Genomic DNA, 70,809 nt, shown 5'->3' with positions numbered 1-70,809 from the left:
GCGTACCGTCAGTTGCTCGCCCCCGCCCCAGAGTCAAGGATAGGGGTCGCCAAAGCCGGTAAGATTGCCTTGCGAGAGGGAGACTCCAGAACCGCTCCTGCCGCCACCTCCCCCCGGGCTTCATCAGCCCGGCCTACCAGGGGCGAAACGACAGGGGATTCCAGAGCCTCATAAACCTCCGGCAGATCTTGCACGCAATCGAGACTTGGTCCGGGAATAGTCCCATCCCAAGGGTCATAATCCGAGTTACAGAACGTCAAATTCTGCAACACAGCAGGCCACCCATTCGATGTTAAAGTCACCGGCCTGACGGCAGTGACATGGACAGGAAACTCACCTGTCTGGGTGCCCACTGACACGAAGTTGACAAGCCAAGGTCTTACTAGGTTGTCAAACATGAGTGGGGGGGTTCGGTATACACCAGAAGAACCATTCCCCCAAGGTCAACTGGTATGCCTGCAAGCGGCCCCTAGGCCAAGGGCTCTGGACTGCGAGTAAACCAATTACACCGCAGTGGAAATTTTGATTCACCTCGAGGAACTATCGAGTGGTCGGTGAAGCCAGTCGATAGGCAGGAAGCGACTATAAGACCGCACCCTGGGGCAGAGGCAAACTTGGTTACCCACGAATGGGCATCCAGCGGGACCACGAGGAGGTGCTGCCTCCGCAGCTCAGCCCAGTCAGTAGCTATGGTCCCGTCTTCAGAGAGTCATAGTTACTCCCGCCTCTCATGTCTCTTCACAGCGCCAGACTAGAGTCAAGCTCAAGAGGGTCTTCTTTCCCCGCTGGTTCCGCCAAGCCCGTTCCCTTGGCTGTGGTTTCGCTGGAGAGTAGGTAGGGACAGTGGGAATCTCGTTCATCCATTCATGCGCGTCGCTAATTAGATGACGAGGCGTTTGGCTACTGAACGAACCATAGAATTTCTATGGCACCTTTTCCGGGTTGGATTTCAGGTGGCCTGTCCGCCCGTGTCATAATAGTGGGTCATCAGGGGACAAGATCCCACGTCCCAAAAGGAAACAGCTCGACCGCAAGGGAGCCGGGCAAGAGCAAAATTCAGCAGTAGAGAAGACAGAGCAAGCTCATGTCGCCTGTGTGAAGAGTTTTACCGTTGCCTTCCAAAGAAGGACTTTGTGGCTAGGTCACAATAAGTAATAACAGTTAAAATTGCGACATCTTACCTTTACTAGTGAAGATGTGCGATATATCCACCGAAGATGGGAGAGCTCTTCACGAGAAGAGCCTGGCTACCTTCTTCATGCGGCTAACAGAGAGTCCAAGGTCGGCGAGGAGTCCTTCATTGCCGTTGTACCCCTTCCCTCTTGCTCCAAGCGGGAACCCCAGGAACTCGACCTCGCCAGCTCTCGTCAAACTTCTCACTTGTTCCTCCAGATGTTGATGTTTCCGGGATGTTTCCTCTGCTGCACCACATACAGATGACAAGTTACTTTCATAACGGAGCGTAAGGTCCACCACCTTCGCCCGACCCTCTTTAACTACAATCAAATCTGGCTTGAAGAGTTTGTTGTAATTTCCTCTGAGGTGGGGCTCAATATCACAGAATCACAGAATGGCTGAGGTTGGAAGGGACCTCCGGAGATCATCGAGTCCAACCCCCGCTGCTCAAGCAGGGTCCTCTAGAGCACATTGCCCAGGATCGTGTCCAGACGGGTTTTGAGTATCTGCAGCGAAGGAGACTCCACAGCAGCCTCTCTGGGCAACCTCTTCCAGTGCTCAGTCACCCTCCCAGTCAAGAAGTTTTTGGAACTGCCTGTGTTTCAGTTTGTGCCCGTTGCCTCTCGTCCTGTCACTGGGCACCACGGAGAGGAGTGTGGCCCCATCCTCTCGACACCCTCCCTTCAGATACTTGTAGACATCGATGAGATCGCCTCTCAGTCTTCTCTTCTCCAGGCTCAAGAGGCCCAGCTCTCTCAGCCTTTCTTCAGAGGAGAGAGGCTCCAGTCCCCTCATCATCTTTGTAGCCCTCCGCTGGACTCTCTCCAGGAGCGCCATGTCTCTCTTGTACTGGGGAGTCCAGAATTGGACACAGTACTCCCAAGTGAGGCCTCCCCAGGGCTGAGCAGAGGTACAGGTAGAGGCAGTAGAGGTATACAGCTCCCACCCCAGCCTTTGAGCCTCCTCAGCCAGCATACTACACAAGATGTTATGCCTTTTAATCCGGGGCGTCCAGAACAGCAGGACAATATCCAGTAATAGGAGAACGAGCTTCCCATTCCGCTGGACAATGCCCGCACCCCTTCAGAACACCCTCTCCCAGTCCTCACGCCAAATACTCCCGCATGGGATAGACATTGGCACGTCGCTGTATTGCTGCTGTTAACTTCCTGTGAGGAATGCCCCGATTGTGGACCAGCCAATCGTTACTGATGGTATCATTTTCAACATTTGTAATGCCGCGGCCTGGAGATGTTAGGTTGGCCCAATTCTCTAGCTCGTTCTTCCTCCGTTTGCTAGGAATAGGATAGAGGACCGTGGGAGCTGGAACTTCCCTTTCGGCCTTTGTCTCGTCACCTTCCAGGGCAGCGGAGATGACCATAGGGGACTCCTCCCCAATAACCGGAATCTTGTCGGCCCTTCCTCCCGCGGCAATCCATACCCTCTCGAACTCCTTCTGGGTGCCTTCTGCGAGGACCACTGTCCTCGTGATGACATGGGAGGACCGCGCGACTCGGTGCAGCCGGCGCGCCTGAACGTTTGGAATCTGGCTCGCCAGCCACACGATTCCGAGACCGCCGTCCTTGTAGCTGGCGTACAAGATGGCATCGCAAGTACTGGAAGGTAAGCGAAGCCAGCTCTTCACCGCGGACCTCACCATCAGGTGCAGGGAATGGAGATAAGAGGCGTTCACCCCGGCCTGATCTGCTGCATATAGCAGCCGTGGAATCGCATAGGTCCTCAAGATCTCCACCTTCTGGAGCGGTTTAAGTGGGGCTACGCCAATGTTCTTAACCCATGTGCTCAGCTTCTCTTGCAGCTCCGGACGGGAGGGACCCACCCAAGGATCCACCCCCGGGCCCAAATACTTCTCGGAGCTGCCGGGCTCAATCATATTGAGCGGGATGCCACCGATCGTCCAAGTATCACAGGTGTTAATCGTGAAAGAGTCTTTTGTGGGCCTGATCATAAATCCGTGGCATTTCTTCGCTTGCACACGTAGCCCGGACAGATGACAAAACTCCTCAACCGCTCTACTATTCTTCTCCACGCCCTCCCACGAGTCACTCAGAAGGACTAGATGATCCGCGAACGCCAAAGATGATATAGAGCAATTGCCGTACTTAAATCCGTTCTTAGAATCTTCCAAGCTACATAACAACGGGTCCACTGAGAGGTTGAACAGAAGCGGGGACATTGGGTCTCCTTGTTTCACCCCAGTGAGGATCTTAATACCCTCGCAGGACGCTTCCCCCACCTCCAGCCGAGTCGCACAGTTGGCATGCATATCGGCGATGGTATTGATCCCATGACCATCCACGCCTTTTTGCTCGAGGACTTGAAGGATGTGTTGATGGTGGACCGAATCAAAGGCTTATCGCCAGGTCCACGAAGACCACAGCTAACGCCTTTTGATCTTTCTTGGCGTGCTTGATTAACATCTGAAGGAGCTTCAGATTTTCCGCGCAGCCCGGGGCTGAACTAAAACCCCTTTGGCGGCTGTTGATTGGACATGCTCGCCGCAGGCGTGCCGTCAGGATCCGAGAGAACAAGCGCAAAATAATCGACCCGACGGTAATGGGCTGCCAGTTGTTAATGTCCCCTCAAAGGCTAGGATCAGCGGATTTTGGTATTAGAATTGTTCTGCATTCCTTGATTGCATCCGGACTCTTCCCGGCCAGCAGCCACAAGTTAAATAACTCGGCTAACTGGCTGCCTTGGGGGTCTTGTTTCACAACATCCCCCAACGTCAGCCCATCCGGACCCGGGGCGGAGCTCTTATTCATTTCCGCAATGTTCTTCCGGACCTCCGCAGGGGAGATCATCTTCTTGAATGCAGAATTGTCCGCCTCTCCCGCACTACGGAAAGGACCGAGACCAGCGACCTCCTCCCACTTCCTTCTGAACGTGCAAGAGAGCACATCCATCAGGAGGGGACACTGGATACATTCGATGGTCTCCAAAATGATACCAGCAAGCTTTCTACGATCGAGCTCAAAAAGCCGCTGGTATCTCAAGAACGGCCCTCTTCTCAGCGCCCTGTTCTTCATCCACCTCCTCTCCGCTTTTTCCGGCGCGGGTTTCGCTCGGTACTTCCTCCGATGTTTCAGTCTCACTGCGGCGGTACATGCCACCAGCTGCGTCAACCACTCCTCCGACGTTTCCTCAACGATGTCCCGGAGGTCTTCCTCCACAGCCTCCAGAGCCCTCTCAAAGGCGCTCTTCTGACCAGGGGTGAGGGAAGCCCCTCGAACCTTTTCGGCAATAATCTTCCTATATTCCATCCTAAGCGTTTCAATCCTCGCTCTCTCAGCCGGTGCCTCCCCTTCGCACGAACTTACAGCTCTTCTCGGTGATGGGAGTCCCTTGGCACCAGCCGCCAGCTGCCGTCTCTTATCGCTGATCTGCTTTGCCGATTTTGTGGGCAAATGCTCAGAAATCCGCTTATTGATGTTTCGTGCCTCTCTAAACCTCTGTTGCAACTCCCTCAGCAGAGCCGTCTCTTCCTGCGACCAAACGCTCCTATGCATACCCCGCAATCCCTTTCCTTTTGCGCGAGACGCCTCAATCCTTTCCCTGTTCCTAGTCTTCGGGTGAACGAGACGTTTACGTTGGGAAAGGCCGCTCTTTGTCTTGAACGCCCGGTCGCATTCCTCACAGTTCCATGGGAGGGGGGCCTCCGAGGCTTCTTCCTCTTGCACTTCCCCCAGGGTTCCGCGGCACCCCGGGAAGTGGCAGGCAACGCTATGATGTTTCTCATTCAGCCTCCCACACCGGGAACACTGAAATAGCGCTCGTCGCCGACCGTGGGCCCTCCGCAGATGTTCGGTCAAGGCCGCGATTTTCCCTACCTTGACTCCACAGCATGGACATGCTGGATGTTCATCTGGGATCGTCACAACCGGCGTACCGTCAGTTGCTCGCCCCCGCCCCAGAGTCAAGGATAGGGGTCGCCAAAGCCGGTAAGATTGCCTTGCGAGAGGGAGACTCCAGAACCGCTCCTGCCGCCACCTCCCCCCGGGCTTCATCAGCCCGGCCTACCAGGGGCGAAACGACAGGGGATTCCAGAGCCTCATAAACCTCCGGCAGATCTTGCACGCAATCGAGACTTGGTCCGGGAATAGTCCCATCCCAAGGGTCATAATCCGAGTTACAGAACGTCAAATTCTGCAACACAGCAGGCCACCCATTCGATGTTAAAGTCACCGGCCTGACGGCAGTGACATGGACAGGAAACTCACCTGTCTGGGTGCCCACTGACACGAAGTTGACAAGCCAAGGTCTTACTAGGTTGTCAAACATGAGTGGGGGGGTTCGGTATACAGCAGAAGAACCATTCCCCCAAGGTCAACTGGTATGCCTGCAAGCGGCCCCTAGGCCAAGGGCTCTGGACTGCGAGTAAACCAATTACACCGCAGTGGAAATTTTGATTCACCTCGAGGAACTATCGAGTGGTCGGGGAAGCCAGTCGATAGGCAGGAAGCGACTATAAGACCGCACCCTGGGGCAGAGGCAAACTTGGTTACCCACGAATGGGCATCCAGCGGGACCACGAGGAGGTGCTGCCTCCGCAGCTCAGCCCAGTCAGTAGCTATGGTCCCGTCTTCAGAGAGTCATAGTTACTCCCGCCTCTCATGTCTCTTCACAGCGCCAGACTAGAGTCAAGCTCAAGAGGGTCTTCTTTCCCCGCTGGTTCCGCCAAGCCCGTTCCCTTGGCTGTGGTTTCGCTGGAGAGTAGGTAGGGACAGTGGGAATCTCGTTCATCCATTCATGCGCGTCGCTAATTAGATGACGAGGCGTTTGGCTACTGAACGAACCATAGAATTTCTATGGCACCTTTTCCGGGTTGGATTTCAGGTGGCCTGTCCGCCCGTGTCATAATAGTGGGTCATCAGGGGACAAGATCCCACGTCCCAAAAGGAAACAGCTCGACCGCAAGGGAGCCGGGCAAGAGCAAAATTCAGCAGTAGAGAAGACAGAGCAAGCTCATGTCGCCTGTGTGAAGAGTTTTACCGTTGCCTTCCAAAGAAGGACTTTGTGGCTAGGTCACAATAAGTAATAACAGTTAAAATTGCGACATCTTACCTTTACTAGTGAAGATGTGCGATATATCCACCGAAGATGGGAGAGCTCTTCACGAGAAGAGCCTGGCTACCTTCTTCATGCGGCTAACAGAGAGTCCAAGGTCGGCGAGGAGTCCTTCATTGCCGTTGTACCCCTTCCCTCTTGCTCCAAGCGGGAACCCCAGGAACTTGACCTCGCCAGCTCTCGTCAAACTTCTCACTTGTTCCTCCAGATGTTGATGTTTCCGGGATGTTTCCTCTGCTGCACCACATACAGATGACAAGTTACTTTCATAACGGAGCGTAAGGTCCACCACCTTCGCCCGACCCTCTTTAACTACAATCAAATCTGGCTTGAAGAGTTTGTTGTAATTTCCTCTGAGGTGGGGCTCAATATCACAGAATCACAGAATGGCTGAGGTTGGAAGGGACCTCCGGAGATCATCGAGTCCAACCCCCGCTGCTCAAGCAGGGTCCTCTAGAGCACATTGCCCAGGATCGTGTCCAGACGGGTTTTGAGTATCTGCAGCGAAGGAGACTCCACAGCAGCCTCTCTGGGCAACCTCTTCCAGTGCTCAGTCACCCTCCCAGTCAAGAAGTTTTTGGAACTGCCTGTGTTTCAGTTTGTGCCCGTTGCCTCTCGTCCTGTCACTGGGCACCACGGAGAGGAGTGTGGCCCCATCCTCTCGACACCCTCCCTTCAGATACTTGTAGACATCGATGAGATCGCCTCTCAGTCTTCTCTTCTCCAGGCTCAAGAGGCCCAGCTCTCTCAGCCTTTCTTCAGAGGAGAGAGGCTCCAGTCCCCTCATCATCTTTGTAGCCCTCCGCTGGACTCTCTCCAGGAGCGCCATGTCTCTCTTGTACTGGGGAGTCCAGAATTGGACACAGTACTCCCAAGTGAGGCCTCCCCAGGGCTGAGCAGAGGTACAGGTAGAGGCAGTAGAGGTATACAGCTCCCACCCCAGCCTTTGAGCCTCCTCAGCCAGCATACTACACAAGATGTTATGCCTTTTAATCCGGGGCGTCCAGAACAGCAGGACAATATCCAGTAATAGGAGAACGAGCTTCCCATTCCGCTGGACAATGCCCGCACCCCTTCAGAACACCCTCTCCCAGTCCTCACGCCAAATACTCCCGCATGGGATAGACATTGGCACGTCGCTGTATTGCTGCTGTTAACTTCCTGTGAGGAATGCCCCGATTGTGGACCAGCCAATCGTTACTGATGGTATCATTTTCAACATTTGTAATGCCGCGGCCTGGAGATGTTAGGTTGGCCCAATTCTCTAGCTCGTTCTTCCTCCGTTTGCTAGGAATAGGATAGAGGACCGTGGGAGCTGGAACTTCCCTTTCGGCCTTTGTCTCGTCACCTTCCAGGGCAGCGGAGATGACCATAGGGGACTCCTCCCCAATAACCGGAATCTTGTCGGCCCTTCCTCCCGCGGCAATCCATACCCTCTCGAACTCCTTCTGGGTGCCTTCTGCGAGGACCACTGTCCTCGTGATGACATGGGAGGACCGCGCGACTCGGTGCAGCCGGCGCGCCTGAACGTTTGGAATCTGGCTCGCCAGCCACACGATTCCGAGACCGCCGTCCTTGTAGCTGGCGTACAAGATGGCATCGCAAGTACTGGAAGGTAAGCGAAGCCAGCTCTTCACCGCGGACCTCACCATCAGGTGCAGGGAATGGAGATAAGAGGCGTTCACCCCGGCCTGATCTGCTGCATATAGCAGCCGTGGAATCGCATAGGTCCTCAAGATCTCCACCTTCTGGAGCGGTTTAAGTGGGGCTACGCCAATGTTCTTAACCCATGTGCTCAGCTTCTCTTGCAGCTCCGGACGGGAGGGACCCACCCAAGGATCCACCCCCGGGCCCAAATACTTCTCGGAGCTGCCGGGCTCGATCATATTGAGCGGGATGCCACCGATCGTCCAAGTATCACAGGTGTTAATCGTGAAAGAGTCTTTTGTGGGCCTGATCATAAATCCGTGGCATTTCTTCGCTTGCACACGTAGCCCGGACAGATGACAAAACTCCTCAACCGCTCTACTATTCTTCTCCACGCCCTCCCACGAGTCACTCAGAAGGACTAGATGATCCGCGAACGCCAAAGATGATATAGAGCAATTGCCGTACTTAAATCCGTTCTTAGAATCTTCCAAGCTACATAACAACGGGTCCACTGAGAGGTTGAACAGAAGCGGGGACATTGGGTCTCCTTGTTTCACCCCAGTGAGGATCTTAATACCCTCGCAGGACGCTTCCCCCACCTCCAGCCGAGTCGCACAGTTGGCATGCATATCGGCGATGGTATTGATCCCATGACCATCCACGCCTTTTTGCTCGAGGACTTGAAGGATGTGTTGATGGTGGACCGAATCAAAGGCTTATCGCCAGGTCCACGAAGACCACAGCTAACGCCTTTTGATCTTTCTTGGCGTGCTTGATTAACATCTGAAGGAGCTTCAGATTTTCCGCGCAGCCCGGGGCTGAACTAAAACCCCTTTGGCGGCTGTTGATTGGACATGCTCGCCGCAGGCGTGCCGTCAGGATCCGAGAGAACAAGCGCAAAATAATCGACCCGACGGTAATGGGCTGCCAGTTGTTAATGTCCCCTCAAAGGCTAGGATCAGCGGATTTTGGTATTAGAATTGTTCTGCATTCCTTGATTGCATCCGGACTCTTCCCGGCCAGCAGCCACAAGTTAAATAACTCGGCTAACTGGCTGCCTTGGGGGTCTTGTTTCACAACATCCCCCAACGTCAGCCCATCCGGACCCGGGGCGGAGCTCTTATTCATTTCCGCAATGTTCTTCCGGACCTCCGCAGGGGAGATCATCTTCTTGAATGCAGAATTGTCCGCCTCTCCCGCACTACGGAAAGGACCGAGACCAGCGACCTCCTCCCACTTCCTTCTGAACGTGCAAGAGAGCACATCCATCAGGAGGGGACACTGGATACATTCGATGGTCTCCAAAATGATACCAGCAAGCTTTCTACGATCGAGCTCAAAAAGCCGCTGGTATCTCAAGAACGGCCCTGTTCTCAGCGCCCTGTTCTTCATCCACCTCCTCTCCGCTTTTTCCGGCGCGGGTTTCGCTCGGTACTTCCTCTGATGTTTCAGTCTCACTGCGGCGGTACATGCCACCAGCTGCGTCAACCACTCCTCCGACGTTTCCTCAACGATGTCCCGGAGGTCTTCCTCCACAGCCTCCAGAGCCCTCTCAAAGGCGCTCTTCTGACCAGGGGTGAGGGAAGCCCCTCGAACCTTTTCGGCAATAATCTTCCTATATTCCATCCTAAGCGTTTCAATCCTCGCTCTCTCAGCCGGTGCCTCCCCTTCGCACGAACTTACAGCTCTTCTCGGTGATGGGAGTCCCTTGGCACCAGCCGCCAGCTGCCGTCTCTTATCGCTGATCTGCTTTGCCGATTTTGTGGGCAAATGCTCAGAAATCCGCTTATTGATGTTTCGTGCCTCTCTAAACCTCTGTTGCAACTCCCTCAGCAGAGCCGTCTCTTCCTGCGACCAAACGCTCCTATGCATACCCCGCAATCCCTTTCCTTTTGCGCGAGACGCCTCAATCCTTTCCCTGTTCCTAGTCTTCGGGTGAACGAGACGTTTACGTTGGGAAAGGCCGCTCTTTGTCTTGAACGCCCGGTCGCATTCCTCACAGTTCCATGGGAGGGGGGCCTCCGAGGCTTCTTCCTCTTGCACTTCCCCCAGGGTTCCGCGGCACCCCGGGAAGTGGCAGGCAACGCTATGATGTTTCTCATTCAGCCTCCCACACCGGGAACACTGAAATAGCGCTCGTCGCCGACCGTGGGCCCTCCGCAGATGTTCGGTCAAGGCCGCGATTTTCCCTACCTTGACTCCACAGCATGGACATGCTGGATGTTCATCTGGGATCGTCACAACCGGCGTACCGTCAGTTGCTCGCCCCCGCCCCAGAGTCAAGGATAGGGGTCGCCAAAGCCGGTAAGATTGCCTTGCGAGAGGGAGACTCCAGAACCGCTCCTGCCGCCACCTCCCCCCGGGCTTCATCAGCCCGGCCTACCAGGGGCGAAACGACAGGGGATTCCAGAGCCTCATAAACCTCCGGCAGATCTTGCACGCAATCGAGACTTGGTCCGGGAATAGTCCCATCCCAAGGGTCATAATCCGAGTTACAGAACGTCAAATTCTGCAACACAGCAGGCCACCCATTCGATGTTAAAGTCACCGGCCTGACGGCAGTGACATGGACAGGAAACTCACCTGTCTGGGTGCCCACTGACACGAAGTTGACAAGCCAAGGTCTTACTAGGTTGTCAAACATGAGTGGGGGGGTTCGGTATACAGCAGAAGAACCATTCCCCCAAGGTCAACTGGTATGCCTGCAAGCGGCCCCTAGGCCAAGGGCTCTGGACTGCGAGTAAACCAATTACACCGCAGTGGAAATTTTGATTCACCTCGAGGAACTATCGAGTGGTCGGGGAAGCCAGTCGATAGGCAGGAAGCGACTATAAGACCGCACCCTGGGGCAGAGGCAAACTTGGTTACCCACGAATGGGCATCCAGCGGGACCACGAGGAGGTGCTGCCTCCGCAGCTCAGCCCAGTCAGTAGCTATGGTCCCGTCTTCAGAGAGTCATAGTTACTCCCGCCTCTCATGTCTCTTCACAGCGCCAGACTAGAGTCAAGCTCAAGAGGGTCTTCTTTCCCCGCTGGTTCCGCCAAGCCCGTTCCCTTGGCTGTGGTTTCGCTGGAGAGTAGGTAGGGACAGTGGGAATCTCGTTCATCCATTCATGCGCGTCGCTAATTAGATGACGAGGCGTTTGGCTACTGAACGAACCATAGAATTTCTATGGCACCTTTTCCGGGTTGGATTTCAGGTGGCCTGTCCGCCCGTGTCATAATAGTGGGTCATCAGGGGACAAGATCCCACGTCCCAAAAGGAAACAGCTCGACCACAAGGGAGCCGGGCAAGAGCAAAATTCAGCAGTAGAGAAGACAGAGCAAGCTCATGTCGCCTGTGTGAAGAGTTTTACCGTTGCCTTCCAAAGAAGGACTTTGTGGCTAGGTCACAATAAGTAATAACAGTTAAAATTGCGACATCTTACCTTTACTAGTGAAGATGTGCGATATATCCACCGAAGATGGGAGAGCTCTTCACGAGAAGAGCCTGGCTACCTTCTTCATGCGGCTAACAGAGAGTCCAAGGTCGGCGAGGAGTCCTTCATTGCCGTTGTACCCCTTCCCTCTTGCTCCAAGCGGGAACCCCAGGAACTTGACCTCGCCAGCTCTCGTCAAACTTCTCACTTGTTCCTCCAGATGTTGATGTTTCCGGGATGTTTCCTCTGCTGCACCACATACAGATGACAAGTTACTTTCATAACGGAGCGTAAGGTCCACCACCTTCGCCCGACCCTCTTTAACTACAATCAAATCTGGCTTGAAGAGTTTGTTGTAATTTCCTCTGAGGTGGGGCTCAATATCACAGAATCACAGAATGGCTGAGGTTGGAAGGGACCTCCGGAGATCATCGAGTCCAACCCCCGCTGCTCAAGCAGGGTCCTCTAGAGCACATTGCCCAGGATCGTGTCCAGACGGGTTTTGAGTATCTGCAGCGAAGGAGACTCCACAGCAGCCTCTCTGGGCAACCTCTTCCAGTGCTCAGTCACCCTCCCAGTCAAGAAGTTTTTGGAACTGCCTGTGTTTCAGTTTGTGCCCGTTGCCTCTCGTCCTGTCACTGGGCACCACGGAGAGGAGTGTGGCCCCATCCTCTCGACACCCTCCCTTCAGATACTTGTAGACATCGATGAGATCGCCTCTCAGTCTTCTCTTCTCCAGGCTCAAGAGGCCCAGCTCTCTCAGCCTTTCTTCAGAGGAGAGAGGCTCCAGTCCCCTCATCATCTTTGTAGCCCTCCGCTGGACTCTCTCCAGGAGCGCCATGTCTCTCTTGTACTGGGGAGTCCAGAATTGGACACAGTACTCCCAAGTGAGGCCTCCCCAGGGCTGAGCAGAGGTACAGGTAGAGGCAGTAGAGGTATACAGCTCCCACCCCAGCCTTTGAGCCTCCTCAGCCAGCATACTACACAAGATGTTATGCCTTTTAATCCGGGGCGTCCAGAACAGCAGGACAATATCCAGTAATAGGAGAACGAGCTTCCCATTCCGCTGGACAATGCCCGCACCCCTTCAGAACACCCTCTCCCAGTCCTCACGCCAAATACTCCCGCATGGGATAGACATTGGCACGTCGCTGTATTGCTGCTGTTAACTTCCTGTGAGGAATGCCCCGATTGTGGACCAGCCAATCGTTACTGATGGTATCATTTTCAACATTTGTAATGCCGCGGCCTGGAGATGTTAGGTTGGCCCAATTCTCTAGCTCGTTCTTCCTCCGTTTGCTAGGAATAGGATAGAGGACCGTGGGAGCTGGAACTTCCCTTTCGGCCTTTGTCTCGTCACCTTCCAGGGCAGCGGAGATGACCATAGGGGACTCCTCCCCAATAACCGGAATCTTGTCGGCCCTTCCTCCCGCGGCAATCCATACCCTCTCGAACTCCTTCTGGGTGCCTTCTGCGAGGACCACTGTCCTCGTGATGACATGGGAGGACCGCGCGACTCGGTGCAGCCGGCGCGCCTGAACGTTTGGAATCTGGCTCGCCAGCCACACGATTCCGAGACCGCCGTCCTTGTAGCTGGCGTACAAGATGGCATCGCAAGTACTGGAAGGTAAGCGAAGCCAGCTCTTCACCGCGGACCTCACCATCAGGTGCAGGGAATGGAGATAAGAGGCGTTCACCCCGGCCTGATCTGCTGCATATAGCAGCCGTGGAATCGCATAGGTCCTCAAGATCTCCACCTTCTGGAGCGGTTTAAGTGGGGCTACGCCAATGTTCTTAACCCATGTGCTCAGCTTCTCTTGCAGCTCCGGACGGGAGGGACCCACCCAAGGATCCACCCCCGGGCCCAAATACTTCTCGGAGCTGCCGGGCTCAATCATATTGAGCGGGATGCCACCGATCGTCCAAGTATCACAGGTGTTAATCGTGAAAGAGTCTTTTGTGGGCCTGATCATAAATCCGTGGCATTTCTTCGCTTGCACACGTAGCCCGGACAGATGACAAAACTCCTCAACCGCTCTACTATTCTTCTCCACACCCTCCCACGAGTCACTCAGAAGGACTAGATGATCCGCGAACGCCAAAGATGATATAGAGCAATTGCCGTACTTAAATCCGTTCTTAGAATCTTCCAAGCTACATAACAACGGGTCCACTGAGAGGTTGAACAGAAGCGGGGACATTGGGTCTCCTTGTTTCACCCCGGTGAGGATCTTAATACCCTCGCAGGACGCTTCCCCCACCTCCAGCCGAGTCGCACAGTTGGCATGCATATCGGCGATGGTATTGATCCCATGACCATCCACGCCTTTTTGCTCGAGGACTTGAAGGATGTGTTGATGGTGGACCGAATCAAAGGCTTATCGCCAGGTCCACGAAGACCACAGCTAACGCCTTTTGATCTTTCTTGGCGTGCTTGATTAACATCTGAAGGAGCTTCAGATTTTCCGCGCAGCCCGGGGCTGAACTAAAACCCCTTTGGCGGCTGTTGATTGGACATGCTCGCCGCAGGCGTGCCGTCAGGATCCGAGAGAACAAGCGCAAAATAATCGACCCGACGGTAATGGGCTGCCAGTTGTTAATGTCCCCTCAAAGGCTAGGATCAGCGGATTTTGGTATTAGAATTGTTCTGCATTCCTTGATTGCATCCGGACTCTTCCCGGCCAGCAGCCACAAGTTAAATAACTCGGCTAACTGGCTGCCTTGGGGGTCTTGTTTCACAACATCCCCCAACGTCAGCCCATCCGGACCCGGGGCGGAGCTCTTATTCATTTCCGCAATGTTCTTCCGGACCTCCGCAGGGGAGATCATCTTCTTGAATGCAGAATTGTCCGCCTCTCCCGCACTACGGAAAGGACCGAGACCAGCGACCTCCTCCCACTTCCTTCTGAACGTGCAAGAGAGCACATCCATCAGGAGGGGACACTGGATACATTCGATGGTCTCCAAAATGATACCAGCAAGCTTTCTACGATCGAGCTCAAAAAGCCGCTGGTATCTCAAGAACGGCCCTCTTCTCAGCGCCCTGTTCTTCATCCACCTCCTCTCCGCTTTTTCCGGCGCGGGTTTCGCTCGGTACTTCCTCCGATGTTTCAGTCTCACTGCGGCGGTACATGCCACCAGCTGCGTCAACCACTCCTCCGACGTTTCCTCAACGATGTCCCGGAGGTCTTCCTCCACAGCCTCCAGAGCCCTCTCAAAGGCGCTCTTCTGACCAGGGGTGAGGGAAGCCCCTCGAACCTTTTCGGCAATAATCTTCCTATATTCCATCCTAAGCGTTTCAATCCTCGCTCTCTCAGCCGGTGCCTCCCCTTCGCACGAACTTACAGCTCTTCTCGGCGATGGGAGTCCCTTGGCACCAGCCGCCAGCTGCCGTCTCTTATCGCTGATCTGCTTTGCCGATTTTGTGGGCAAATGCTCAGAAATCCGCTTATTGATGTTTCGTGCCTCTCTAAACCTCTGTTGCAACTCCCTCAGCAGAGCCGTCTCTTCCTGCGACCAAACGCTCCTATGCATACCCCGCAATCCCTTTCCTTTTGCGCGAGACGCCTCAATCCTTTCCCTGTTCCTAGTCTTCGGGTGAACGAGACGTTTACGTTGGGAAAGGCCGCTCTTTGTCTTGAACGCCCGGTCGCATTCCTCACAGTTCCATGGGAGGGGGGCCTCCGAGGCTTCTTCCTCTTGCACTTCCCCCAGGGTTCCGCGGCACCCCAGGAAGTGGCAGGCAACGCTATGATGTTTCTCATTCAGCCTCCCACACCGGGAACACTGAAATAGCACTCGTCGCCGACCGTGGGCCCTCCGCAGATGTTCGGTCAAGGCCGCGATTTTCCCTACCTTGACTCCACAGCATGGACATGCTGGATGTTCATCTGGGATCGTCACAACCGGCGTACCGTCAGTTGCTCGCCCCCGCCCCAGAGTCAAGGATAGGGGTCGCCAAAGCCGGTAAGATTGCCTTGCGAGAGGGAGACTCCAGAACCGCTCCTGCCGCCACCTCCCCCCGGGCTTCATCAGCCCGGCCTACCAGGGGCGAAACGACAGGGGATTCCAGAGCCTCATAAACCTCCGGCAGATCTTGCACGCAATCGAGACTTGGTCCGGGAATAGTCCCATCCCAAGGGTCATAATCCGAGTTACAGAACGTCAAATTCTGCAACACAGCAGGCCACCCATTCGATGTTAAAGTCACCGGCCTGACGGCAGTGACATGGACAGGAAACTCACCTGTCTGGGTGCCCACTGACACGAAGTTGACAAGCCAAGGTCTTACTAGGTTGTCAAACATGAGTGGGGGGGTTCGGTATACACCAGAAGAACCATTCCCCCAAGGTCAACTGGTATGCCTGCAAGCGGCCCCTAGGCCAAGGGCTCTGGACTGCGAGTAAACCAATTACACCGCAGTGGAAATTTTGATTCACCTCGAGGAACTATCGAGTGGTCGGTGAAGCCAGTCGATAGGCAGGAAGCGACTATAAGACCGCACCCTGGGGCAGAGGCAAACTTGGTTACCCACGAATGGGCATCCAGCGGGACCACGAGGAGGTGCTGCCTCCGCAGCTCAGCCCAGTCAGTAGCTATGGTCCCGTCTTCAGAGAGTCATAGTTACTCCCGCCTCTCATGTCTCTTCACAGCGCCAGACTAGAGTCAAGCTCAACAGGGTCTTCTTTCCCCGCTGGTTCCGCCAAGCCCGTTCCCTTGGCTGTGGTTTCGCTGGAGAGTAGGTAGGGACAGTGGGAATCTCGTTCATCCATTCATGCGCGTCGCTAATTAGATGACGAGGCGTTTGGCTACTGAACGAACCATAGAATTTCTATGGCACCTTTTCCGGGTTGGATTTCAGGTGGCCTGTCCGCCCGTGTCATAATAGTGGGTCATCAGGGGACAAGATCCCACGTCCCAAAAGGAAACAGCTCGACCGCAAGGGAGCCGGGCAAGAGCAAAATTCAGCAGTAGAGAAGACAGAGCAAGCTCATGTCGCCTGTGTGAAGAGTTTTACCGTTGCCTTCCAAAGAAGGACTTTGTGGCTAGGTCACAATAAGTAATAACAGTTAAAATTGCGACATCTTACCTTTACTAGTGAAGATGTGCGATATATCCACCGAAGATGGGAGAGCTCTTCACGAGAAGAGCCTGGCTACCTTCTTCATGCGGCTAACAGAGAGTCCAAGGTCGGCGAGGAGTCCGTCATTGCCGTTGTACCCCTTCCCTCTTGCTCCAAGCGGGAACCCCAGGAACTCGACCTCGCCAGCTCTCGTCAAACTTCTCACTTGTTCCTCCAGATGTTGATGTTTCCGGGATGTTTCCTCTGCTGCACCACATACAGATGACAAGTTACTTTCATAACGGAGCGTAAGGTCCACCACCTTCGCCCGACCCTCTTTAACTACAATCAAATCTGGCTTGAAGAGTTTGTTGTAATTTCCTCTGAGGTGGGGCTCAATATCACAGAATCACAGAATGGCTGAGGTTGGAAGGGACCTCCGGAGATCATCGAGTCCAACCCCCGCTGCTCAAGCAGGGTCCTCTAGAGCACATTGCCCAGGATCGTGTCCAGACGGGTTTTGAGTATCTGCAGCGAAGGAGACTCCACAGCAGCCTCTCTGGGCAACCTCTTCCAGTGCTCAGTCACCCTCCCAGTCAAGAAGTTTTTGGAACTGCCTGTGTTTCAGTTTGTGCCCGTTGCCTCTCGTCCTGTCACTGGGCACCACGGAGAGGAGTGTGGCCCCATCCTCTCGACACCCTCCCTTCAGATACTTGTAGACATCGATGAGATCGCCTCTCAGTCTTCTCTTCTCCAGGCTCAAGAGGCCCAGCTCTCTCAGCCTTTCTTCAGAGGAGAGAGGCTCCAGTCCCCTCATCATCTTTGTAGCCCTCCGCTGGACTCTCTCCAGGAGCGCCATGTCTCTCTTGTACTGGGGAGTCCAGAATTGGACACAGTACTCCCAAGTGAGGCCTCCCCAGGGCTGAGCAGAGGTACAGGTAGAGGCAGTAGAGGTATACAGCTCCCACCCCAGCCTTTGAGCCTCCTCAGCCAGCATACTACACAAGATGTTATGCCTTTTAATCCGGGGCGTCCAGAACAGCAGGACAATATCCAGTAATAGGAGAACGAGCTTCCCATTCCGCTGGACAATGCCCGCACCCCTTCAGAACACCCTCTCCCAGTCCTCACGCCAAATACTCCCGCATGGGATAGACATTGGCACGTCGCTGTATTGCTGCTGTTAACTTCCTGTGAGGAATGCCCCGATTGTGGACCAGCCAATCGTTACTGATGGTATCATTTTCAACATTTGTAATGCCGCGGCCTGGAGATGTTAGGTTGGCCCAATTCTCTAGCTCGTTCTTCCTCCGTTTGCTAGGAATAGGATAGAGGACCGTGGGAGCTGGAACTTCCCTTTCGGCCTTTGTCTCGTCACCTTCCAGGGCAGCGGAGATGACCATAGGGGACTCCTCCCCAATAACCGGAATCTTGTCGGCCCTTCCTCCCGCGGCAATCCATACCCTCTCGAACTCCTTCTGGGTGCCTTCTGCGAGGACCACTGTCCTCGTGATGACATGGGAGGACCGCGCGACTCGGTGCAGCCGGCGCGCCTGAACGTTTGGAATCTGGCTCGCCAGCCACACGATTCCGAGACCGCCGTCCTTGTAGCTGGCGTACAAGATGGCATCGCAAGTACTGGAAGGTAAGCGAAGCCAGCTCTTCACCGCGGACCTCACCATCAGGTGCAGGGAATGGAGATAAGAGGCGTTCACCCCGGCCTGATCTGCTGCATATAGCAGCCGTGGAATCGCATAGGTCCTCAAGATCTCCACCTTCTGGAGCGGTTTAAGTGGGGCTACGCCAATGTTCTTAACCCATGTGCTCAGCTTCTCTTGCAGCTCCGGACGGGAGGGACCCACCCAAGGATCCACCCCCGGGCCCAAATACTTCTCGGAGCTGCCGGGCTCAATCATATTGAGCGGGATGCCACCGATCGTCCAAGTATCACAGGTGTTAATCGTGAAAGAGTCTTTTGTGGGCCTGATCATAAATCCGTGGCATTTCTTCGCTTGCACACGTAGCCCGGACAGATGACAAAACTCCTCAACCGCTCTACTATTCTTCTCCACACCCTCCCACGAGTCACTCAGAAGGACTAGATGATCCGCGAACGCCAAAGATGATATAGAGCAATTGCCGTACTTAAATCCGTTCTTAGAATCTTCCAAGCTACATAACAACGGGTCCACTGAGAGGTTGAACAGAAGCGGGGACATTGGGTCTCCTTGTTTCACCCCGGTGAGGATCTTAATACCCTCGCAGGACGCTTCCCCCACCTCCAGCCGAGTCGCACAGTTGGCATGCATATCGGCGATGGTATTGATCCCATGACCATCCACGCCTTTTTGCTCGAGGACTTGAAGGATGTGTTGATGGTGGACCGAATCAAAGGCTTATCGCCAGGTCCACGAAGACCACAGCTAACGCCTTTTGATCTTTCTTGGCGTGCTTGATTAACATCTGAAGGAGCTTCAGATTTTCCGCGCAGCCCGGGGCTGAACTAAAACCCCTTTGGCGGCTGTTGATTGGACATGCTCGCCGCAGGCGTGCCGTCAGGATCCGAGAGAACAAGCGCAAAATAATCGACCCGACGGTAATGGGCTGCCAGTTGTTAATGTCCCCTCGAAGGCTAGGATCAGCGGATTTTGGTATTAGAATTGTTCTGCATTCCTTGATTGCATCCGGACTCTTCCCGGCCAGCAGCCACAAGTTAAATAACTCGGCTAACTGGCTGCCTTGGGGGTCTTGTTTCACAACATCCCCCAACGTCAGCCCATCCGGACCCGGGGCGGAGCTCTTATTCATTTCCGCAATGTTCTTCCGGACCTCCGCAGGGGAGATCATCTTCTTGAATGCAGAATTGTCCGCCTCTCCCGCACTACGGAAAGGACCGAGACCAGCGACCTCCTCCCACTTCCTTCTGAACGTGCAAGAGAGCACATCCATCAGGAGGGGACACTGGATACATTCGATGGTCTCCAAAATGATACCAGCAAGCTTTCTACGATCGAGCTCAAAAAGCCGCTGGTATCTCAAGAACGGCCCTCTTCTCAGCGCCCTGTTCTTCATCCACCTCCTCTTCGCTTTTTCCGGCGCGGGTTTCGCTCGGTACTTCCTCCGATGTTTCAGTCTCACTGCGGCGGTACATGCCACCAGCTGCGTCAACCACTCCTCCGACGTTTCCTCAACGATGTCCCGGAGGTCTTCCTCCACAGCCTCCAGAGCCCTCTCAAAGGCGCTCTTCTGACCAGGGGTGAGGGAAGCCCCTCGAACCTTTTCGGCAATAATCTTCCTATATTCCATCCTAAGCGTTTCAATCCTCGCTCTCTCAGCCGGTGCCTCCCCTTCGCACGAACTTACAGCTCTTCTCGGCGATGGGAGTCCCTTGGCACCAGCCGCCAGCTGCCGTCTCTTATCGCTGATCTGCTTTGCCGATTTTGTGGGCAAATGCTCAGAAATCCGCTTATTGATGTTTCGTGCCTCTCTAAACCTCTGTTGCAACTCCCTCAGCAGAGCCGTCTCTTCCTGCGACCAAACGCTCCTATGCATACCCCGCAATCCCTTTCCTTTTGCGCGAGACGCCTCAATCCTTTCCCTGTTCCTAGTCTTCGGGTGAACGAGACGTTTACGTTGGGAAAGGCCGCTCTTTGTCTTGAACGCCCGGTCGCATTCCTCACAGTTCCATGGGAGGGGGGCCTCCGAGGCTTCTTCCTCTTGCACTTCCCCCAGGGTTCCGCGGCACCCCGGGAAGTGGCAGGCAACGCTATGATGTTTCTCATTCAGCCTCCCACACCGGGAACACTGAAATAGCACTCGTCGCCGACCGTGGGCCCTCCGCAGATGTTCGGTCAAGGCCGCGATTTTCCCTACCTTGACTCCACAGCATGGACATGCTGGATGTTCATCTGGGATCGTCACAACCGGCGTACCGTCAGTTGCTCGCCCCCGCCCCAGAGTCAAGGATAGGGGTCGCCAAAGCCGGTAAGATTGCCTTGCGAGAGGGAGACTCCAGAACCGCTCCTGCCGCCACCTCCCCCCGGGCTTCATCAGCCCGGCCTACCAGGGGCGAAACGACAGGGGATTCCAGAGCCTCATAAACCTCCGGCAGATCTTGCACGCAATCGAGACTTGGTCCGGGAATAGTCCCATCCCAAGGGTCATAATCCGAGTTACAGAACGTCAAATTCTGCAACACAGCAGGCCACCCATTCGATGTTAAAGTCACCGGCCTGACGGCAGTGACATGGACAGGAAACTCACCTGTCTGGGTGCCCACTGACACGAAGTTGACAAGCCAAGGTCTTACTAGGTTGTCAAACATGAGTGGGGGGGTTCGGTATACACCAGAAGAACCATTCCCCCAAGGTCAACTGGCATGCCTGCAAGCGGCCCCTAGGCCAAGGGCTCTGGACTGCGAGTAAACCAATTACACCGCAGTGGAAATTTTGATTCACCTCGAGGAACTATCGAGTGGTCGGTGAAGCCAGTCGATAGGCAGGAAGCGACTATAAGACCGCACCCTGGGGCAGAGGCAAACTTGGTTACCCACGACTGGGCATCCAGCGGGACCACGAGGAGGTGCTGCCTCCGCAGCTCAGCCCAGTCAGTAGCTATGGTCCCGTCTTCAGAGAGTCATAGTTACTCCCGCCTCTCATGTCTCTTCACAGCGCCAGACTAGAGTCAAGCTCAACAGGGTCTTCTTTCCCCGCTGGTTCCGCCAAGCCCGTTCCCTTGGCTGTGGTTTCGCTGGAGAGTAGGTAGGGACAGTGGGAATCTCGTTCATCCATTCATGCGCGTCGCTAATTAGATGACGAGGCGTTTGGCTACTGAACGAACCATAGAATTTCTATGGCACCTTTTCCGGGTTGGATTTCAGGTGGCCTGTCCGCCCGTGTCATAATAGTGGGTCATCAGGGGACAAGATCCCACGTCCCAAAAGGAAACAGCTCGACCGCAAGGGAGCCGGGCAAGAGCAAAATTCAGCAGTAGAGAAGACAGAGCAAGCTCATGTCGCCTGTGTGAAGAGTTTTACCGTTGCCTTCCAAAGAAGGACTTTGTGGCTAGGTCACAATAAGTAATAACAGTTAAAATTGCGACATCTTACCTTTACTAGTGAAGATGTGCGATATATCCACCGAAGATGGGAGAGCTCTTCACGAGAAGAGCCTGGCTACCTTCTTCATGCGGCTAACAGAGAGTCCAAGGTCGGCGAGGAGTCCGTCATTGCCGTTGTACCCCTTCCCTCTTGCTCCAAGCGGGAACCCCAGGAACTCGACCTCGCCAGCTCTCGTCAAACTTCTCACTTGTTCCTCCAGATGTTGATGTTTCCGGGATGTTTCCTCTGCTGCACCACATACAGATGACAAGTTACTTTCATAACGGAGCGTAAGGTCCACCACCTTCGCCCGACCCTCTTTAACTACAATCAAATCTGGCTTGAAGAGTTTGTTGTAATTTCCTCTGAGGTGGGGCTCAATATCACAGAATCACAGAATGGCTGAGGTTGGAAGGGACCTCCGGAGATCATCGAGTCCAACCCCCGCTGCTCAAGCAGGGTCCTCTAGAGCACATTGCCCAGGATCGTGTCCAGACGGGTTTTGAGTATCTGCAGCGAAGGAGACTCCACAGCAGCCTCTCTGGGCAACCTCTTCCAGTGCTCAGTCACCCTCCCAGTCAAGAAGTTTTTGGAACTGCCTGTGTTTCAGTTTGTGCCCGTTGCCTCTCGTCCTGTCACTGGGCACCACGGAGAGGAGTGTGGCCCCATCCTCTCGACACCCTCCCTTCAGATACTTGTAGACATCGATGAGATCGCCTCTCAGTCTTCTCTTCTCCAGGCTCAAGAGGCCCAGCTCTCTCAGCCTTTCTTCAGAGGAGAGAGGCTCCAGTCCCCTCATCATCTTTGTAGCCCTCCGCTGGACTCTCTCCAGGAGCGCCATGTCTCTCTTGTACTGGGGAGTCCAGAATTGGACACAGTACTCCCAAGTGAGGCCTCCCCAGGGCTGAGCAGAGGTACAGGTAGAGGCAGTAGAGGTATACAGCTCCCACCCCAGCCTTTGAGCCTCCTCAGCCAGCATACTACACAAGATGTTATGCCTTTTAATCCGGGGCGTCCAGAACAGCAGGACAATATCCAGTAATAGGAGAACGAGCTTCCCATTCCGCTGGACAATGCCCGCACCCCTTCAGAACACCCTCTCCCAGTCCTCACGCCAAATACTCCCGCATGGGATAGACATTGGCACGTCGCTGTATTGCTGCTGTTAACTTCCTGTGAGGAATGCCCCGATTGTGGACCAGCCAATCGTTACTGATGGTATCATTTTCAACATTTGTAATGCCGCGGCCTGGAGATGTTAGGTTGGCCCAATTCTCTAGCTCGTTCTTCCTCCGTTTGCTAGGAATAGGATAGAGGACCGTGGGAGCTGGAACTTCCCTTTCGGCCTTTGTCTCGTCACCTTCCAGGGCAGCGGAGATGACCATAGGGGACTCCTCCCCAATAACCGGAATCTTGTCGGCCCTTCCTCCCGCGGCAATCCATACCCTCTCGAACTCCTTCTGGGTGCCTTCTGCGAGGACCACTGTCCTCGTGATGACATGGGAGGACCGCGCGACTCGGTGCAGCCGGCGCGCCTGAACGTTTGGAATCTGGCTCGCCAGCCACACGATTCCGAGACCGCCGTCCTTGTAGCTGGCGTACAAGATGGCATCGCAAGTACTGGAAGGTAAGCGAAGCCAGCTCTTCACCGCGGACCTCACCATCAGGTGCAGGGAATGGAGATAAGAGGCGTTCACCCCGGCCTGATCTGCTGCATATAGCAGCCGTGGAATCGCATAGGTCCTCAAGATCTCCACCTTCTGGAGCGGTTTAAGTGGGGCTACGCCAATGTTCTTAACCCATGTGCTCAGCTTCTCTTGCAGCTCCGGACGGGAGGGACCCACCCAAGGATCCACCCCCGGGCCCAAATACTTCTCGGAGCTGCCGGGCTCGATCATATTGAGCGGGATGCCACCGATCGTCCAAGTATCACAGGTGTTAATCGTGAAAGAGTCTTTTGTGGGCCTGATCATAAATCCGTGGCATTTCTTCGCTTGCACACGTAGCCCGGACAGATGACAAAACTCCTCAACCGCTCTACTATTCTTCTCCACGCCCTCCCACGAGTCACTCAGAAGGACTAGATGATCCGCGAACGCCAAAGATGATATAGAGCAATTGCCGTACTTAAATCCGTTCTTAGAATCTTCCAAGCTACATAACAACGGGTCCACTGAGAGGTTGAACAGAAGCGGGGACATTGGGTCTCCTTGTTTCACCCCGGTGAGGATCTTAATACCCTCGCAGGACGCTTCCCCCACCTCCAGCCGAGTCGCACAGTTGGCATGCATATCGGCGATGGTATTGATCCCATGACCATCCACGCCTTTTTGCTCGAGGACTTGAAGGATGTGTTGATGGTGGACCGAATCAAAGGCTTATCGCCAGGTCCACGAAGACCACAGCTAACGCCTTTTGATCTTTCTTGGCGTGCTTGATTAACATCTGAAGGAGCTTCAGATTTTCCGCGCAGCCCGGGGCTGAACTAAAACCCCTTTGGCGGCTGTTGATTGGACATGCTCGCCGCAGGCGTGCCGTCAGGATCCGAGAGAACAAGCGCAAAATAATCGACCCGACGGTAATGGGCTGCCAGTTGTTAATGTCCCCTCAAAGGCTAGGATCAGCGGATTTTGGTATTAGAATTGTTCTGCATTCCTTGATTGCATCCGGACTCTTCCCGGCCAGCAGCCACAAGTTAAATAACTCGGCTAACTGGCTGCCTTGGGGGTCTTGTTTCACAACATCCCCCAACGTCAGCCCATCCGGACCCGGGGCGGAGCTCTTATTCATTTCCGCAATGTTCTTCCGGACCTCCGCAGGGGAGATCATCTTCTTGAATGCAGAATTGTCCGCCTCTCCCGCACTACGGAAAGGACCGAGACCAGCGACCTCCTCCCACTTCCTTCTGAACGTGCAAGAGAGCACATCCATCAGGAGGGGACACTGGATACATTCGATGGTCTCCAAAATGATACCAGCAAGCTTTCTACGATCGAGCTCAAAAAGCCGCTGGTATCTCAAGAACGGCCCTCTTCTCAGCGCCCTGTTCTTCATCCACCTCCTCTTCGCTTTTTCCGGCGCGGGTTTCGCTCGGTACTTCCTCTGATGTTTCAGTCTCACTGCGGCGGTACATGCCACCAGCTGCGTCAACCACTCCTCCGACGTTTCCTCAACGATGTCCCGGAGGTCTTCCTCCACAGCCTCCAGAGCCCTCTCAAAGGCGCTCTTCTGACCAGGGGTGAGGGAAGCCCCTCGAACCTTTTCGGCAATAATCTTCCTATATTCCATCCTAAGCGTTTCAATCCTCGCTCTCTCAGCCGGTGCCTCCCCTTCGCACGAACTTACAGCTCTTCTCGGCGATGGGAGTCCCTTGGCACCAGCCGCCAGCTGCCGTCTCTTATCGCTGATCTGCTTTGCCGATTTTGTGGGCAAATGCTCAGAAATCCGCTTATTGATGTTTCGTGCCTCTCTAAACCTCTGTTGCAACTCCCTCAGCAGAGCCGTCTCTTCCTGCGACCAAACGCTCCTATGCATACCCCGCAATCCCTTTCCTTTTGCGCGAGACGCCTCAATCCTTTCCCTGTTCCTAGTCTTCGGGTGAACGAGACGTTTACGTTGGGAAAGGCCGCTCTTTGTCTTGAACGCCCGGTCGCATTCCTCACAGTTCCATGGGAGGGGGGCCTCCGAGGCTTCTTCCTCTTGCACTTCCCCCAGGGTTCCGCGGCACCCCAGGAAGTGGCAGGCAACGCTATGATGTTTCTCATTCAGCCTCCCACACCGGGAACACTGAAATAGCACTCGTCGCCGACCGTGGGCCCTCCGCAGATGTTCGGTCAAGGCCGCGATTTTCCCTACCTTGACTCCACAGCATGGACATGCTGGATGTTCATCTGGGATCGTCACAACCGGCGTACCGTCAGTTGCTCGCCCCCGCCCCAGAGTCAAGGATAGGGGTCGCCAAAGCCGGTAAGATTGCCTTGCGAGAGGGAGACTCCAGAACCGCTCCTGCCGCCACCTCCCCCCGGGCTTCATCAGCCCGGCCTACCAGGGGCGAAACGACAGGGGATTCCAGAGCCTCATAAACCTCCGGCAGATCTTGCACGCAATCGAGACTTGGTCCGGGAATAGTCCCATCCCAAGGGTCATAATCCGAGTTACAGAACGTCAAATTCTGCAACACAGCAGGCCACCCATTCGATGTTAAAGTCACCGGCCTGACGGCAGTGACATGGACAGGAAACTCACCTGTCTGGGTGCCCACTGACACGAAGTTGACAAGCCAAGGTCTTACTAGGTTGTCAAACATGAGTGGGGGGGTTCGGTATACAGCAGAAGAACCATTCCCCCAAGGTCAACTGGTATGCCTGCAAGCGGCCCCTAGGCCAAGGGCTCTGGACTGCGAGTAAACCAATTACACCGCAGTGGAAATTTTGATTCACCTCGAGGAACTATCGAGTGGTCGGTGAAGCCAGTCGATAGGCAGGAAGCGACTATAAGACCGCACCCTGGGGCAGAGGCAAACTTGGTTACCCACGAATGGGCATCCAGCGGGACCACGAGGAGGTGTTGCCTCCGCAGCTCAGCCCAGTCAGTAGCTATGGTCCCGTCTTCAGAGAGTCATAGTTACTCCCGCCTCTCATGTCTCTTCACAGCGCTCAAGAGGGTCTTCTTTCCCCGCTGGTTCCGCCAAGCCCGTTCCCTTGGCTGTGGTTTCGCTGGAGAGTAGGTAGGGACAGTGGGAATCTCCTTCATCCATTCATGCGCGTCACTAATTAGATGACGAGGCGTTTGGCTACTGAACGAACCATAGAATTTCTATGGCACCTTTTCCGGGTTGGATTTCAGGTGGCCTGTCCGCCCGTGTCATAATAGTGGGTCATCAGGGGACAAGATCCCACGTCCCAAAAGGAAACAGCTCGACCGCAAGGGAGCCGGGCAAGAGCAAAATTCAGCAGTAGAGAAGACAGAGCAAGCTCATGTCGCCTGTGTGAAGAGTTTTACCGTTGCCTTCCAAAGAAGGACTTTGTGGCTAGGTCACAATAAGTAATAACAGTTAAAATTGCGACATCTTACCTTTACTAGTGAAGATGTGCGATATATCCACCGAAGATGGGAGAGCTCTTCACGAGAAGAGCCTGGCTACCTTCTTCATGCGGCTAACAGAGAGTCCAAGGTCGGCGAGGAGTCCGTCATTGCCGTTGTACCCCTTCCCTCTTGCTCCAAGCGGGAACCCCAGGAACTCGACCTCGCCAGCTCTCGTCAAACTTCTCACTTGTTCCTCCAGATGTTGATGTTTCCGGGATGTTTCCTCTGCTGCACCACATACAGATGACAAGTTACTTTCATAACGGAGCGTAAGGTCCACCACCTTCGCCCGACCCTCTTTAACTACAATCAAATCTGGCTTGAAGAGTTTGTTGTAATTTCCTCTGAGGTGGGGCTCAATATCACAGAATCACAGAATGGCTGAGGTTGGAAGGGACCTCCGGAGATCATCGAGTCCAACCCCCGCTGCTCAAGCAGGGTCCTCTAGAGCACATTGCCCAGGATCGTGTCCAGACGGGTTTTGAGTATCTGCAGCGAAGGAGACTCCACAGCAGCCTCTCTGGGCAACCTCTTCCAGTGCTCAGTCACCCTCCCAGTCAAGAAGTTTTTGGAACTGCCTGTGTTTCAGTTTGTGCCCGTTGCCTCTCGTCCTGTCACTGGGCACCACGGAGAGGAGTGTGGCCCCATCCTCTCGACACCCTCCCTTCAGATACTTGTAGACATCGATGAGATCGCCTCTCAGTCTTCTCTTCTCCAGGCTCAAGAGGCCCAGCTCTCTCAGCCTTTCTTCAGAGGAGAGAGGCTCCAGTCCCCTCATCATCTTTGTAGCCCTCCGCTGGACTCTCTCCAGGAGCGCCATGTCTCTCTTGTACTGGGGAGTCCAGAATTGGACACAGTACTCCCAAGTGAGGCCTCCCCAGGGCTGAGCAGAGGTACAGGTAGAGGCAGTAGAGGTATACAGCTCCCACCCCAGCCTTTGAGCCTCCTCAGCCAGCATACTACACAAGATGTTATGCCTTTTAATCCGGGGCGTCCAGAACAGCAGGACAATATCCAGTAATAGGAGAACGAGCTTCCCATTCCGCTGGACAATGCCCGCACCCCTTCAGAACACCCTCTCCCAGTCCTCACGCCAAATACTCCCGCATGGGATAGACATTGGCACGTCGCTGTATTGCTGCTGTTAACTTCCTGTGAGGAATGCCCCGATTGTGGACCAGCCAATCGTTACTGATGGTATCATTTTCAACATTTGTAATGCCGCGGCCTGGAGATGTTAGGTTGGCCCAATTCTCTAGCTCGTTCTTCCTCCGTTTGCTAGGAATAGGATAGAGGACCGTGGGAGCTGGAACTTCCCTTTCGGCCTTTGTCTCGTCACCTTCCAGGGCAGCGGAGATGACCATAGGGGACTCCTCCCCAATAACCGGAATCTTGTCGGCCCTTCCTCCCGCGGCAATCCATACCCTCTCGAACTCCTTCTGGGTGCCTTCTGCGAGGACCACTGTCCTCGTGATGACATGGGAGGACCGCGCGACTCGGTGCAGCCGGCGCGCCTGAACGTTTGGAATCTGGCTCGCCAGCCACACGATTCCGAGACCGCCGTCCTTGTAGCTGGCGTACAAGATGGCATCACAAGTACTGGAAGGTAAGCGAAGCCAGCTCTTCACCGCGGACCTCACCATCAGGTGCAGGGAATGGAGATAAGAGGCGTTCACCCCGGCCTGATCTGCTGCATATAGCAGCCGTGGAATCGCATAGGTCCTCAAGATCTCCACCTTCTGGAGCGGTTTAAGTGGGGCTACGCCAATGTTCTTAACCCATGTGCTCAGCTTCTCTTGCAGCTCCGGACGGGAGGGACCCACCCAAGGATCCACCCCCGGGCCCAAATACTTCTCGGAGCTGCCGGGCTCGATCATATTGAGCGGGATGCCACCGATCGTCCAAGTATCACAGGTGTTAATCGTGAAAGAGTCTTTTGTGGGCCTGATCATAAATCCGTGGCATTTCTTCGCTTGCACACGTAGCCCGGACAGATGACAAAACTCCTCAACCGCTCTACTATTCTTCTCCACGCCCTCCCACGAGTCACTCAGAAGGACTAGATGATCCGCGAACGCCAAAGATGATATAGAGCAATTGCCGTACTTAAATCCGTTCTTAGAATCTTCCAAGCTACATAACAACGGGTCCACTGAGAGGTTGAACAGAAGCGGGGACATTGGGTCTCCTTGTTTCACCCCGGTGAGGATCTTAATACCCTCGCAGGACGCTTCCCCCACCTCCAGCCGAGTCGCACAGTTGGCATGCATATCGGCGATGGTATTGATCCCATGACCATCCACGCCTTTTTGCTCGAGGACTTGAAGGATGTGTTGATGGTGGACCGAATCAAAGGCTTATCGCCAGGTCCACGAAGACCACAGCTAACGCCTTTTGATCTTTCTTGGCGTGCTTGATTAACATCTGAAGGAGCTTCAGATTTTCCGCGCAGCCCGGGGCTGAACTAAAACCCCTTTGGCGGCTGTTGATTGGACATGCTCGCCGCAGGCGTGCCGTCAGGATCCGAGAGAACAAGCGCAAAATAATCGACCCGACGGTAATGGGCTGCCAGTTGTTAATGTCCCCTCGAAGGCTAGGATCAGCGGATTTTGGTATTAGAATTGTTCTGCATTCCTTGATTGCATCCGGACTCTTCCCGGCCAGCAGCCACAAGTTAAATAACTCGGCTAACTGGCTGCCTTGGGGGTCTTGTTTCACAACATCCCCCAACGTCAGCCCATCCGGACCCGGGGCGGAGCTCTTATTCATTTCCGCAATGTTCTTCCGGACCTCCGCAGGGGAGATCATCTTCTTGAATGCAGAATTGTCCGCCTCTCCCGCACTACGGAAAGGACCGAGACCAGCGACCTCCTCCCACTTCCTTCTGAACGTGCAAGAGAGCACATCCATCAGGAGGGGACACTGGATACATTCGATGGTCTCCAAAATGATACCAGCAAGCTTTCTACGATCGAGCTCAAAAAGCCGCTGGTATCTCAAGAACGGCCCTCTTCTCAGCGCCCTGTTCTTCATCCACCTCCTCTCCGCTTTTTCCGGCGCGGGTTTCGCTCGGTACTTCCTCCGATGTTTCAGTCTCACTGCGGCGGTACATGCCACCAGCTGCGTCAACCACTCCTCCGACGTTTCCTCAACGATGTCCCGGAGGTCTTCCTCCACAGCCTCCAGAGCCCTCTCAAAGGCGCTCTTCTGACCAGGGGTGAGGGAAGCCCCTCGAACCTTTTCGGCAATAATCTTCCTATATTCCATCCTAAGCGTTTCAATCCTCGCCCTCTCAGCCGGTGCCTCCCCTTCGCACGAACTTACAGCTCTTCTCGGCGATGGGAGTCCCTTGGCACCAGCCGCCAGCTGCCGTCTCTTATCGCTGATCTGCTTTGCCGATTTTGTGGGCAAATGCTCAGAAATCCGCTTATTGATGTTTCGTGCCTCTCTAAACCTCTGTTGCAACTCCCTCAGCAGAGCCGTCTCTTCCTGCGACCAAACGCTCCTATGCATACCCCGCAATCCCTTTCCTTTTGCGCGAGACGCCTCAATCCTTTCCCTGTTCCTAGTCTTCGGGTGAACGAGACGTTTACGTTGGGAAAGGCCGCTCTTTGTCTTGAACGCCCGGTCGCATTCCTCACAGTTCCATGGGAGGGGGGCCTCCGAGGCTTCTTCCTCTTGCACTTCCCCCAGGGTTCCGCGGCACCCCAGGAAGTGGCAGACAACGCTATGATGTTTCTCATTCAGCCTCCCACACCGGGAACACTGAAATAGCACTCGTCGCCGACCGTGGGCCCTCCGCAGATGTTCGGTCAAGGCCGCGATTTTCCCTACCTTGACTCCACAGCATGGACATGCTGGATGTTCATCTGGGATCGTCACAACCGGCGTACCGTCAGTTGCTCGCCCCCGCCCCAGAGTCAAGGATAGGGGTCGCCAAAGCCGGTAAGATTGCCTTGCGAGAGGGAGACTCCAGAACCGCTCCTGCCGCCACCTCCCCCCGGGCTTCATCAGCCCGGCCTACCAGGGGCGAAACGACAGGGGATTCCAGAGCCTCATAAACCTCCGGCAGATCTTGCACGCAATCGAGACTTGGTCCGGGAATAGTCCCATCCCAAGGGTCATAATCCGAGTTACAGAACGTCAAATTCTGCAACACAGCAGGCCACCCATTCGATGTTAAAGTCACCGGCCTGACGGCAGTGACATGGACAGGAAACTCACCTGTCTGGGTGCCCACTGACACGAAGTTGACAAGCCAAGGTCTTACTAGGTTGTCAAACATGAGTGGGGGGGTTCGGTATACAGCAGAAGAACCATTCCCCCAAGGTCAACTGGTATGCCTGCAAGCGGCCCCTAGGCCAAGGGCTCTGGACTGCGAGTAAACCAATTACACCGCAGTGGAAATTTTGATTCACCTCGAGGAACTATCGAGTGGTCGGTGAAGCCAGTCGATAGGCAGGAAGCGACTATAAGACCGCACCCTGGGGCAGAGGCAAACTTGGTTACCCACGAATGGGCATCCAGCGGGACCACGAGGAGGTGTTGCCTCCGCAGCTCAGCCCAGTCAGTAGCTATGGTCCCGTCTTCAGAGAGTCATAGTTACTCCCGCCTCTCATGTCTCTTCACAGCGCTCAAGAGGGTCTTCTTTCCCCGCTGGTTCCGCCAAGCCCGTTCCCTTGGCTGTGGTTTCGCTGGAGAGTAGGTAGGGACAGTGGGAATCTCGTTCATCCATTCATGCGCGTCACTAATTAGATGACGAGGCGTTTGGCTACTGAACGAACCATAGAATTTCTATGGCACCTTTTCCGGGTTGGATTTCAGGTGGCCTGTCCGCCCGTGTCATAATAGTGGGTCATCAGGGGACAAGATCCCACGTCCCAAAAGGAAACAGCTCGACCGCAAGGGAGCCGGGCAAGAGCAAAATTCAGCAGTAGAGAAGACAGAGCAAGCTCATGTCGCCTGTGTGAAGAGTTTTACCGTTGCCTTCCAAAGAAGGACTTTGTGGCTAGGTCACAATAAGTAATAACAGTTAAAATTGCGACATCTTACCTTTACTAGTGAAGATGTGCGATATATCCACCGAAGATGGGAGAGCTCTTCACGAGAAGAGCCTGGCTACCTTCTTCATGCGGCTAACAGAGAGTCCAAGGTCGGCGAGGAGTCCGTCATTGCCGTTGTACCCCTTCCCTCTTGCTCCAAGCGGGAACCCCAGGAACTCGACCTCGCCAGCTCTCGTCAAACTTCTCACTTGTTCCTCCAGATGTTGATGTTTCCGGGATGTTTCCTCTGCTGCACCACATACAGATGACAAGTTACTTTCATAACGGAGCGTAAGGTCCACCACCTTCGCCCGACCCTCTTTAACTACAATCAAATCTGGCTTGAAGAGTTTGTTGTAATTTCCTCTGAGGTGGGGCTCAATATCACAGAATCACAGAATGGCTGAGGTTGGAAGGGACCTCCGGAGATCATCGAGTCCAACCCCCGCTGCTCAAGCAGGGTCCTCTAGAGCACATTGCCCAGGATCGTGTCCAGACGGGTTTTGAGTATCTGCAGCGAAGGAGACTCCACAGCAGCCTCTCTGGGCAACCTCTTCCAGTGCTCAGTCACCCTCCCAGTCAAGAAGTTTTTGGAACTGCCTGTGTTTCAGTTTGTGCCCGTTGCCTCTCGTCCTGTCACTGGGCACCACGGAGAGGAGTGTGGCCCCATCCTCTCGACACCCTCCCTTCAGATACTTGTAGACATCGATGAGATCGCCTCTCAGTCTTCTCTTCTCCAGGCTCAAGAGGCCCAGCTCTCTCAGCCTTTCTTCAGAGGAGAGAGGCTCCAGTCCCCTCATCATCTTTGTAGCCCTCCGCTGGACTCTCTCCAGGAGCGCCATGTCTCTCTTGTACTGGGGAGCCCAGAACTGGACACAGTACTCCAGGTGAGGCCTCCCCAGGGCTGAGGAGAGGGGCAGGAGCACCTCCCTCCACCTGCTGGCAACACTCTGCCTAATGCATCCTCAGGATCCCATTGGCCTTCTTGGCCACAAGGGCACACTGCTGGCTCATGGTCAACTTGTTGTCCACCAGCACTCCCAGGTCCTTCTTGGCAGAGCTACTTTCCAACAGGTCAGCCCCCAGCCTGTACTGCTGCATGGGATTATTCCTGCCTAGGTGCAGGACCCTGCCCTTGCCTTTGTTGAATTTCATAAAGGTCCTCTCTGCCCATCTCTCCAGCCTGTCCAGGTCCCTCTGAATGGCAGTACAGTCCTCTGATGTGTCAGCCACTCCTCCCAGTTTAGTATCATCAGCAAACTTGCTGAGGGTGCACTCTGTCCCTTCCTCCAGGTCCTTGAGGAATACATTGAACAAGACTGGACCCAGGACTGACCCCTGGGGGACACCGCTAGCTACAGGCCTCCAACTAGACTCTGCACCACTGACCACAACCCTCTGAGCTCTGCCATCCAGCCAGTTCTCCATCCTCATCTCAATCACCTCACTGTCCACTCATCCAGCCCACACTTCCTGAGTTTACCTAGGAGGATGTGATGGGAGACAGTGTCTCCCAAGTGGCCTGTCCCTATATTCCTCCCAAGTGGCCTGTCCCCTTTCCCACATTCTGTAGACTTCCTTCTGCTGTTGGAGTTTTGTCAGGAGCTCCTTGCTCATCCATGCAGGTCTCCTGCTCACTTTGCTGGACTTCTTACTCAGAGGGATGCACCTGTCTTGAGCCTGGAGGAGGTGATGCTTGAATATTAAGCAGCTCTCCTGGACCCCCCTTCCTTCTAGGACCCTACCGCAAGAGATTCCCCTAAGTAGGTCCCTCAAGAGGCCAAAGTTAGCTCTCCTCAAGTCCAGGGTTGTGATCTTACTTATTGCCTTGCTTCCTCCTGGTAGGATCCTGAACTCCACCATCTCCTGATCACTGTGGGTCTGTGGTATCACTTCTTTGTCTGGACTTGTCAGTCAGGGCTTCTTAGAGGGTGTGCCCCCAGGCTGCAGCAACCCCACAGTGTGGTGGTGCAGATGTTTGTTAACTCCCGGGGATCAGCACAGAGCAGACGCCTCTTCTACGGGCTGCACCATCCGGAGTCCCACGCTTGCCTGTGTGGTGCCTGTCACAACCCCCACCACAGTCACTGCAGGAGATGGGAGCATGCTTGCACTTCCCTGTGGGAGGCTGTTACTTGGAGGGTGAGGGTCAGAGCCAGCCCTGGTGGCCTCATGGAACTGTTCCCCAGCTACAGCACCGCACAGGGCTGCCCCTAGAAAGGCCCGTGTTCCTGGTGCGGTGCTGCACCACACCAGCAGTTGTCTGGGTTGCATGGCTGCCATGACGGCGTCTGAAGGGAGCTGTCTGTGGTGACCTCCTGTTGTGCAGTGACCAAGCAATGGAACTGCACAAGAGTGGTGCCAAGTACAGCAGCCCTGCAGCATAGTGGTGCCCTCAGCACAGCACAGCCTCAGCACCAAGGTCCCTGCCTCACTGCAGCTGCCACCAGAGCCACAGCCTGCACCAGGAACTGAAATGGGCATTCATCAGAGCCCCCTTCCTAGTCGACCCAGACCCCAGCCTTGAGCTCCACCCCTCCTTTCCTGATGAGGTGCTCCACCCTGCCTGGTGATGGGGCAAGGGCAGCTACTGGCTACCACAATCACTGCTGGGACTCACTAATTACATGATGAGACATGTGGCTGTTAATTGACCCCCCCCCCCCAAAAGCAACACCTTCTTCACAATGGGATTGGAAGGCTGCCCATCCATCCAAGACAAACCTAGTGGATGACATCATTCGGAGACGAGTTAGCTTGTCCCCCTGCCTCCTGGGGGAAATTGGCTGGACCTTCAGGCCCAAAGTGTGAGGACTGGCATGCACAGTCCTGGGCAGGAAGTGTTTTGGGGGGCACTAGCTTCTGTGCATGATGCAGAAATAGGCTTAGAATGGTGTAGGCCAGATGCATAGAAAATGCCAATAACAAAATGAAACAGTAAAGAAATTAAGGAAAAGAAATGAAGCAAATGGGATAGTTTATTATAGTTTTCTTTTTTATGTGTGTGTGTGTTCTCATGGGCCTCCTTTTGTTTTGTTTTAATATATTGGACTCTGGGGAGTTGTAATGGTTTTGTTTGTAAGGGAAACCAATTTTCAAAATTGGGGTGAGATTCAGTTACAGAAACACAGACCTCTTGGTGCCACTACAGACAGCCTGCTGTACCCTCTGTCAGCCTCCACCTTCAGCTCCACAGGGGCTCTGGCCTCCCCTACCTCCTGTGCAATAGCTGCCAGCGCCAGGGAAATACCTCAGAAGCACTGGGGCCTCTAAAAGTGGCACCTAATGCTTATGTTTGGGAAACTGAGTTCTGACTGGAAAGTTGGAGAATGTTCTTCAGCATCTGGGGGGGAAAAAAAGGTTACCAGCTGAAATCATTGACCATTTTAAATAAAATGTTAATGTTTTCCCACAGTGCCAAACTGGACATTTCCAGGAAGTGTGTTAACCTCAGGAGAAGAAAGATTGTTCTTCCCCAGCACTTGTGTTACTACTGCTCTGTCTATCACACTGTGTATTTAATCCCTGTAATCTTTCCTGTCTTTCTGCACGTCCTTACTAAGCTGACCATTTCTAAAGTCATCTGTTCAGCAGACTATCTGGACGTACACAGTAGCCATTGTCCATCCAGTTTTCCTCCTCCCATTATTCTTGGTTCATTCAGACACCTATCAGCCACCTAGCTGCTGCTGCTTTGAACTGCAGGGATTTTAAAGCTTGCCTCCTCTTTCAGTAGTTTGTCTAATTGTCCTGTTAGCCAGCTCCTTAACTGTGTTTATAGCTATCCTCTCCTAGCTCTCTATCTACAACACTTCCAGGGAGGCTATTCCCTGTGGAAAGTGGCCTTCAATGGCGACAACTTGGTCTCAAGGTACAGTGGAGGAATGTATTTCTGTTTTTGTTTAAATTAAACTGTACCATGTTTTCTCTTTTTCCACAGCCAAGAAAAATCTTCCTGTGTCTCTCTGCAGGTAGTTCTCTAAATAAAGCAGGTGGGAACTGATGCCTATGAGCTGTAACATTGGGCTGCAGACTTCAGTGGGAAAAGGAGTTATCTGAGTCCCAGGTGGCTGAGAAGAGAAATGGTGGGGCTGGGGGCCCAGGGGAGAAGATTGTCTGTGCCGTGCCTGACCACAAGTATCCTCCTTTTCCTACATGTCTGAACTTTGTTAGGAGACACTCTGGATCAACATCAGTTATAGAATGCTGATAAAACTTATTCTTTAAGGGGAACATTGAGGAAAATTAAAAAAAAAAACAACAAAAAACAGAGCTCCTTTTTTGTTAGGTGCTTATTGAAACCTTCCTTTTTCTGCTACATTTCTGCTACATAATCTCTCCAATTAGCGGCATGACACTTGAAGACTTGAAGACAGTTATGGGAAGAGAGATGGCTCCTTTGGGTACTTTTTGTGTTTAATGAGCCCTCTGGTGCATTCGTGCAGATACTGAAAGGAGATGGAAGAACCCTCTCCAGAAGTTAAAGTCAGAAGCAAACTCAAAGGTTTCTTAGAGCGTTAATGGGTCCCACCGAGGGCCATTACCAACACAGCTGTTAATGGGGACCACAAGTCGAGGTGCCCTTCCCTGGAGGCTGGTTAGCGTAGCAAGTCAGAGGCACCGGTTGCAGTTAGTGAAAGGAACTGTACAGGAGGCCTCAATTCCAAGTAAGCCCTTAATGTGTGTTATCAAGCAAAACGGTCAAGCACAAGCATCCGGCCCTGCAGAAGGGCGATCCTTTCCCTGCCACGTTGCTCAGGGCTCTTCCTGGGGCGGGTAGGAGGGGCAATGCCAAGCGTAGGACAACGGTATGACACCTCCTGGGCTCCCTGAGGGGTAAGCAGGCAACGAGGCCCTGGTGCTGTAAGGAAACGATGTCTTCTTGCTGGCAGAGACAGCAGCCATAGCCAAGGTGACAAAGACCTCAGTTCTGTCAGGGGCTTTCAGCCTTGCCACCAGCCTTGGCCGTCCCCATCACAAACACCCTCCACTGTCCCATGCTTGCTCCTGTTTCCCTGCACACCTTAGCCACCTTCTCCCTCCCCACACACTCTGTTTCCCCACCTTACTTTGACCTTTCTCACTCTCCCTCGTTCTACTGATGTCTCTCCATCCTCACCGGGTGTTGCCCGGTAGGGCCCCGGTAGGGCCATTTCCTACTCAGGATGTGCTGCCCAGGTCTTTTTTCTCTTCTTCATTGGAGCAGAATATTTTCTTCTCACTCTCATGGCCTATGACCTTTATGTGGCCATCTGCAAACCCCTGCACTATGCGGCATTCATGGGCAGCGGAGCTTACACCACAATGGCAGGGGCTGCCTGGGGCAATGGTTTTCTCAACACTGTGCTGCACACTGGAAACATTTTCAATTCCACTCTGCCAAGGCAATGCTGTAGACTAGTTCTTCTGTGAAATTCCCCAGCTCCTCAGGCTCTCCTGCTCTGACTGCTACTTCAGGAAGGCTGTGGTTACTGTGGTTAGTGTCTGTGTAGCTTGTGGGGGTTCTGTGTTCATTGTTCTGGCCTACGTGCAGATCTTCACAGCTGAGCTGAGGATCCCCTCTGAGCAGGGCCAGCACAAAGCCTTTTCCATGTGCCTCCCTCACCTGGCTGTGGTCTCCTTGTTTGTCAGCACTGCAGTGTTTGCTTACCTGAAGCCCCCATCCATCTCCTCCCCAGCTCTGGATCTGGGGTGGCCATTCTGTACTCTGTGGACCTCCAGTAATGAACCTGCTCATCTACAGCATGAAGAACAAAGAGATCGAAGGAGCAATGGTGAAATTGATTCACTGTATAGTATTTTACCAGTCATAAGCTGCCCTTCTCTCTTCACAAGTGATTCCCAGTTTCTCTCAGGCTGGCTTTTGCTTTTTTTGGTTTGTTTATTCTATCTGTGAAAATCATTTCCATGCATAGATATTTGTATTTATCACACTTCTCCAGAGGCATGAACCTGGTCTGTCTGACCAGAGGCCTTCTGTAAATGTGTCCATCACTGTGTCAGAGCTGGCCTCTGTAATAGCATCTCTGTGATACACGGGGATCTTCTCAGTGCAGTGCCTGAAGGCCAGGCTCTTCTTACACTAGGAAGGGAGACTGGAGAGCAGCAGTAGCTGCCTGAGGAGCTGTAGCACCAGGACACTTGTGCTGGCCTCGGGAGCGGATCTAGTAAGGAGGGGCTTGCAGGCAGTTTAGGTGGGTGTTGTTATCCTAGAGACAAGAGCAAGGGGGAAAGAGAGTGACTGGCCTCCATTTCCAAGTGCCATTGCTGGCCTCAGGCATTAGGGCTGGTGAGGAGCTGACAACCACTCTCTCCCACCTCAGGAGCTGCTGTGCCCGTCCAAGGGGCTCAGACTTGATCTTAGTTTCAAGTGCCCAGATCCCTGCAGACCCTGTGGTGGGCACTGCCACAGGATGATTCCTAGAGTGTTTTGTTCTGCTGGGCTGGGCTGAGGAGAAGTGAGGGGAGGTGGGGAGAACTGGGGAGGGGGCTGAAGTGGGCTAGAAAGTGCCTAGGAGAGGGAAATACCACTCTTTAGATAACTTGTATGAACAGACAGGGTGGGGAAACATACCAGTGCACGTGGGATGCAGAGCCAGACTTCACGGCAAAGGAATTGAGACATAAAAAGTGCACAAGAGTGTGGTCTGTGCCTCTGTCTGCTTCTTCTGCAGACCTATGGGGTACAACCAGAAGGGACTTTCCAATGTGGCTGAAGAACAGCTAGTGTTCCTCCTTCCAACTCCAATCTCCCACTGCTATCTTTTCCCCCGAAGGCTGGCTTCCATAGGGCATCTGAGCCCATGTCAGAGCTCAATGTGAAGAAAAAGTGTCTTAAGAGTCACAGAATCACAGAATCACAGAATGGTTTAGGTTGGAAGGGACCTCCGGAGATCATCTAGTCCAACCTCCCTGCTCAAGCAGGGTCCTCTAGAGCATATTGCCCAGGATCACGTCCAGGCAGGTTTTGAATATCTCCAGCGAAGGAGACTCCACAGCCTCTCTGGGCAACCTCTTCCAGTGCTCTGTCAGTGAAGAAGTTTTTTCTCAGGTTTAGGTGGAACTTCCTGTGGTTCAGTTTCTGCCCGTTGCCTCTTGTCCTGTCGCTGGGCACCACGGAAAAGAGTCTGGCCTCATCCTCTTGACACTCCCCCTTCAGATACTTGTAGACGTTGATGAGATCACCTCTCAGTCTTCTCTTCTCCAGACTGAACAGGCCCAGCTCTCTCAGCCTTTCTTCAGAGGAGAGAGGCTCCAGTCCCCTCATCATCTTTGTAGCCCTCTGCTGGACTCTCTCCAGGAGCGCCATGTCTCTCTTGTACTGGGGAGTCATGTCACACCTTGAAGCTTCCTGGAGACAACTAATGCAATGCACTATTGCCTTTTCCTGTCCTCCATACAGATGCATGACACACCAGGGCATCATTTTCTTGGTGCACAAGAAGTTTAGGTTGGGCTCCATGACTCTGTACTTGCTGTCCTGAGAAAATAATTCAGAAAAAGCCATGAGTGGGATGGCTTGGCCACACTTCGATGGGGCCTGTGCTTTGCTGGAGTGACTGGGAGTGCCCAAGGGCGTGGGAGGGATTTGTTGGAAGTACTTTGGAAAGTTGGTGTCCTGGTCACCCAAGAAAACCCAGTTTGTCCAGGGGCACACATTCCTCCAAGGACTGCAGAGGAAGGAAGACCTTTATGGTGCATAAAGGGGTAGAGCTTGAGGTTTCAAAGTGTTGCTGAGTGCTTTCGTTGCTGATAAGAGAGGCCTTATAATCAACAAAACAGGGCAGAAGGGGGCCCAGCCCAAGTGTATGCATGCAAATCAGGAATGGCCAGAGGACAGAATTGTGGGGGAAGCTCCAACCCTATTCCTGCAAAACTAGCATGCCTGCCAGAATTGCCTGTACACTAGTGCACGCAGCATGGGGAACAAACAGTGGGGACTGGAAGTCTGTGTGCAGTTACAGAGCGCAGCTAACAGAGGCAGCGAACAGAAACAGCAGTTTGCGCAGCAGTGTCTGGGCTCTGCTTGGAACTTTTGAGGACCTTGTTGGAAGCTGTGAAGGCTTTCTGGGGACCATTGAGGAAACAGAGGGTGCTTGCTGCTAACAGGAAAGGGGAGTTAGGCAAGGACAACTACAGGACGCCTTAACTTCTCAGTATTCTCGGATACCATACAGCTTCTGGAGTCCCAACCCTCCACAGCAATGGAGTTGCCAGAGGGCTCTGTGCAGCGTGAAACGCTACCTCATAACACCGTAGAAGAAGGCTGGAAACTGGACACTTGTCGTAGGAGGAGAAAGGCTCTTACTCCTGAAGTCTTGCCTTTGAGGAACAGGTTTAGTGCCTTCCAGGCTGAAGAGGAGCTGGGCATGGCTTCAAGGGAAGCCATGGGGCTTGAATACAAGAAGTCATGGAGAATCTGCCAAGGCTTGTCCATGCATGGGACTATTACCCTCTGCTGCTCTTCCATGTGTGCACCAATGACAGTAAGGGCAAATTGGAAACCACCAAACAGGATTTCAGAGCTCTGGGGATGGTGGTCAAGAGTCTGGGGCCCAGGTCATTTTCTCCTCAATCCTGCCAGTGAGGGAGAAGGATGGGAGGAGGAGTAGACAGATTCTCCAAGTTAACAACTGGCTGCGTTGCTGGTGTTGGCAAGAGAATTTAGGTTTCTATGACCATGGGACCTTGTTTGAGGATCGACAACTGATTGGGAGAGATGGGATCCACCTCACTAAGCAGGGCAAGCGTGTCTTTGCCAACAGACTGGCCAGTGTGGTAAGGAGGGCTTTAAACTAGGAAAGATGGGGGAAGGGGAGAGTTATAGAGACAGGGTAGTCAGTAAAACACCGCTCAAGTCAGAATGCCTCCAGCGGGTGCATGCAGCCAGGAAGGTGCACACAGGACATGACTATGGGGTATCCATTTGCACCCCTCCTGGGAAAACTGCATGCTCAATTGCCTCTCTGAAATGCCTGTATACCAACACACACAGCATGGGGAATAAACAGGAAGAATTAGAGATCTGTGCGTGGTCACAGGGCCATGATCTCATTGCAATTGCAGAGACATGGTGGGATAGCTCGCATGACTGGAACGCTGTCAGGGATGGCTATGTGCTTTTTAGGCCAGGAAGGTGAGGTGGTGCAGTTGCTCTTTATGTGAGAGAGCAACTGGAATGTATTGAGCTCTGCCTCGGGGTGGATGAAGAGCGAGTTGAGAGCCTATGGGTAAGGATTAAAGGGCAGGCTAACAAGGCTGAAATTGCTGTGAGTGTTTGCTACAGGCCACCTGATCAGGAAGAAGTAGTTGATGAGGCCTTCTATAGGCTGCTGGAAATAGTCTCACAATCACAGGCCCTGGTTCTCATGGGGGACTTCAGCCACCCTGACATCTGCTGAGAAGAGAACACAGCTAGGCACAAACAGTCGAGGAGGCTCCTGCAGAGCACTGTTAATAACTTCCTGACACAGGTGGAGGAGACGCCAACGAGGAGAGGTGTGCTGCTGGACCTTGTACTAACAAACCAAGAAGGACTGGTAGGAGATGTGAAGGTTGGGGGCAGCCTTGGCTGCAGTGACCGTGAGATGGTGGAGTTCAGGATCCTGCCAAGTCGGAGCAGGGCAATGAGTAGGATGGCAACGCTGGACTTGAGGAGAGCTAACTTTGGCCTCTGGAGATCATCTAGTCCAACCTCCCTGCTCAAGCAGGGTCACCTAGAGCATATTGCCCAGGATCACATCCAGACGGGTTTTGAATATCTCCAGCGAAGGAGACTCCACAGCCTCTCTGGGCAACCTGTTCCAATGCTCTGTCACCCTCCCAGTCAAGAAGTTTTTTCTCAGGTTTAGGTGGAACTTCCTGTGGTTCAGTTTGTGCCCGTTGCCTCTTGTCCTGTCACTGGGCACAATGGAAAAGAGACTGGCCTCATCCTCTCGACACCCTCCCTTCAGATACTTGTAGACATTGATGAGATCGCCTCTCAGTCTTCTCTTCTCCAGGCTCAAGAGGCCCAGCTCTTGCAGCCTTTCTTCATAGGAGAGGTGCTCCAGCCCTCTAATTATCTTTGTAGCCCTCCGCTGGACTCTCTCCAGGAGTGCCATGTCTCTCCTGTACTGGGGAGCCCAGAACTGGACACAGTACTCCAGGTGAGGCCTCCCCAGGGCTGAGGAGAGGGGCAGGAGCACCTCCCTCCACCTGCTGGCAACACTCTGCCTAATGCACCCCAGGATCCCATTGGCCTTCTTGGCCACAAGGCCACACTGCTGGCTCATGTTTAACTTGTTGTCCACCAGCACTCCCAGGTCCTTCTCGGCAGAGCTACTTTCCAGCAGGTCAGCCCCCAGCCTGTACTGCTGCATGGGATTATGCTTGATAATAATTCAAGATAATGCTTGAATTCCATTCATTAGGCATATTATTTATTAATATTTCTCTCTTTTTTAAAGGAAAATCCCTTAAGACAAATGTCTGAAGCAGCAATCCTTTGTCAGTTCTCTATTGGGGCTTCTGCTAACTCAGTTTGCGATGGTTGTAGTTTGCAGATTTTCAGCTTGACAGCTCTTATTCACAAGTCTTCATCCACATTCACTTCATGATCTCTTTCCTAAGTCCAGGTCATGTCGGCAGAGCTCATGGGCTGTATTCTGCTCTCTGTGTGTAAACTTGGTATTAGTTCACTAAGAACACCTTTAAGAAGGCAAAGTGAGTTATGTGGCATGGGTGAACGTTTATTCTTTGTCTCCAAAGGCTGTTGAAAGAGACTTTGAACAATTGTGTGAGCTACTACAGCCACACAGATTTGCTGGGTGACCAACTGGACCCAGAGCTCTACTACCAAGGGACTTATTAAATCTCTTCTGAAGCTTATATTGTCAACAACCTAGGATGATTTAACAAATCCCTTTGTGACTCAGTAGTAAGGCATGAATTTAACGTTCTTTAAGCTGCAAATCTATCTTTCTGACAAGTACACAGCCCAAGCTTTATCAGTTTTCTATGACTTCATCAGAGCACAAAAGGTTCTGTACTTGGTGTTGAGAGTAATTGAGAACCACAAGTTCTTGCTCTCCAGACTAGCTGTTACAGAGGAGGCTTGAAGGTGTAAGTCACCTCTACATCCCTGTTTATCTTGTCAGTGTTAAGCTTCAACTTCTGGTTTGGGGGCATGTTTTCTTCATATTGACAGGAATGCTTTGGAAGTAGGCAGGAAGTTCAGTTTCTATTTTGATTTTTGCATTGTTCATAAAGTAATCAATTAATAAATTATTTTTGGTTTTGGTTCTGTTTTTTAAAGTAAAGGCTTGCACTAGTTAAATATCAGGACAATCTTCCAGTACGAGCGGGCCATCTGCTCAAGATAACTTGGGTATATTAGAGGGACTGAAAAAAAAAAATCGAAACCAAAACCAACTTGGCCTGTTCAGTTGCAGGAATTATCATTTCCTCTGGCTAGAGGAATTTATGGATGCCGATAAAAAAAGAAATTTGTTTATCCATCTCCACTTTTTAGACCAAAAATTACTTTTTCTTTTATGGAGAAAAAGCACTGGAATTCAACTCACAATCATTCTTTTTCCGGGCACCACTGGAAACTACATAAGTAAGCTCACCTTTCCTTCCTACTCTGTTTCCTTTTGGGTTTGTTGCGGGGAGAAGGGGTTGAGACATTGACTGGAAGGAGAACACCACTTTAATTTGGTTCCTTTTCAGTTGTTTTTCTAATACCTTCAGTACAGGAGCAAATCAGGCATTTAATTCTAGCAGGTGTCTTTGGAGACATCAGTATCTGTCTCTCAGCAGACCCTAAATGAAGACAGGAGCCTCTATGCATGTTCTTGGCAACTTTAGAGCCCTATGAAAATGTTAGTTCTGGGAGATGTGGCAAGTGAAAATACTAGTGCAAATCTTCATTTTACAGGCTTGTGGCTCCACTTGTAACAGACCACTTTTTGGGTATTCATTCAGCCATTTCTGGAGCATCTATATAGTGTTACAAATGTAGCTATCATTCAGGTGCTCAATTAGCCGTTTTCAGAAGCTCGGTGTATCAGCAGGAAAGAAACCACAGTGACATCCATTTCTAAATACAAGAACCATGGGTTCATACTCAGCGATGGCTCCATTTTAGTGAAGTGGGGAACTTTGACATGTCCTGCCATTTCCTACGTAATTTTTGTTGTAAGATCATTCTGAACCATGCACTGTAAAAAAGCTTTCTCCTTTGTTGGACAGGGTTCTTATTCAATGTCCTCGTCTCACTTCTATTCCAAAGACAAGATTTGTGTTTATGCATCTGTACTTTCAATTATTTTGCCAAAACTTTTAAATTTTCATTTCAAAATGAAAATAAAATCACAGAAAAACTAGAATATGGAATGAGCACAGATATTCAAGGTCACTGAATTTGTGACTGCAGATGTTGCATTGCTTGATTCCTCATAAACATATAAGCATCAAGCAACTAAGGTTTCTGACTGGTTCCTGACTGAAAACCAGGTGAGTCTGTTCTCCCCAAGCAAGGCTGTAGCTGGGAAATCTAGCAGGAAAAGAAAGTGTCATACCACTCTTGGAGACTGTGCTGGGTGTTCTTTAGGGAAGAGGTTGGAAAGCCAGACAAGACTCAGCAAACAGTAGCAACAAGTATTTAAGGTCTAAAAAAGGTTTTTTAGTGAAAGCCTAAATCCCTAGTCAATCACATCTATGAAGAAGCTAGCAGTGACTTCACTGACGTCTATTCAGATGTCATCTCACTAAACTGAAATGACCAACACAGAAGTCTTCCACTAATCATTTGGTTTCCTCTACAGTGAAGTAAGAGAAATAACTGCAGGCATAGATTCATGCATTTTATGTCTGACAATTGCAAACAGGTAGCTTAGACTAGACACCTGAGATCAGGAAAGATGGATCCTGAGATACATTCCACCAGGAGGCAATTCTTTCTGCTATCTGATAGCTCTTGACTAAGTCAGACAAGTAAGTCAGTTTGCACTGCTTTGTCTGGAAACTGAAGAAATCCCACAGTCCCCCTTGAAAACCCGTTACAGTACTCACTTGTTCTTCAAGCTCAAATACTTCTGCTAATATTAGGCATCACCTTTCAGGTGAAACTACTAGGCTTCACCCTGTTCTGTCTTTATTCCTCCATATAGCTCAAATTTGTATGATTGCCATCATGTTCTGTACTCTCCTACCATAAATTTAATTCTCCTTTCACCACGTCCTTTCTCCTAGGTGCAAGGCAGCAGTAAACATGGCGTGGCAGAATCACTCCACAGTGAGTGAGTTCTTCCTCTCAGGCCTCACCAGCAATCATGCTGTAGAACTGGCCCTCTTCACCTTCTTTGTGGTCATCTACGTGCTGATTATTTTGGGCAACATCTTCATCATCTTCATGATTGCACATGACCAGCAGCTACATAGTCCCATGTACTTCTTCCTCAGCAACCTCTCTGTCATTGACGTCTGTCACTCCTCGGTGGTGATGCCCAAGATGCTGGCTGACTTCCTGGTGGACAAGAAGAGCATCTCCTTTGCGGAGTGCATGGCACAGATGTTCTTCCTCCACCTCTTTGCCTGCACAGAGATCTTTCTCCTCACCATCATGGCCTATGATCGCTACATAGCAATCTGCAACCCCATGCGTTATGGCACCATCATGAGCCAGAAGATGTGCCTCCAGCTCACTGCAGCCATGTGCATGGGAGGGCTGATACATTCTGTGGCCCTCACTGCCCTGACCCTCAATCTCCCGTACTGTGGTCCCAGTGCCATTGACAACTTCTTTTGTGATGTCCCCTTGGTCATCAAGTTGGCCTGCGTGAACACCCAGGTCTTCGAAATGCTCATTGTCTCCAACTCAGGCCTCATCTCTGTGGTCTGCTTCCTGGTGCTGGTGACTTCCTATGTGGTCATATTGGTGTCACTAAGGAACCATCTCTCAGAAGGGCAACACAAGGCATTATCTACCTGTGCTGCTCACCTGACAGTGGTGACACTTTTCCTAGGACACTGCATTTTCATCTATCTCCGGCCAGCCAAGAGTTTAGCTGCAGACAAAGTTGTGTCAGTTTTCTTCACGGCTATCACCCCTCTGATGAACCCGATTATCTATACCTTTCGGAACGAGGACATGCAAAATGCTCTGAGAAAGCTATTCAGGTGACAGGCTGATTCCCAAGACAAGTGACACTGTTGGGGGTGAATGGAAGGCTGCCAATCCCTGGGTATTGTCTGCCCGTTTGCCCTCCCTCCAGGGTATTCTCTGGGCATGTAGCTCCAGATTTTTGTCTTTTCTGCACCCCTAGCACTGAGTTGAAATCAAACAATGGCACTGGCTCTCATCCACAATAGGTTATTTGAGGGATGCTTTAAGCCATTTATCAGAGGGGAAGTGTTGAAATGTAAATGTCAAGGATATGCTAGATTACTATGCTCTAAGGACCCAGCTCCTTTGGGCTGTTAATCTAAGCAGCCTAAGTGTATTTTGCAATAACACTTCTGTTCAAATGAAATTCATCCCTTCACCCTAAGTACTGCTAGAAGAGGTTAATGCTTTAGCAAACACAAGCCTACTTATTCAGTTTACTCTTCTGGCCTATGTGGTTAGCCTGAATTTGAGAGTTTCGAACTTGTCCTCATTCAGGTAAGGATTTGATGGATATACATGTTTTGTGTATATTTTTACCCCAAACCCTACTGCCTCTTTTTTCACTGCATACAGCGTGACAGATATTTTCTTTGCTCAGAATGTTGATAAGCAAGCAGGTGGAGGTAGACTTGAGCTCTTTACCCATTTTCAGCAGGGTACCTGAATCAAATGATACTTTTAACTTAGATACAACTACTTATCTATTTTCCATATGGCTGCACAAATATGTTAGCACAACTTATGGTGCAGCTTATGATTTGGAATAAGGAGCTAGAGAAGATGGAAACTCCCAAGTTTTCACTGCCATCAGGGAAGATGGAAACTCCCAAGTTTTCACTGCCATCAGGGAAAAGAGTAGATAGACACATACTATGCAGATAGATGATGATACAGTAGCATTAGCTGAGGAAGCTCATAGTCCTTGTCCTCTGGGCCACAGGCACGCTCCCCTCTGAGGCAAAAGTATGACACAGACTCCTGCTGTGATGAATTGCCAAGAACCATAGTAGGGTTTTGCCTGCATGCTTTTAGACTCAGGTAATTGACCAATGTTAATGCTTAGCTCTTGTAAAACAGCCTCCTTCATCAAGCGGCATAAGAAAACAAACAATACTGGCCTCACAATCAGTTGCCTTCCTTTCCTATCCACAGGAAATCATCAGGAAGAGAACCTATCTGATGGGCAAATGATTAAATTTCAGCAGCCTCCCACTCATCCCCATTGCTCCTAATTTGTAGAATTTCATCTTAGGCTAAAAAAAATATTGAGACAGAATAGGGCATTATATCCTCACACATCCAGCTCTTCATGCAGTGCTGCAGATTTACAGGGCTCCTGAGAATCTCTTGGATTATGCTGAAGGAGGTAAAGGGGTGTTTTGTCTCCTGATCAATTAAAAAATCCAGCACAGATGCTTTTGCAGTGTCAAAAGGTACTTTGGAGGCCAGATTAGGGTTTGGTCCTGCCCCACCACCATTTAATTCATGCTCTTGCTCTGTCTCCATCATATGAATTACAACAGGTTAGAATAGCCAGTTGCTCTGAGTCCTGCTGTAAATCTTTCACTGAGGTTTTTTTCTGCTTCAAGAACAAGCAGTGCACGTCCAATTTAACAAAGGTCCAATAGGGTGATGCAAACCTCAGTGTCTGGAGGGTACGTGTAATGATCTCATTGCCAGCAGGAGGGCAGGTACAAAGTCTGCACACACTGCAGGTGGCTGCATCCCTACCATGTCCCTTCTGGGCACAACTGCCCTTTGAGAGCCAGTGTGACCCAGGGAGGAGAAGCAACCCACCTAGGAACTTATCACGAGGTCAGCTCATGTCCATGGGCCTGAACCAGTCAGTGAACCAAGCAAACTTGGGAGGGTAGGAGGGGTTCAGAGGCCTCTGGGGATGGCGCTAATTCTGGGAAGGGATGTGCCCTCCATGTCTGCCCCATCTCCCTCCTCTCCTTCCTCTACCCTTTGGTTCCCTGCCCAGGGGGTCTCAGCGTGGGGAGGGGAGTGCCACACACTACACCCTAGGCCCCCCAACAGCAGGAAGTGTGTGGACAGGCACAGCTCCAACCATCTCCCCCATCATTGCCAAGTAATGGGGAACAGAGATGGTCCCCATGATGCCAGGGCCTGTGATATCAGGGGGCTCCTCTGCAGCTTCCCAGTGTAGACACCTGGTAGGGCCTCCACAGTGCCCTGGTGGGTGCAAGCAGGACGGGGATCTGCTCTGGGTTACGTCTGGGCTGGTGCCCTGGGCAGGGAGTCAGCCACAAGGGACTGATGCATGTGAGGTTTGACAGAGACGCCAAACTGGGAATGCCATAGTCTGGATGAGCTGCTAAAGATCACAGCCTCCACCACTTTTCTGGAGATCTTTGTAGGTGGGGCTTTAGGAAGGGTGTCTCCCTTTGAAACAATTTGGGTTCTTTGGACTGGTCCATGTTTGACATATGAAATCCTGCTGTAGGGTGGTGTAGACAGCTGATGGGGATGAATGTTCCTACAGTGGTCCTTTGCCTTTTCCAAAGCACAGTCTTCCGTTGACAGTCCACAGGTTTTGATTTTCTCCAGAATCGCCACACTGAAAGTGTTAAGTGCTCCTCTGAGTGGTGAAAGAAGTACAGCAGATGAGGGCCCTTGTGGTTAAGGTACATTTCCATATTTAAGGTTAATTCCTTCTCATTTCTGCAATTTAAAGGTTTCAGGTTTGTGAACCAGAGAAGAGGACTGGGTTCACCAAATTATCATTGTTAATTTGATCCAAAACTAATTTCAAATTTTTTTTTATAGCTTCTGTGTATCAGCATTAGTGGCTAAGCTGCCAGTTCTACATGTCCCCAGTGATTCTTTCCTTCTGCTCCAAGGACAGCTGTGGGAGAAACCTCCACTGGCTCCTGCTAGCTGTAAAATGTGGCTGTGATTAGAGTCTCTTGATAGGAACAGGAAAACATTTGATTTTCAGTGTAGTAAGAAGGTGGCATTAAGCTTGAGCTCTGCAAGTAAGAAGTTATATTCTAACATGGAGTGCAAATTTATGACAAAATCTTGCTTTATGGGAACACACCTTCTTTTCACTTTCTTTTCTTCCCATATATTTCATTCTTTTGTCCATGTAAGAGCCCTAGGCCATCCATAACATCCACTGAAATACCAGAAACAGCGGTCTTGGGAAACTGTGATTTAAAAAGTCAAATGTCCCTACCTTGCTTCAGATGGAGAAGGGTGCCAAACTTAAACAAGATGCAAAGTCTTCTGAGCTTGTCAGGCAGCTTGGATACTTGTTTTCAAGCTTGGGACAATTCATTTTCTGGAGCCAAACTCACAGAAGAGATACTGGTTTCCAATAGCTCATTGGGCCAGATGTTCAACATCCACAATCCCACGGGCTCCGATGAGAGATACCAATAACCCCTTCTGGGTGTAGTGCCAAAGCATCTTCTGGTCCTTGCTTCTGATGGCCTTCGGAGTAGATCTGAGCTAGTGCTGCAGAGTTGGCTGCGTCCAGCTGCAGCCTTGCAGCTGGTGCACTGGGATGTCACAGCTGTGATTGTTCAGCAATCACATTCAGCAGAGATGCATCAGTTCACTGATAACAGGCTGCTGAAAGGCTGCTGAAGATGCTAGAGTGGGTTGCTGTGAAGTGGACGGGGGAGCAGCGGGTCTCTGGAAGAGAATGTAATGATGCTGCCAGTGGCTTGGGAGAAGTTTGCTTTGCAGTCTTTCCTTACCACCTGTGAATGGTTTTCTTTTCCATGGGAGGTCTCTAAATCAGGGCTCTTTCTCTTTGACACCTTTGCAGTGCCGTGACATGGAGTTTGAAGCCAGCTAGAATGTCTCACTTCTTTGTGACAGCCAAAGTGTGAACAATGGCTTAACCTGCAGACAGCACAGTTTTAGGGTCCTGACTGTTCTCTTGGAATGATCAGTTTGGGTTTCAAAAATGAACCTTCCCTGCCACTTACACACTCCTTTATTTCCTGTGGGAAAAGGAATTCCCACAGGAAAATGTATCAGGAGTCCTCATGGTTGAGACCACAGGCCAGAGAGTATGAATATGAGTACAGAGTATCAGTATGACAAGAGGGGAAGAAAGCCTTCCAAATGAAGCCTCAAGTTTACTCTCAGAATGGTAACTTGACCATTGCCTCTTCGGGTTTTTCTGTGGAAGGCAGTGAGAGTAAGATGTTGAAGGAAGACTGTCCCAATGACTAGAAGGAGAGAAGTCCCCAAGCCTTTCCTTTTGCAGCCTTGTGTTTCTTCTCTACTGACCATTACAGGGGAAGGCTTTGGGGAACAGAAGGTTGTGTGTGAGTGGATATGGGCAGCGGGGAGTTCCAAACTCCTTACGGTGTGGGGAAGGAGGCAGCTGGGAGGATGTGGAAAGGAAAGCTGAGCAGATGGATAAAGTTAGCTACTTGACAGTGACTTGATCAGGGAATCTGTTGCATGACCCTCTGTTTGACTATCTTCTTTCCCCTTGATGTAGGATCCTGGGACAGTGAAGGAGCCAAGGGGATTGTGAAAGGAGGCATATGTGACAATCCTATGGGACCAGATGTGATGACTCTGCATGTGCTGGACAGTTGGCTGATGTCATTGCAAGCCCACCCTCAATTATCTTGGAAAGGCGAGAGTGATCAGGAAGGTTCCTGATGCTTGGTAAAAGGCAGATGTCACATCTATTTGCAAGAAGGGCATCAAGGGAGATCCAGGGAACTACAAGCCTGTCAGCCTTACCTCAGTTCCTGGGAAGGTTTTGGAGCAAACATTCATGGAAATCATTCCTAAACACAGGAAGGACAAGAATGAGACTGGTGAACCAGTATGAATGACCAAGGGGATCATCCCAGTTGCTCACCTTACTTTGACTTTTTTCACTCCAGATCTCCCTCACTTTTCAGCAGTCTCTCCCTGCTTCCCCTGCTGTAGTGGGACCTCACTCCAGGAGGTTCACACATCCTCCAGGCTCATAGGTGTTTCCTGAGGTCCAGCCTCAGTGTGGGGCATGAAGGCGAGAAAGAGAGACAGGTCAGCTCTTTGGGCATGATGGAGCTCTGTCCCACCCATGCCCCCAGCGGCATGCATTCCCCATCTCCCAGGCTAAGGCATACATGCCAGATGGAAATGTCTCTATCATCGCTCATATGGTGAGAGGCCTTCAGCCCTGCCATGTTCCTGGGACTCAACTCCTCCCCCTCTACCCACAGACATAATTTCCTTAAATTGTCTGGGCTCAAACATGTGTGTTTCTCACTGCCTTCTGCACAACCCTCTAACCCACTGGTCAGCGCTGCCTCTCAGCTGTGACCCACTGGCCCTTCAGAAGTCTTGGGCTTCCGGAATTTTCCTGGTGCTTATTACAACCTTTCTGGCTCCCTCCAGAGAGCTTAGGATGGCACAATTTGCTCTTGGCTCTCATAGGGGCCTTGATGTCCCTCTTTTATGAAATGCTTGCATCTGAATGACTCCCGTGTGTGTGTGGGGGAGGAGCAGAGGTGACGGAAAAGCACCAACTATACCAAAGCAGGCAGCGAGCGGACTGCCAGGAAGAGCCATCTGAGAGGTCCACAGGCCTGTGGCTTCTCACCCTAGAAGTGGGTTCAGCCTCATCCACTCTCTGGAGAGGGAAATCAGCAGTGTCCATGCCATGGGAGGACTCAAGGGGTGAGTTTTGGTGAGACCACCCTTTGTCTGGCCCATTTTACCCATGGGTACTTTAGGATGGGGAACCATGCCTTGTATCGATCATGTTGATGACATTGACACTGCCTACGCAAGAGGTCCTCATGTAAGTGAGGTTAAACAGGGGAACTAAGCCCTGGCTCGCCCTTTGGGGCTTTTTGGAGATGCATACATTTGCTTTTCATCAGTCTCAGGATCTCCATGACCTTTCAAAGATGACAGAGAGCGGCCTCACTGTGACCTTGGCCTGTTCCCTCAGCATCCTTGGATGCAGCTCCTCCAGTCCCATGGACTCTTCAGGACTGAGTTTGCTCCACACCCCTGACTTGAGTCTCCTCTGCTAACGGATGTTGTTTTCTTCCTGGAGTCCTGACTCTAGGCACAAAGGCTTGGAAGGCTCTGCCAGCAAAGAGTGAGGCAAAGAAGACTTTCAGTACCTCAGACCTATCTGCATCTACTCTCCCTAAATTCTCTGCCCCATTCAGAAGTGAGCCCACGTTTTCCTTGTTTATTCGTCTCTGTTCTACTGTTAATGAAGCAGTATCAGCTCTTCTTGGTGCCTGTGATGTCCCTTGCAACTGTCGGCTCTAGGGGAGGTTTGCTTTTCTTAATGCCATGCCTCGATAGCATTCCTAAATTTCTTCTTCTTTGTAACCTGTCCCTGCTTCCTCTCCCTGTTTATTGCTCTTTTGCTGTGGAGCTCAGTCTTGAGTTGCTTGTGTGGCCAAGCCATCGCCTGAGATGAATGCTTGTTTTCCTGACTGTCAGGATGGACCATTCTAGTGCTTGAAGGAGGCTGTCCTCAGAGACCTGCCAGCTTGCCTGAGCTCCTTTGCTGGTCAGAGCTGCTTCCCACAGGATCCCTCTTACCGGTGCCCTGAATATGTCAAAGTCTGCCTGACTGATGTCCAGGGTCTGAACCCTGCGACTCTCCGTTGTAAATTCCCCTCAGGACTGGAGATGGTCCTATTTTCATGGTGACTGCAACCAAGGCTGCCCCTGAGTATCACATCTCCAAGCAGGTCTTCTGTGCTTGCAAGTGCAGATCCAGGTGACTCACCTGGCAGCTGGGCTAAGAAATTGTCCTACTATCCACCAGGTGCCTCCTGGACCGTTTGCACCCTGCTGTGTTGCCCTTCCAGGGAATGCCAGGGAGACTAAAATCCCCCACAAGGACTAGGCTCATTGCTCTGGAGACTTGCTCAGGTTGCTTAAAGAACACTTTGTTCACTTCCTCACCCTGTTGCAGTGGTTTGTAACTGCTTCCGCAATGCCACCCTTCCTGGCCTCTCCTCTGATCCTCACACGTAAGCATTCACGCAGCCTGTAACCCCTCCCATCGAGGAGCTCCACACATCTGAGCTGCTCCTTCACACAGAGGGCAGTTCCCCTCCTCCTCTTTCCTGCCTGGCTTTCCTGAAGAGCTTCTGTCCATCCATTGCAGCACCCCAAGCCCTGTGAGTGATCCTACCACAAATCAGTCATGCCCACAATGCCAGCACTTCTGGGACCACGCACAGAGCTTCAGCTCCTCCTGCCTGTGCCCAGGCTGAATGCAGTTGTGTACATTTGGGCTGCAGAACCTCAGCCGTGGCACCAGGGCTGAGCACAGAATTGCCATGGCGAAACCTGTTGCCCAAAGCCAAGCACCCTGTGTATGCTAAGGCCCCATTTTGGAGCAGAGACATGCTGGACTTAAGGCCACAGGACAACGTCATGATGAAAGGAGGTTCCCGCTAAGAGAGCAAACCCTGCAGTCCCCAAAGCCAGGCAGAGACAGCGCCTGGTTGCGCAACTATGGCAGGAGGCAGTTTTCTGCTTGAGCTGTCTCTGCAGCCCCATTGGGCCTGCAAGAGAAATGAAGCCAATCTCTAGGAAGGAGTAGGTGCTGCTGAGAACATCCCTGGAGGTGGGCAGCCTGAGATCCAGCTACACTGTGATCATGGTTAGCATGTTCCCTGTTCCTGTCATCAGGTGGCTGAGTGAGGTTCAGGGAGAGGAGAACCATAAGGGTGTGAGAACATGGGTGCATGAGTGGAGATGCTGATGTGAAGTGCCTCCCATTCCTGCAGCACCTTTGGACATAGATGGGATGGGTCTTGCCTCTGCCCCGTGGTGTTGGCATTCAGTTCCTGACATACAGGCATCTCACCCCTCTGAGATGCCCTGGGGAGTCTCTCCAGCACCCATCCAAAAGGGCATGGTGTTCCTGTCGGTCCTGTGCTGTATTTTCCAGGGGTTGTGCTGGGCACCCCAACTGCCTGACACAGCACTAGAAGCCTTTTTTTATTCCTTATTGACATGAGAGCCCTGAGTTAAAGTAGGACTCTGCAATGCAGAGATGGAACACTTGTCTTAGCTTTGCAGTAACTTGGGCTCTAAGAAATGCAGTTGATGGAGCCTAGAGAGACACCTCGCTCTCCTTATGGTGCACTCCTCCATTTGGTCCGCTGAGTAGGTCTGCAGGCTGCCAGGATCTGGTTGATTAAGGCACGCTCAGATGCCCTAAACCTCTACCTCTGGTGTCATTTCAGGTCACCAAGGACAGTTCCCCTCCAGCCTTCCCCAGGCCATGGCTGATGCTCTGGAAGGATGTGGGTCTTTCACAATTGCTCCATAGGAGCTGGAAGACATTTGAACATGTCTTGGATCACCTCTGGCACCTCAAATGTCACCAGGTGTTTGTGTGTGAGCAAGTGACTCCTCCCCTCCATCTCCCTTGATCAGAATGGGAGCTTAGTCAAGGAGCACACATTTTGTGCCCACCTGAATTGAGGGAAGAGGAATCCTACCTCCCCTGGGTCTGTGGCATGCACAGGAGGGAGTTGGATTGCCCCAAAGCCTCTCACCAAAGAAGAGACACCTGTGTTGACTCATCTGAATCACTGCCCTACATGGGAAAGCAAACCTCTCCCTATCACTTTGTGCATGCCCTGCCTAATAGCTGGGGAGGAATAGGGATTTGCAGAGGGGGACAGTTCCACCTCTCTTAGACAATGATGCTCTGATAGGAGAAATCACACTGCTGGACTCCACTGCTCCCTCCACAGGTTAGAGAGGGAAGATAGGTGATTACTTTAGCCTAGTTGAACGTACGTTCCCCAGGAGGGACCCTGCTGCCTTTCAGGAGCTGTCAGCCCTGGAGCCCCTGGGGACATCTCGAGAAAGCCTGTGGGGCAGAGAAAGTCACGCCTTTGGCGGTGCCTCTGCTGCTGAGCTGGACCAGGCTCCTGGGACTGGGAGAGCTCATGGTGACCTGGCAGGCTGTGCAGAGAGCTGCTCAGTCCAGGGGCAGCTCCTCTGCAAAGAGCAGCAGGGCTCGGGGCACCGCCTGCAGGTGCCCAGATGAGGTGAGCACCTCAGAGAGAAGTTAAGGGCAGTCTGGAGTGGGGGGACAGCTGAGAGCTCATTGGAGAGGAAATCTTCACTGCCCTTACCACAGTAAGTCTCTGGCTGCATGGCCAGGCAGCTGTGCTTCCTAGAGGGGTTTCCTAAGCCTGGCACCTCCCACAGCTCCCACAGAGGATCTGCCAGGATGGCTATTGTGGTTTCTGTGATGTGGAGGAGGAGGATGTGCTGCAGAGCAGGGATTCCCTGCCTCACCATTACCTTCTCCTAGGGATGGCCTCAGGTGTATGAAGCCAGCGTGTGCACACATATCTGCATGGGGCTGCAATTCAGAGCAGTGTGTCTGCAGCCCGGGGTACTGTGTGCCTGGGGCAGTGACTGCTGCCTGCAAGGGTCAGTGCTCAGCCTGGCCAGGGAACTCCCCAGGTGCAGCAGGGAGAAGCTCTGGGTGGAAGGAGTGACCTCCAATAGGGCAGGTTCGTTCTCCATAGGTCAGGGCTGCTCCCAGCTCTAACTCACCATGAGGACGTTTCCAGATGGGGACTTTTCAAAAGGAAGGATGAGTCACTGGGTACCTGAAAGGGAAGAAGCTTTTCTCAGTCTGCGATGTCTGTTTTCTACCACTGGCAGAGGGGAAACGGAAGCAGGTTAGGGGGGTTTAGACATGGGGATGAGACTCCTAAAATGTTACTTTGAACGATCAAGAGGTCTGTGAGGGTCCTGAGAAAGCCTCTTCATTCCCTCTACCCCCACCCCAACACAGGTAGCACCACCATCACCTTTGCAGTTATCATCATTCTCCTCAGAGCTTTTCTGAGCTGCTCCTTAGCAGCTGCAAAAGCAGAGATGCTCCTGGAAAGTGTCCTGCCCAGGAGGTTTCTGTAGGGCAGAACGACATGCCCAGAGGGTGGGATGAGGCCCATGAGCACTGCTAGGGAAAAGACAGAGGGACAGAGAAAGAGCTCCAAGCAGGAACAAGTCAAGGCGGTGGAGATGGAGTCAGGGAGGGAGGGGAAATGACTAACAGAGACTAACAGAAACATGGTGGGAGAGGAGATTCAGGCAATGCCCTTTGGCCTCTGCAGTGCAGATGCCTTCCTCTGAACAAGCCCCCTTGTCTCTCGTCCCACCCAACAGAGCGCTCTGCCCTCAAGGCTGTGGGGTCCAGGGCATGAGTCGCTTCCTCTGCCGCCAGACCTGCAGCAGAGGAGAGGTGCCTCTCTCCTGTGACATGCCCATTTCCTGCTGCACGACAAAGGGGCTGAGAGGGACTGGCCTGCAATGTCACCATCTGGGAGGTGGCATGTACACCTAGGCAAAGGTGTACATGCCCATCTATCTCTCTCTCTCTCTCTCTCTCCTTGCTTCCTTCTGTAGGAGGATCATGATGACGCTCCTTGTTTCTCCAGCTGTCTGGGCTGCTTGTGTTTCTGTTTTCAGGATCTGTGGGGATAATGGGAGTGGGGTGCAGCTGCAGTTCAGCTACTGACCCTGGGGTTCCTTCCAGGGAGGCATCTTCATGGTAGTGAGATGCCCAACCGCCTTTCTAAGCAGTGGAGCTCTGGGCAATGCAGTGCATGGGGCTGGGGAATGAGCCCCCTCCCTCCTAAGGAGACCCACCTTCAGGACACCTGACTTCTTCCCTGGGGTGTCCTGGCAGGCTGTGAGCAGCACTCCAGAGCAGCACAGCTCTCCTGCAGGGTCCTTCTGATAGCTGGCAGTCTTTGGTTTGGTCATCTGAGTCAGGAGCCCTTCCCAACCCTCTCTAACATTCTCTTCCCATCTGGACTAAGAAAGAGAGAGGACTTCAGAGGTCTGCACTTGGAAACTGGTCTCCTCTGTTCTCAGCACAGTCTAGATTCTTTTTCAGAGGAATATGTGAGTGCAATCATCCTCTAGCTGAGAGAGGGGCAAGCACAGGGCAGCTGGCAACAAGACTAATGAGCAGACCAGCTCTGCTGAGGCTGCACTAGGTGACAGGGAGCCTTTTTGCCTCTAATGACTCACTAGTGCTCACATGGAGAGCAAGAGAAAAGTCAAAGATTTCTACCGTTGAAAACATCATGTGATGGAGGCATCTGAAAACTAAAGAAGTGTCCAGCTAGACTCATCTGCTGCCCCTCGTTTCCTGGAGAGCAGGGTGTGAAAATGCTGAACCTTCACCTATGGAAGGTTAGGGTGTCTCACCCTCTGTTATCCATATAGAGCCTGGAAAAATAGTGCACCTGGTAAATTGGTGTGAGGTCAGGGACAAAGCCCTCTGCAAGGGGTTGGGCCGCCTGTGCCTTCCCTTGCCTTGAAAGAGGGCTGATGGTGATTGATTCCAACACAGACAAATCTGCCCAAGAGGGGAAAGGAGGAGATCAATCCCTTCCTCTTTCCTCTAAGGAGCAGCTGGGCATGCTGCTTATTTCATCTTTCGTGGTGGTAAATGAGATTATACGCACTGGGTCACTGGACTAACTCCCCTTCACTCAACTCAGGGCCTCCATCCCCAGGAACTGCCACCTCCATGTAGTCACAGCTATAGAGCAGGACTAAATCCTCTGTTGCCCACGGGCAGAGGTCGCTGATCCTCATGGTGCACACAAACTGGAGTTCAAGCTAGGGAACTGACAGAAGGTCCTCTAGAGATGGAAAGGCAATGTGGAGGGTTTCTGTATGCAATGGAATGTACTTTGCTCAAGAAAGTCCATCTTAGCTTCTCAATACCTTTTCCTCCACAGACAGTCCCCCGTGGCCAGAGGGAGGAAATGTCCAACAGCAGCTTCCTCACTGAGTTCCTCCTCCTGGCATTTGCAGACAAACGGGAACTGCAGCTCTTGCACTTCTCCCTCTTCCTGGGCATCTACCTGGCTGCCCTCTTGGGCAACATCCTCATCATCTCAGCCAGAGCCTGCAACCACCACCTCCACACCCCCATGTACTTCTTCCTTCTCAAGCTCTCCATCCTGGACTTTGGCTCCATCTCCACCACTGTCCCCACATCCATGGCCCATTCCCTCAGGGACACCAGGGCCATTTCCTACTCAGGATGTGCTGCCCAGGTCTTTTTTCTCTTCTTCTTCATTGGAGCAGAATATTTTCTTCTCACTCTTATGGCCTATATTGCCATCTGCAAAACCCCTGCACTATGGGAGCCTCCTGGGCAGCAGAGCTTGTGTCAAAATGGCTGCAGCTGCCTGGGGCAGTGGCTTTCTCTCTGCGGTGCTGCACACTGCAAACACATTTTCACTCCCACTCTGTGACGGTAATATTGTGGACCAGTTCTTCTGTGAAGTTCCCCAGCTCCTCAGGCTCTCCTGCTCTGACTCCTACCTCAGGCAAAGCTGCAGTTACTGTGGTTAGTGTCTGTGTAGCTTGTGGGGGTTCCGTGTTCATTGTTCTGGCCTAGGTGCAGATCTTGACGGCTGTGCTGAGGATTCCCTGTGAGCAGGGCCAGCACAAAGCCTTTTCCATGTGCCTCCCTCACCTGGCTGTGGTCTCCTTGTTTGTCAGCACGGGCATGTTTGCCTACCTGAAGCCCCCATCCATGTCCTGCCCAGCTCTGGATCTGGTGGTGGCCGTTCTGTACTCAGTGGTGCCTCCAGCAGTGAACCCTCTCATCTAGGGCATGAGGAACAAGAAGCTCAAAGAGGCTGTGTGGAAACTGATTGACTTGACATTTTTCAGCAGCAAGAAACTGCCCATCTTCTTCTGCCAATGACTCCCAGCATCTCATGAGAGACCAGGCCTGGTCATGATTCCTCTTTTTTTCCTTTTTTTGTAGGGGAGGGGGCTTTTTTTTTTTTGTCAGTGTTAGTTTCATCCAGAAAGAAATGTTGTTATCCCTCTCACTTCTACTTAAGCATCTACCTGTTTGTGTGCCCCATTTGTGTAAATGGAGGAACTAGGCTCCTAGGGTAATTAAACAAAGGAAAGGAACCTGCAGCAACTCTCTTTGTCTCAGGTGTTTTCTCTGGATAACTTCTCTGGTAAGCTCACTCAGTGGTGCATGTGTGCAGAGGACAAGGAGAGCAGAAGATTCTGGGTGGGGGAGAGCGACTAAAATGCCATCTCCTTAGTGTGGTGCCTGAACACTGAGCTCTTCTTCCAAAGCTAGAGTCACAAATCTGGCCAAGAAATGCTATCCCAAAAGGGCTTGTTGCTTTCTGGGGTTCTCCATGGGCTCAGAGTGATGCGATCTGAGTCCCAGTGTTAACAGGTTACGCACTTAAGGACTGGCTTCCTTTACCAGCTTGTACACATGATTCCATCTTTTCTGCAATATGAAGGATGGTAGCTTGGGGATCCCTCAGCTGGCAAGCCTGAGTCTTGAGGCGCACACTTGCAGAGCTGCATAGAACCACCCACTCCCAAGGAAGGACTGTTTGATCTGTAGTACGGAAAAAAGGCATCCAAAAAGATCTTGAGCATCTCTGAATTGCTGCTGGGGTAGGGAAGAGAAGACGCCATCCATTACAGATGAAACAGCCATTCCGGGGATGTAAGGAGGGTGAGATAATCTCAGAATGGGAGATAGCTGCTCCAAGGGTCATCTTCCCAAGCCTTGCACGAAGGGAGGAGTGCAGGAAGGAGGAGTGTGTGAGGTGGACCACGCTACACAGCCAAGCCGTGGTATTAGGAACTCTGAATATGATAATATCAGCAATGATTGGTTAAACACGATAGGGTTATTCCCTCCCAGGAAAACTCTAATAGCTTTGCAACTGTGGGCTAATGTATACACAACCAGGCAATTCCTGGCCTGGGGAAAAGGGGAAATCCCCAAGAGAGGCTGAAGACATTGTCCTGCAGAATGGCACACCTGCTTGCACACTATCCAGGGCCAGCTATGATGTAGACTGAATGTCGAAGCTCAGCTACTGGAGGGATCCACATTGTACCTATGCGTGCATATACATATTTATACACACACTTTACATATATATATATGTACATACATACATACATACATACATACATATATACACACATATATATATATATATTTCCTGCTAACAGACCTTCATCCTGATCAGCCAGAAGGGAACAGGATGAATGCTGTTCGTGCGAGTGCTGAGTATATCCGCCTGCGTTGACCTGGGTGGCCAGCCAAGCAGACATGGAGTACAGGGTGAGCTGCCTGTGGGGAAAGGAGGCTCAGCCTCGCTGCTGCAGAGACTGGGCAGCCACGGCTGCAGTCACCACTGCCAGGTGGGCTGGGGGAATGCAGCTCCTAGAGACAGCTGCAGAAAGCCCTAGCAATGCAGAAGGAAGGAGGTGAGACCTGGAGCCAGCTGGATCGGGCAACCCCTCACAGGCAGGATTTGAATCCCTGAGTGCAGTGCACCAAGCTTAGCAGCCCCCTGGCTTTTCCGTGGAGACACAACCTCAGCACAGTGCTGCAGTTTACGATTGGGTTTCCAGAGCAGAGACGGACAAGCTTTGAGAGCTCTTTCTGTAGGAGATGGGATGCCAACAAGTTTCCTGTCTCCAAGGCTGCCTCCAGTTCCCTCTTCCAGATAATTCCCAGCTTACCCAGTTGAGCAAATTCAGGTTCTTTCCCATGCTTATTCCTACACATTGATGCCCACTTTTTCAAGCTCTTTTACCCTCGTTTCCTACTTTCCTGTGGTTTTGGTTTTTGTAAAGCGTGGAGGAAGAAGGAAGAGGAGCACCAGAGCCTGAACAGGGCCTTCAGCCCTGGCCCCTCACGTTCAGAGACTGATGCTCTCCCACGTGAGCATCCAGATCCTTTGGAGGTGCTTGGCCTCAGGCAGGAGATGGCAGCAGAGATTGCAGCTCAAGGCAGGGCTTTGGGGTAGGACTGACAGCTGGAGGCTATACCAGGCTAGGCAGGTAATTTGGATGTTGGTATTTGAAGAAAACTCACCTGGAGACAGGCTTCCACCTGGCAGGCTTATTGCCAACAGTTTTGTTCAGGTGGGATGTTGACTCACTCCAGGTTTTGAATTCCCCTGGAGGAAAATACATAGATGGTTAGAAGGCAAGTGCTATCTCCTCCTGGGAACTGAGCCCAACTGGGAAAGTGGGAGGGCCAAATCCTGACTGCTCTACCGTTGAGGTGGAGTTCTTGGAGGGGGCTTTGGATGTGCCTAAGCCGAGGACACACATCTGACCCTTTGGCAGGGTGCTCAGAGTATGAGTAGGATGTACTGCTGACAGCACAGAGGTGGCTCTGGTGGCTCTGGTGTGGGGCACAGCTGCTCCAAGCAGCTCCCTATTACTGAACCCATGCCACAATTTTGGTCCCCCTAAGCTGCTCCCTGTTGTTCCTCCCATGACGTGGGGTTAGTCCCCCTGAGCTGCTCCCTATTCCTCACCCCATTTCTTGGCGTCAGTCCCCCTCGGCTGCTTCCTACTCCTCATCCCATGCCACAGTTTTGCTCCCTCCAAGCTGCTCCCTATTGCTCACCCTGTGCCACATTGCCAGAGGGAGAAGTCAGAGCCCTTTTCCCATCGGGGCATGCAGAGAGGGGCTGGGAGGTGACAGGATGGGTGGCCATAGCAAGGCCTCCTCCCAGCCAAGGGTGGGTGAGAGTCTCTGCAAACACTTTCTAAGCAGGGCCACAGCCCTGCGAGGGGGACGCTGATGGCCCTTCCTGACTTCCCCCAGGACCACTTTTGGGTCACTGGGGTCTGTCCATGCTCTAAAGCCCCTTGGCCAGGAGGAGCATAGGACAGAGCATAGGACAGAGTGATTAGTAAAAGAGGAGTGGCAAGCCAGACTTTGATAGACGCCACCAGACTATCTCGGTCTGGGTGGCTTCAGTATTTATTTATTTATTTATTTACTTTTTTACCTGCAGAAAATTATGCCCATTTAGTTGCTTTGAAATCCGTTTCAGAGCATTTTCTGAGTTTCTATACACACCATTGCCCCCACCCCTCCATAGCCTGCTCTTGAGCAGAGTTTGATCACATTGCTTGTATTCTCACCAGATACCTTTCCAAATGTTCTCTTCTGCTCTGGAAATTGTGTTTCAAAGCAGCTTGGAGAGAGGATGTCACCAGATGTCCCTCAGCACCCTGGCTGTTGTCTGTGCTTGTATCACCCTGAGGCCTGTGACCCTCAAACCACCATGAAGGATGTTTCCAAAGCAACTCGGAAAGTTTTAGCTGGTTTGCTTTTCAGTGCCTTGAAAGATGGTGAAAGACCAGTCCTACCACTTGTCTTTGCTATAACACTACTCATAGCCCAGGATGAGCAGTTCCTAAATATCAGCTTTGGTGGTGCCACCACTTTAGATGCCCTTGCCTGAGTCCTTCCACCTGTCTGGTTCATGTTCAAGCATCACCTCCTCCGGGCTCAAGGTCGGTGCATCCCTCTGAGTAGGAAGTCCAGCAAAGCGGGCAGGAGACCTGCATGGATGAGCAAGGAGCTCCTGGCAAAACTCCAACAGCAGAAGGAAGTCTACAGAAAGTCGAAAAGGGGACAGGCCACTTGGGAGGAATACAGGGACGTTGTCAGAGTGTGCAGGGATGCGACAAGGAAGGCCAAGGCCCATTTGGAATCAAATCTGGCAAGGGATGTCAAGGACAACAAGAAGGGCTTCTACAAATACACCTATAGCAAAAGGAAGACGAGGGAAAACGTGGGCCCACTGCTGAATGGGGGCAGGTGCCCTGGTGACGAAGACTACAGAGAAGGCAGAGTTATTGAATGCTGCCTTTGCTTCAGCCTTGACTGCTAAGGCCAGTCCTCAGGAATTCCAGACCCTGGGGACAAGAGAGAAAGTCTGGAGAAAGGAAGACTCTCCCTTGGTGGAGGAGGATCAGGTTAGAAATCTTTTGTCCAAACTTGACATCCATAAATCCATGGGCCCTGATGGCATGCACCCACGAGTGCTGAGGGAGCTGGCGGATGTTATCGCTAGGCCACTCTCCATCATCTTTGGAAAGTCCTGGAGATCAGGAGAGGTGCCTGAGTCCTGGAAGAAAGCCAGCATCACCCCAGTCTTCCAAAAGGGCAAGAAGGAGGAGCCAGGAAACTACAGGCCTGTCAGCTTCACCTCCATCCCTGGAAAGGGGATGGAACAGCTCCTCCTGGAGGTCATCACTAAGCATGTGGAGGACAAGAAGGTGATCAGGAGTAGGCAGCACGGATTCACCAAAGGGAAATCATGCTTGACCAGTCTGATAGCCTTCTAGGATGGAATGAGTGGCTGGGTAGATGAGGGGAGAGCAGCGGATGTTGTCTTCCTGGACTTCAGCAAGGCTTTTGACACTGTCTCCCATCACATCCTCCTAGGTAAGCTCAGGAAGTGTGGGCTAGATGAGTGGACAGTGAGGTGGATTGAGAACTGGCTGAATGGCAGAGCTCAGAGGGTTGTGGTCAGTGGCAAAGAGTCTAGTTGGAGGCCCGTAGCTAGTGGTGTCCCCCAGGGGTCAGTCCTGGGTCCAGTCTTGTTCAATGTATTTATTCATCAATGACCTGGAGGAAGGGACAGAGTGCACCCTCAGCAAGTTTGCTGATGATACTAAACTGGGAGGAGTAGAGGCTACACCAGAAGGCTGTGCTGCCATTCAGAGGGACCTGGACAGGCTGGAGAGATGGGCAGAGAGGAACCTCCTGAAATCCAACAAAGGCAAGGGCAGGGTCCTGCACCTAGGCAGGAATAACCCCATGCACCAGTACAGGCTGGGGGCTGACCTGCTGGAAAGCAGCTCTGCCGAGAAGGACCTGGGAGTGCTGGTGGACAACAAGTTAAACATGAGCCAGCAGTGTGGCCTTGTGGCCAAGAAGGCCAATGGGATCCTGGGGTGCATTAGGCAGAGTGTTGCCAGCAGGTGGAGGGAGGTGCTCCTGCCCCTCTCCTCAGCCCTGGGGAGGCCTCACTTGGGAGTACTGTGCCCAGTTCTGGGCTCCCCAGTACAGGAGAGACATGGAGCAACTGGAGTGAGTCCAGCGGAGGGCTATTAAGATGGTGAAGGGACTGGAGCCTCTCTCCTCTGAAGAAAGGCTGAGGCAGCTGGGCCTGTTGAGCCTGGAAGAGAGAAGACTCAAGGGGGATCTGGACACTGTGCATAAATACCTGAAGAGAGGGTGTCAAGAGGATGAGGCCAGCCTCTTCTCCGTGGTGCCCAGCAATAGGATGAGAGACAGCGGGCGCAAAATGAAACACAGGAAGTTCTCTTTGAACATGAGGAAAAGTTTCTTTACTGTGAGAGTTACTGAGCACTTGTTGGGGTTTGCAGTTCACCTTTATTTGACCTCCATCAGACTGCCCAGCCCTGGTCGGGATTCCCGCCAGTGTCCGTTTAAACTCATTGGTGAGGAGAGGTCACATGTTACTAGGGTCCCTGGCTGTCCATCACCAGGAGCTTTCCAGAAGAGAGGCCGAAACCACGCTTGGCATGACCACGCCCACAATTGGCCCTTGGTATAAAAGGTGGCTGCTGGCGCCACAGGGGAGCTTCTGGGGGCTGCCGGAGTTGGTGGTGGTAACCGAAGAAAGAAGAGAAGAACCGAGAAGGAGCATGGCTGCGGGACAGCCGTCATTGGGAGCAAAAGCACCGGGTAGGAAGACGAGTGCTCCTTCAGTGCTCCCCCGCCCACTCCCTCCTGGTAGGGGACGCCGGACCAGGACAAGCCCGCCGGAGTCCACCACTCCTGAGCAGCTGCACGAGGTGTTGTAAGTTAACCACTACAGGCTTTGTTCCTGGGGGTCGGCATACCTCATTGGTGTGGCCGGATCGCAAATACGGGTTGTACCTGAACACGGTTTTATACCGAGGATCAGCACACCCACCCACCCACCTACCCACCCAGTGTGGCTAGATCACTTCTACGGGCTTTGTTCCTGGGGATTGGCACGCCTGTCCAGCAGGGCCTGATCAGGGCCATGCCCCCCACCCCCCAGCCCCCGCACCCCTTCTCTTTTTTTATAAAGGCACGTCAATATCATTCATAATTTTATTTGCTGTGAAACCTTATTTGCTTTGTTGTTATTTTTCCTGGAAGCTTCCACTAAATACCATTGTATATAGTTACTATATGTTTGTCTTGACTGTTTACCATTGTATAGTTACTGCATGTTTGTATTGATTGTTTAACTGAACTGAGGAGAATAATCAGTTTTCCCACAATGCCCTTCAATTGGTGTGGGCGCTCCTCTGCTATGGACCGGGACAGCACTGGAAGAGGTTGCCCAGAGCGACGGTGGAGTCTCCATCCTTGGAGATGTTCAAAAGGCATCTGGACGCAAAGTGGGGCAAGGCGCTCTAGCTGGCCCTGCTTGAGCAGCGGGGTTGGACTAGATGTTCTCCAGAGGTCCCTTCCAACCTCAAGCATTCTGGGATTCTGTGAAAGCCCCAAACCCTGCACGGATGCCTGAAGCCTAAGGCCTAAGCTGCTCCCTGACAGCCCCTAACCGTCCAGCTGCTTTTGTAAGACTAGCTGGAAGGCGTTTGGGGCTGGGGAGGCAGAGGAAGGGCAGGGTGTGTGGGGTGCTGGAGAGAAAGCACACAGGGAGGTGAGAGGGAAGGGGAAGGGCAGGGGAGAGGGAGCTGGAGGTGAAGGTGTGAGGGCTGGGCTGTAGGTGGTGAGGTCAGTTGTGCTGCAGGAAGCTGCTTGGTGAGGAAGCAGCAGGCTGGCCTGGGGAGGTGCTCAAGTGAAGGACGAGGGGTAGCCCAGGAGGGCCGAGAGTAACTCGGGAGTAACTATGACTCTCTGAAGACGGGGCCATAGTTACTGACTGGGCTGAGCTGCAGAGGCAACACCTCCTCGTGGTCCCGCTGGATGCCCACTCGTGGGCAACCAAGTTTGCCTCTGCCCCAGTGTGCAGTGTTAGAGTTGCTTCCTCCCTATCGACTGGCCTCACTGACCACTCGATAGTACTTCGAGGTGAATCAAAATTTTTCGATTGTGGATAATTGGCTTACTCGTGGTCCAGAGCCCTTGGCCTAGGGGCTGCTTAAAGGCACACCAGTTGAACTTGGGGGCTGGTTCTTCTGGCATGTTTTTAACTCCCGCAGTCATGTTTGACAACCTAGTAAGACCATGGGTTGTCAATTTCATGTCAGTGGGCACCCAGACGGATGAGTTTCCCATTGATGTCGCTGCCGCTAGGCCAGCGACTTTAACATCAAATGGGTGGCCTGTCATTTCACAGAATCTGACATTTTATAACTCGGATTATGACCCTTGGGATGGGACTATTCCCGGACCAAGTCTCGATTGCGTGAAAGATCTGCCAGAGGTTTATGAGACTCTGGAATCCCCGGTCGGCTCACCTGTGGTAGGCCGGACTGATGAAGCCCAGGGTGGAGGCGATGGCGGGAGAGGTTCTGGAGTCTCCCTCTCGCAAGGCAATCTTACCAGCTTTGGTGACCCCTATTCTTGACTCCAGGGGGGAGCAGCTGACGGTGGCACGCCGGTTGTGAAGATCCCAGATGAACATCCAGCATGTCCATGCTGTGGAGTCAAGGCAGGAAAAATTGCGGCGTTGACTGAACATCTGCGGAGGGCCCACGGTCGGCGACGAGTGCTATTTCAGTGTTCCCGGTGTGGGAAGCTGAACGAGAAACATCATAGCATTGCCTGCCACTTAACGAGGGGCTGCGGAACCCTGGGGGAAGTAGAAGATGAAGCCTCGGAGGCCCCTCTCCCATGGAACTGTGAGGAATGCAACCAGGCATTCAAGACAAAGAGCGGCCTTTCCCAACACAAACGTCTCGTTCACCCGAAGACTAGGAATAGAGAAGGGATTGAGGCGTCTTGCGCGAAGGGAAAGGGACTGCGAGGTATGCACAAGAGTATTTGGTCGGAGGAAGAGAGGGCTCTGCTGAGGGAGCTGGAACAGAGGTTCAGAGAGGCACGAAACATCAATAAGCGGATTTCTGAGCATTTGCCCAGAAAATTGATAAAGCAATTCAGTGATAAGAGACGGTGGCTGGTGCCAAAGTATTCACATTGCCGAAAAGAGCTGGCAGTCCATCTTGGTATGTTCCGGCATGTGAGGACATGGAGGGCTGCGAGACGTCGGCCAAGAGAGAAGCCACGTTTTGTGGAGGTAAGGGGTCTTGAGGGAATGGTGCTGCAGGTGGCCAGGGACTGGTGGCCTGTGGGAGGCCCCTACCCAAAGCCTGACCCCTAACCTGAAGCCCTACCCTTCTGCCTTGCCTCCTTGCCCTCTCTCTTTGCTAAGGCCAAAGCCAAAGTGCTATGATGAAGCCTGAATCTCTGCCCCATGACCCTAACTCTTTGCCTGTGCCTGAAGCTAATCCCATGCCCTGATCCCTTGCCTTGAAGCACTAGACTGGGCTTTAGCCCTCACTCCTACCCAAACCCACAACATTCTGCCACAAAACTCTAGCCCATACCCGCAAGCCTGAGCACAAACCCCAAGCCCAACACTCAAGCAGAACCCACAAGCTTTCCCTAATCCCACTAAGCGCAAAGCCCAAAGCCTCCACTGGTTCCTGAGGCCTAAGCCCAAAGCTCCTCCCTCAAAGCCCCTAACTGTCCAGCCCTCTTGTCAGCCTAGCTCAAAGGCATTTGTAGCCTGGGAGGCAGGGCAAGCTCAAGTGCTCAAGTTAAGGGCAAGGGGCAGCGCAGGAGGGCTGAGAGGTTGTGGGAGGATGGAGGAAGAGGCAAGTTGGAGGGAGAGCGCTTGGTTGTTGACAGAGAGGTCCCTTCTGTTTCAGCACGTGGCTGCCCGGCAGAAGAGGACAGCTGTGAGGACATGAAGGGCTTCCTCATCTGGGACAGAGCGGATCTCTCTAATAGCATCTCTGCAATACAAAGCAATCTCCTCAGTTCAGTACCTGAATGCTGGGCTCTTCTTCCAAAGCTGGAGTCACAAATGTTGCCAAGGAATGGTGTCCTCTTAGGGAAGGAGGGTGAGATTCAGGGCTTCCTTGTTGGGCCATCTGTCCATGGAGACGGTGAATGATCCCAGAGTTACATCCTGAGGCTGGGCCACATGTGGTTGGGCTGGTGGCAGATGACCATCCCCCTGGAGAGGAAACAAGGTGCCAGGGGGAGCTCAGAGCATTTCTGGGAACAGGAGACAGTGGGGGTGGGCACTGAGTGGAGCCTCACAACACAAGAGACCATTCAAGGTAGTCTCTGAGTGGTAGGAGCAAAATCAACAAATGCAAAGGCAAAGGAAGGCTCTGCAATCCTAGGAGAGGCAGGGGACATCCTACTAGGAGGCTCAGGGAAGGGAGCCTGCAGAGTCATCCATGGCACCCTCTTTGAAACGCCATAGGCTAGGCCCAGTGCAGCCCCATCACACATCTTGTGCCCTTGGCAATGCTCCCACAGCCATAGGAAATGGGAGGCGGGGACTGCCAGCAGCATGATAACCATCCTCTTGGGTCTGCTTTGTGCTCTGACAAGCATGGCCGCTGTGGACTTTCCCCATGGCCTCCTGGCACCACTGTTGTCTCTCTCTGCTGAGCAGCAGTGCCTGCACAGAGCCCTGCAGGGAGCGCCGGGCAGGGGGTCCTGGAACGGCTGGCCAGCCCAGCATGGACACCCTCACCTGGGGAGAGGCTCTCTCTGGGGAGCAAGGAGGTGTCTGGAAGGGAGCAAGGGGGCGGTGGTGTGTGGGACAGGAGGGAATGAGAAAGAGAATCCTGTTTCTGCATCCATCAGCTTGGGGAAGGCTGCTCTGTCAGTGGAGCAGCACGAGTTGCCTGAAGAGCCCCCAGGGCCAGGGCTCTTGCGCTGCCCAGAAGAGAAGGGCTGGCACGGAGGTGCCATAGGCAGCCTTGGGAATAGGGACTATCCTGGAAAGGAGAAGAGGGGAGAAAGGGAGTCACTAGCTTCTGTTTCCCTGTGCCATTGCTGGCCTCCAGCCCTGAGGCCGATGGAGAGGTTTTCACGCCCTCTTCCCTGCTCTGCTGGGCTGGGGAGAGAGCAGGGAGGTGAAGAGAGACAGCAGGCCGAACCGGTCTGGAAAGTGCCTTGGAGAGGCAAACCCCCGGGTTCAGCAGCACACTTGTGTGAAGAGGCAGGCTGGGGGCACCCACCAGTGTGCTCCTGGCTCCCACCTAGGCCTCATAAAAGCACACGAAGGGCCAGAAGAGAGGAGCCTGCTCTATGCCCTTGTTGCCCAAACACACCAGGAAAACTGCCCCAGGTCTTTTGTCAGGGAGCCAGCCCCTCACATCAGCCATTCCCAGTGCTGGCTGTTTATCCTAGTGCTGCGGGGTCACATTTGGCACGTGGCCAGCTCCATCCTCCTGCGCGGCTCATTTTTGCAATTGTGAGGACTGCCCCGAGGGCGAGGGGGTGCTTCTGCCCCCCTTGAATGCACCCTGCCCCATGTGGTGCCTGCACAGCAGGGCTGTGCAACTGCAGTCAGAGCAGCAGGGCTCAGCTGACCTAGGGTCTGGATGCAGCTGGGAGCCAGGATGCTCCTCGCTGCTCCACTTCAAAAGGGCAACTCGTCTGCACAGAGCAGGAACCAGCTCTCCAGGTGTCACGTGTCCTGGGAAGCCCTTTCGGGTGAGCAACCTTAGGACAAAGGCTGCTAGATGGCTGATTGCCCACAGGCTCATTGGGGAAGGCCGCCTGCTGTTGGTCTCACTGCCAGCCTCACTATGGCAGCTGGCAGTGTTTGCCCCAGGGCTGCCCCACACCATCACAGCCCCCAACACTGTGGGCCCAGCTCATCCCCTCTGCAGGAAGCTTCTGCCAAAACCATTGCCCAGCCCTGGCCCCTCCTCCCAGGCTGTGGCAGGGGTGTCTCTCCCATGTCTCACCCTCACCCCAGGGACAGGTGAGGCCATTTCCCCCTGGGGAACAGGCTCCACAGAAGGGCCTCCAGGCCTGAGCCATCTCTGCCAGATCCCAGCCTCCGCGAGTGGCACCTCCGTTGCACCCATGTATCTCTAGCCTGCTTGGACCTTGGCCACGTGTCATAGTCTCTGTCTCCAGCCCTGCCTCTCCCTGCATCTTGTATTGCTCCTGACTGGTGGAGCAGAAAATCCCACCATTCCCTGACGGGATTCTGGACTTGACACTTGTTCAACTGGTTATCCACCTGGAACCCCAGCTGTGGACTTTCAGCAAAGATGTGTTCTAGGCACTCGGCCCTAGCCAATCCGCTCCTGCTTCAGCAAATTATTCCCACCCCGAGGCAGGAATTTGCAGCTGCCTTGCTTGAAATAAGTGAGGCGCCCATCAGCCCATTTCTGCAGCCTGTCAAGTTCCCTAAGACGAGCCATGTCAGTAGGGCCAGTTAGTGCACTCAGGGCCCTGGCAGAAGCCCCCTCTCCCAGCAAGCTGTGTCCTCAACCTTACATAGACCTGGGTTCAGGGTGTGGTTTTAGGGCTATTTCAGGGGACACTGCCTGAAAACAGGGGTGGGGAAGCGCGAAAGGGACATAGTATCAGAGACTTGTGGCAGCGTGGGCAGGTGCCAGCTGCCTATGAGCTGCCCCCAACGCTGGGCAGGCTTGGGGAGGAAAGGCCTGAGGCATTCCTGGGGAGCCCCGCAGGGCCACATGGGCTCTGGGGAAAGGCTCCAAGCTGGCTCCAGGGAGCCCCACAGGACTGGGCAGGCTTTGGGGGAAGGGTCAGAGCCAGCCCCAGAGAGCCCCACAGGGCCTGGCAGGCTCAGCGGGGAAGGGTCCAAGTTGGCTCCAGGGAGCCCCACAGGGACGGGCAGCACTGGTGGAGGGGGGCTTGGGGAGAGGGTTCACTCAAGTGCCCGTGATGGGAACCGGGGTCAGACCCCGTCCAGGGATTGCCAGGCAAGTCCCTAGTGACAAGGCAGGTCTGAGGTCAAGCTGGAAAGACAGGCCACAGGCCAGGGTGCAGATCACCAAAGGCCATGACCAGGCATAGGCATGGCTGTGATGGAGCTGCACACACATCCTCCTACAGCAGCATTCAGGCAGGGACTGACCGTCCAGGCGTCAGCTTAAATGGAGCTCCTGGGCCCATAGGCACAAACTGGCTTCAACAACTAGCTACATGCCTTCTCCTCTCATTAGTGGCACACAGGAAGGAGTGAACAAGGTTCCTACTGTCCCTACCTACTATGTCCC

At 52.7% G+C, this 70,809-nt stretch overlaps 1 protein-coding gene and 2 pseudogenes across 1 annotated transcript; all 3 read left to right on the top strand.

Annotated features, from left to right (window-relative positions):
- Positions 1 to 35,970: 35,970 nt before the first annotated feature.
- LOC138062993 (olfactory receptor 14C36-like) lies at positions 35,971 to 38,441 on the top strand (annotated as a pseudogene).
- A 6,433-nt stretch (positions 38,442 to 44,874) lies between these two features.
- Positions 44,875 to 45,786, top strand: LOC138063046 (olfactory receptor 4E1-like). The gene has a single exon (XM_068922749.1). It carries the CDS (start codon positions 44,875 to 44,877, stop codon positions 45,784 to 45,786), a length of 912 nt encoding a protein of 303 aa, XP_068778850.1.
- An 11,768-nt stretch (positions 45,787 to 57,554) lies between these two features.
- LOC138062992 (olfactory receptor 14A16-like) lies at positions 57,555 to 58,507 on the top strand (annotated as a pseudogene).
- Positions 58,508 to 70,809: the final 12,302 nt, after the last annotated feature.

Source organism: Struthio camelus, chromosome 31 (genome assembly GCF_040807025.1).
Source record: "Struthio camelus isolate bStrCam1 chromosome 31, bStrCam1.hap1, whole genome shotgun sequence".
In the NCBI taxonomy this organism is placed as follows: Eukaryota; Metazoa; Chordata; class Aves; order Struthioniformes; family Struthionidae; genus Struthio; species Struthio camelus.
The sequence above is the reverse complement of the archived record's forward strand: the minus strand, read 5'-3'. Positions and strand labels throughout refer to the sequence as shown.

Bases quoted from the DNA above. Each gene is read 5' to 3' on its own strand.
- LOC138063046 (XM_068922749.1), top strand. From the start codon at position 44,875: ATGGCGTGGCAGAATCACTCCACAGTGAGTGAGTTCTTCCTCTCAGGC.